This window comes from Scyliorhinus torazame, chromosome 5 (assembly GCF_047496885.1).
Source record: "Scyliorhinus torazame isolate Kashiwa2021f chromosome 5, sScyTor2.1, whole genome shotgun sequence".
NCBI classification, from domain to species: Eukaryota; Metazoa; Chordata; class Chondrichthyes; order Carcharhiniformes; family Scyliorhinidae; genus Scyliorhinus; species Scyliorhinus torazame.
This window is the reverse complement of record NC_092711.1, coordinates 153633544-153689924: the sequence shown is the minus strand read 5'-3', so window position 1 is coordinate 153689924 and position 56381 is coordinate 153633544. Positions and strand designations below refer to the sequence as shown.

The following is a 56381-nucleotide window of genomic DNA, read 5'->3' as shown; positions in this document are numbered from 1 at the left end:
TCCCAACAGCCAGCGGGAGATAGAGGAGCAGATAGGTAGACAAATTTTGGAAAAGAGTAAAAACAACAGGGTTGTGGTGAGGGGAGACTTCAACTTCCCCAATATTGACTGGGACTCACTTAGTGCCAGGGGCTTAGACGGGGCGGAGTTTGTAAGGAGCATCCAGGAGGGCTTCTTAAAACAATATGTGGACAGTCCAACGAGGGAAGGGGCGGTACTGGACCTGGTATTGGGGAATGAGCCCGGCCAGGTGGTAGATGTTTCAGTAGGGGAGCATTTCGGGAACAGTGACCACAATTCAGTAAGTTTTAAAGTACTGGTGGACAAGGATAAGAGTGGTCCTAGGATGAATGTGCTAAATTGGGGGAAGGCTAATTATAACAATATTAGGCGGGAACTGAAGAACATAGATTGGGGGCGGATGTTTGAGGGCAAATCAACATCTGACATGTGGGAGGCTTTCAAGTGTCAGTTGAAAGGAATTCAGGATCGGCATGTTCCTGTCAGGAAGAAAGATAAATACAGCAATTTTCGGGAACCTTGGATAACGAGAGATATTGTAGGCCTCGTCAAAAAGAAAAAGGAGGCATTTGTCAGGGTTAAAAGGCTGGGAACAGACGAAGCCTGTGTGGAATATAAGGAAAGTAGGAAGGAACTTAAGCAAGGAGTCAGGAGGGCTAGAAGAGGTCACAAAAAGTCATTGGCAAATAGGGTTAAGGAAAATCCCAAGGCTTTTTACACGTACATAAAAAGCAAGAGGGTAGCCAGGAAAAGGGTTGGCCCACTGAAGGATAGGCAAGGGAATCTATGTGTGGAGCCAGAGGAAATGGGCGAGGTACTAAATGAATACTTTGCATCAGTATTCACCAAAGAGAAGAAATTGGTAGATGTTGAGTCTGGAGAAGGGTGTGTAGATAGCCTGGGTCACATTGAGATCCAAAAAGACGAGGTGTTGGGTGTCTTAAAAAATATTAAGGTAGATAAGTCCCCAGGGCCTGATGGGATCTGCCCCAGAATACTGAAGGATGCTGGAGAGGAAATTGCTGAGGCCTTAACAGAAATCTTTGGATCCTAACTGTCTTCAGGTGATGTCCCGGAGGACTGGAGAATAGCCAATGTTGTTCCTCTGTTTAAGAAGGGTAGCAAGTACTACTGGGCCGCCAATATTTCAATGGTGTGTAAGTGGATGGGAGAAGAGGAGGGAGTGGCGTGGAAGAGATTGGAGAGGGCGTCCTGCAGTGGGACTAGCCTACAAGCTATGGTGACGGCACCGTTGCCGTTCTCACCGAAGAAATACACTACAAGCCCGGTGGTGGTGGCTACATTGAAAATTTGGGGGCAGTGGAGATGGCATAGGGGAAAGACGGGAGCCTCGGTGCGGTCCCCGATAAGAAATAACCATAGGTTTGTTCCTGGGAGAATGGATGGGGGATTTGGAGCATGGCAAAGAGCAGGGGTAGCACAATTGAGAGATCTGTTCGTAGATGGGACGTTTGGAAGTCTGGGAGCGCTGACGGAAAAATATGGGTTGCCCCAAGGGAATGCATTTCGGTATATGCAACTGAGGGCTTTTGCGAGGCAACAGGTGAGGGAATTCCCGCAGCTCCCGACGCAGGAGGTGCAGGATAGAGTGATCTTAGAGACATGGGTGGGGGATGGTAAGGTGTCGGACATATATAGGGAAATGAGGGACGAGGGGGAGATCATGGTAGATGAGCTGAAAGGGAAATGGGAAGAAGAGCTGGGGGAGGAGATTGAGGAGGGGCTGTGGGCTGATGCCCTACGTAGGGTAAACTCATCGTCCTCGTGTGCCAGGCTAAGCCTGATACAATTTAAGGTATTACACAGGGTGCATATGACTGGAGCACGGCTCAGTAAATTTTTTGGGGTAGAGGATAGGTGTGCGAGATGCTCGAGAAGCCCAGCGAATCACACCCACATGTTCTGGTCATGCCCGGCACTACAGGGGTTTTGGGTGGGGGTGGCAAAGGTACTTTCGAAGGTGGTGGGGGTCCAGGTCGAACCAAGCTGGGGGTTGGCTATATTTGGGGTTGCAGAAGAGCCGGGAGTGCAGGAGGCGAGAGAGGCTGATGTTTTGGCCTTTGCGTCCCTAGTAGCCCGGCGCAGGATATTGTTAATATGGAAGGAAGCCAAACCCCCGGGTGTGGAGACCTGGATAAACAACATGGTAGGGTTTATAAAGTTAGAACGGATTAAGTTTGTATTAAGGGGTTCGGCTCAAGGGTTCACCAGGCGGTGGCAACCGTTCGTCGATTACCTCACAGAAAGATAGAGGGAATGGAAAAGAAGAAGACAACAGCAACAACCCGGGGGGGGGGGGGGGGTGGCGGGGGGTGAGGAATCGGACGGACTCTCAGGGATGTTATTGTATATGTATAGGCATTTGTTATAGGTAATTGTACACTGGACTGTTGGATTGTATCTTTGGAGAGTATTAATTTTTGACAAGGCAGTTGCCATTTAGTTTGGTTTTTGTTTCTGTTCATATATTATTTATTTATTTGTTTAAAACTGGCCACTGTTATTTATATTGCTTTATTGTTGTTTAAAAGAAACACTACGTACTTTTATGTTTGGCCAAAAAATCTTGAATAAAATATATTTTAAAAAAAAAAAAAGAAGGGTTGCAAGGATAATCCAGGGAACTACAGGCCGGTGAGCCTTACTTCAGTGGTAGGGAAATTACTGGAGAGAATTCGTCGAGACAGGATCTACTCCCATTTGGAAGCAAATGGACGTATTAGTGAGAGGCAGCATGGTTTTGTGAAGGGCAGGTGGTGTCTCATTAACTTGATAGAGTTTTTCGAGGAGGTCACTAAGATGATTGATGCAGGTAGGGCAGTGGATGTTGTCTATATGGACTTCAGTAAGGCCTTTGACAAGGTCCCTCATGGTAGACTAGTACAAAAGGTGAAGTCACACGGTATCAGGGGTGAGCTGGCAAGGTGGATACAGAACTGGCTAGGTCATAGAAGGCAGAGAGTAGCAATGGAAGGATGCTTTTCTAATTGGAGGGCTGTGACCAGTGGTGTTCCACAGGGATCAGTGCTGGGACTTTTGCTGTTTGTAGTATATATAAATGATTTGGAGGAAAATGTAACTGGTCTGATTAGTAAGTTTGCAGACGATACAAAGGTTGGTGGAATTGCGAATAGCGATGAGGACTGTCAGAGGATACAGCAGGATTTAGATTGTTTGGAGACTTGGGCGGAGAGATGGCAGATGGAGTTTAATCCGGACAAATGTGAGGTAATGCATTTTGGAAGGTCTAATGCAGGTCGGGAATATACAGTGAATGGTAGAACCCTCAAGAGTATTGAAAGTCAAAGAGATCTAGGAGTACAGGTCCACAGGTCACTGAAAGGGGCAACACAGGTGGAGAAGGTAGTCAAGAAGGCATACGGCATGCTTGCCTTCATTGGGAGGGGCATTGAGTATAAGAATTGGCAAGTCATGTTGCAGCTGTATAGAACCTTAGTTAGGCCACACTTGGAGTATAGTGTTCAATTCTGGTCGCCACACTACCAGAAGGATGTGGTGGCTTTCGAGAGGGTGCAGAAGAGATTTACCAGAATGTTGCCTGGTATGGAGGGCATTAGCTCTGAGGAGCGGTTGAATAAACTCGGTTTGTTCTCACTGGAACGAAGGAGGTTGAGGGGCGACCTGATAGAGGTCTACAAAATTATGAGAGGCATAGACAGAGTGGATAGTCAGAGGTTTTTCCCCGGGATAGAGGTGTCAATTACTAGGGGGCATAGGTTTAAGGTGAGAGGGGCAAGGTTTAGAGTAGATGTACGAGGCAAGTTTTTTTATGCAGAGGGTAGTGGGTGCCTGGAACTCGCTACCGGAGGAGGTGGTGGAAGCAGGGACGGTAGTGACATTTAAGGGGCATCTTGACAAATACATGAATAGGATGGGAATAGAGGGATACGGACCCAGGAAGTGTAGAAGATTGTAGTTTAGTCGGGCAGCATGGTCGGCACGGGCTTGGAGGGCCGAAGGGCCTGTTCCTGTGCTGTATATTTCTTTGTTCTTTGTTCTTTTGTTCTTTATCCCCAATTCTCCTCCCCTGAAGGCGCTGACTCTCGGGTTCAGTTTCACGCTCACTTATTGTCCTCCCCAATATGTCACCCATGTGTCTAAATCTTTACACCTGGAGTTTTGCTAAGGGGGGCTCGCAATCAAATCCAGTGACTATCCACGTGTACTTTGTATCACTGTGGGGTCACTGCCCTCCCACCCCTACTTTACACCCAGGAGTTTGGAAACCCGACTTTGGGTAAGTAATTGCGGCCGCATCTCCCACAATCCCCAGCGCTGGTGAAACCGCTCTATCCACCGCGCCGGCCCAGGACTACGCATGTTCAAGAGGGAGGGGAAGCTGCGCATGTGCTGAGTGGAGCCCACCCCCCTGAACTTCCTGCTACGATATCGACCAATAGAAAAATTTGGAGGACCGGAAGGACTCTGACCCTCCAGCTAATCAGAGGGCGGATTTTGTGAGAATGAAGATTGAGCTTCACACAGACTGAAACGGCCTCCTGTCTCCAATATCTGTGAGTAAAACACTTACTTGTCTCCCTCTTTCCATTTCTTATCTCATTCTGACCTTCAATTGGCGACTCGCAGCAACTGAAGGGAAAGGAAGTGAATCCAGGGAGGGTGCAGACTCTGGAAAGGTTGGCCCAGGTCTCTCTCTCTCTCTTAAAGTAAGAACAGTATGAAGTCTCACACCAGGTTAAAGTCCAACAGGTTTGTTTCGATGTCACTAGCTTTCGGAGCGCTGCTCCTTCCTCAGGTGAATGAAGAGGTATGTTCCAGAAACATATATAGACAGATTCAAAGATGCCAGACAATGCTTGGAATACGAGCATTAGCAGGTGATTAAATCTTTACAGATCCAGAGATGGGGTAACCCCAGGTTAAAGAGGTGTGAATTGTGTCAAGCCAGGACAGTTGGGAGGATTTCGCAGGCCAGATGGTGGGGGATGAATGTAATGCGACATGAATCCTAGGTCCCGGTTGAGGCCGCACTCCCGTGTGCAGAACTTGGCTATAAGTTTCTGCTCGGCGATTCTGCGTTGTCACGCGTCCTGAAGGCCGCCTGACATTAATAAGTTCAATCCAACCATCAGACTCACCATGGACTACTCTCCAAAATCAGTTGCATTCTTGGACACACTCGTCTCCATCAAGGACGGTCACCTCAGCACTTCGCTTTACCGCAAACCCACGGATAACTTCACGATGCTCCACTTCTCCAGCTTCCATCCTAAACACATTAAAGAAGCCATCCCCTATGGACAAGCTCTCCGTAGACACAGGATCTGCTCAGACGAGGAGGAGCGTAACAGACATCTACAGACGTTGAAAGATGCCCTCGTACGAACGGGACATGGTGCTCGACTCATCGATCGACAGTTCCAACGCGCCACAGCAAAAAAACGCACCAACCTCCTCTGAAGACAAACATGGGACACAACCGACAGAATACCCTTCGTCGTCCAGTACTTCCCCGGTGCGGAGAAACTACGACATCTTGTTCACAGCCTTCAACACATCATTGATGAAGATGAACATCTTGCCAAGGTCATCCCCACACCCCCACTACTTGCCTTCAAACAACTGCACAACCTCAAACAAACCATTGTTTGCAGCAAACTACCCAGCCTTCAGAACAGTGACCATGACACCACACAACCCTGCCATGGCAAACTCTGCAAGATGTGCCAGATCATCGACATGGATACAACCATTACACGTGAGAACACCACCCACCCAGGTACGCGGTACATACTCGTGCGACTCGGCCAACGTTGTCTACCTCGTACGCTGCGGAAAGGGTGTCCCGAAGCGTGGTACATTGGCGAGACCGTGCAGACGCTGCAACAACGAATGAACGGACATCGCGCGACAATCACCAGGCAGGAATGTTCCCTTCCAGTCAGGGAACACTTCAGCAGTCAAGGGCATTCAGCCTCTGATCTCCGGGTTAGCGTTCACCAAGGCGGCCTTCAGGACGCGCGACAACGCAGAATCGCCGAGCAGAAACTTATAGCCAAGTTCCGCACACATGAGTGCGGCCTCAACCGGGACCTGGGATTCATGTCGCATTACATTCATCCCCCACCATCTGGCCTGCAAAATCCTCCCAACTGTCCTGGCTTGACACAATTCACACCTCTTTAACCTGGGGTTACCCCATCTCTGTATCCGTAAAGATTTAATCACCTGCTAATGCTCGTATTCCAAGCATTGTCTGGCATCTTTGAATCTGTCTATATATATGTTTCTGGAACATACCTCTTCATTCACCTGAGAAAGGAGCAGCGCTCCGAAAGCTAGTGACATCGAAACAAACCTGTTGGACTTTAACCTGGTGTTGTAAGACGCCTTACTGTGCTCACCCTAGTCCAACGCCGGCATCTCCATATCATCTCTTGAAGACATTTGCTCCCTCAGCTTGACACATTACGACACTTGGATTTCATTCAGCAGCCCAATCCATGCCGACTGTAGAGAAAGCAAATCAGTCCTATCCCCCTCAATATCCCCGTTACTCTGCAAGTTTATTTCCTCACACTTTTATTTTGAAATGATGATCGTCTGTGCTTCCTCCACCCTCATAGGCAGCGAGTTGCAGATCTCTCGCATCTCACTGTTGAAATAACTATCTCCTTCACAGCCCCATCAGTCTCCCCTCCTGTAATCAAGTCCTATATATTACACACATTTTTAGTGCTGTATTATTGAGTGTTTACTGGGAAAAGCAGAACGAGAATGGAGGGAGAATGTGCGCGATGGAGATTTACAGCTTTTGGGAAACAAGAGATGAAAGAATGTTCCATAGCAACTAGAATTGTCTGTTCTGAATTTCTATCCTGCACTGACAGTGATGTCTTTTGTAAACAGTTTTTACAGAATATTAGAAGAGGACGAATTCCAGTCAGATATCTCAGACGTCACGACGCGATCTGACAGAGTCACTCGATTCTTTGGGGCTGAATATTATCAGACTTTGAATCTAGAAGAAGAAAAGTTTGTCTCCTCTGTTGGCTTCAAAGGATTTTCAGCAACTTTGCAACCTGAAAAGCACCGAGACACACACACCTGAGTGAGAGTGTCCCAGTGCAGATATTGAATGAGCTTTAACCAGCCACACAGCCCAAAGAAACATCACACCGTTCAGAGAGGGGAAAATCCATACACGTGTTCGCTGTGAAGACAAGGTTTCAACTGATCATCAGACCTGGAGAGAGTCACATATTGCATGGAGCAACCATGGAAATGTGAGGACTGTGGCAAGAGATTCAAATACCCGTCACAACTGGAGGCTCATCGCCGCCGTCACACTGGGCAGAGACCATTCATCTGCCCTGAGTGTGGAAGCAGTTTTAGTCATTTATCCACCTTGCAATCCCATCAGCGAATTCACACTGGGGAGAGGCCGTTCACTTGCCTTGAGTGTGGGCAGGGATTTACTCAGTCATCCAACCTATTGAGACATCAGCGAATTCACACTGGGGAGAGACCATTCACCTGCCCTGAGTGTGGGAAGGGATTCAGTAATTCATCAGACCTGTATAAACATGAGCAAATTCACACTGGGTAGAGACCATTCACTTGTCCTGAGTGTGGGAAGGGATTCAGTAATTCATCAGACCTGTATAAACATGAGCAAATTCACACTGTGGAAAGGCCATTCACTTGCTCTGAATGTGGGAAGGGATTCAGTGATTCATCTAAACTGCTGCGACACAAGCGAGTTCACACTGGGGATAGGCCGTTCACCTGCTCCGTGTGTGGTAAGGGATTTGGTGCTTTACCGACTCTACTGACACACCAGCGAGTACACACTGGGGAGAGGCCTTTCACCTGTTCTGAGTGTGAGAAGGCTTTCACTCATTCATGCAGCCTGCAGGAACACAGGCGAGTTCACACTGGGGAGAGGCTGTTCTCCTGTTCTGAATGTGGGAAAGGATTCACTCGGTCTCACACGTGCTGAGACACCAGTGTGTTCACACCGGGGAGAGCCCATTCACCTGCTCTGAGTGTGGAAAGGGATTCACTCAGTTACCGCATCTGCAGACACATCAACGCATTCACAAGTCATTACAAAGGTTGGATTCTGCTGTTTTTGCTGCTGTTAATCACATCCAGGACTGAGCCATGTTCATTCTGACACTTGGTGAAGTGGGAGCGTCGGAGGCTTTCTTTCTGCTGGACTGGTCGGTCTCACGACTTTGCTTCCAGTGGGCTGATGCTCTTTGAGCCTGGGAGAGCACATTTCCTCTGAAATGATCCACAAAAGCTGATGCAGGACATGTATTTTATCATGGATAGTAAATAGCATTTTCCCCCCATTATAGGTGGATCTAAAATAAATACATGAAGAACTGGAAAAACACAGCAGGTCTGGCAGCATCTGTGGAGAGAAACAGAGTTAACGTTTCACGTCCAATGAAACTCTACTTCAGAACTAAAGAGAGGGAGAAATGTGATGGGTTTGAAGCTGGTGAGAAAGGGGGGAGGGTGTAAGATCTACACTTTCCTGTTGTTGCATATATTAAGTAACGCCGACCGTTTCGGGTGCCATGTAATTTTATTTGGTATCTATTGATTGATTATAACAGAAATTCTTATTCCAGAATTTACAGGGTTCTCAGTTCAGCCCTTGCCTGCAAAAGACTGTTTTGAGAATCAGATTATCCTTAGTAACTTACAGAACGACTTGAATTCAAAATACAATGTAATGGTTTCTTTGCTCAAAGCAAACAGCCACATAGGTTAGAAATAAAGATGGAAAATATGAAACAAAGATAATAGATCACTTCTTAGGCAAAAGATATTGGATGATTCTAGAATAGAATACCCTAAAACTATTACCTTTAAGGAATTTGTTCTCAGTCTAAGTCAATCTATTCCTGCCCCTGCAATATGCTGATTAGTTTGGATGGGTCTTCAATACATTTGGTTCGATGATTGGGTTGTCAATCTTCAATATGCAACATTATCAGTCTTGTTGCATCTTCAAATTCTTTAGTTTGTGTTGGTATGCAAAATCTGTTCTGATCATTGCACTGGTCTGCGCTTTGTCTTTTATGATTCCTTCTTTCGGCCAATGGAAGGCTTATATGAACTCTAACCTTCAATAGAAATGTTGCACTTGCTCAGCTTGTTGCCAGCTGTTCCTTGCCAACAGATATTCATTTTGCAGAAGCAAGCAATATCCATTTTGCAAAGGCAAGCAATATCCATTTTGCACAGTCATGATGGAATCCATTTTCCATAGTTTCTGATTGAGCTTTTTAAGTCAATTATTAATTCGATTTATTAATTAACCCTCTTTTAACTAAAATAAATAGCTAGTTTCTTTCAGAGGGTCAGGTAGAACAAAAGGTAAAGTCAGGGATTGGTTGGAGGGTGGGTAAGATTAAATGTCAAAAATATCCTGGAACAAAAGGGAAAGGGAGAGGTAATGGATGTAGTAAAGAATTAAAGCATTGGTCCAGAGTAAGTGTTAATGGCAGAATAAAGGACAACTCTGTCTGGAAGCAAAAACCATGTAAACAAGATGCAGACTGGCACTCGGCAAAAAAAACAAATCAAAATGGAGGAGAGAGTTCAGGGTCTGAAGTTGCTGAACTCAATGTTGAGTCCAGAAGGCTGTAAAGTGCCTCATGGGAAGATGAGGGGCTGTTGGTCCAGCTTGTGTTGGGCTTCTCCGGAACATTGCAGCAGGCCGAGGTCAGAAATGTGAGCCTGAGAGCAAGGTGGTGAATTCTAATAGCAGCAAGCGGAAGGTCAGGGTCATGCTTGTGGACTGAGCGGAGTTTTCCACAAAGAGGGCAGGGAACAGGCTACAGGTGAATTAAAGAGAAACCATTTGTGTCCAGAATATTGTGAATATCCTTTTACTCGGGTTGTCTATGATCCTCAAGTAATTTTCTGGACTTTGATTTCCCGTGTTCTGCTTCATTCATAAACTTTTATCAGTAAAAACATTTGATTTTTCTGGACTTTTCATTATTAGATTGATGTTGTTCAGGGAAAGTGGGTGAGAGGAGTTGACAGGCTCTTTAACAGAAAGAGAATTTCTCTCAGGTAATTGGCAAAGGAGTCAAAGGGGGAGATTTTATTTTATTTTATTTATTGACACAGTGAGTTGTTCTGAGTGACTGATACAACAATTGGTTGGAGGCCCATTTCCCAGTCAGCCCTCCAGCACCTTCCTGTCTCTCTGTTAGTGCGACGCCCATCTGGTGCGCAGGCCCCGTTATTCTCAGCTAAATTCAGCCTCAGCTCCGTCGCCTGGCTGTCATTGACACGAGCAATAGAGACAGAAAGGTGCCCGAGGCTCGGATGGGAAGTCAAAACCTTTGGCTCTAAACTAACATTTTAAAATCTGTCCGTCAAATCCATGTTATTTATACTGGGGATTTTATTAGATTTAGGCACTGGAGGCAAAGGTGGGGCTTTTAAAGGGTAACTTTCCCTTTCTAACTTTGTATTGTATAGTGTAAACCTTGTCTCATGGGCAGCTCTCTCACCTATGAGTCAAAAGGTTGTGGTTCAAATCCCAGTCCAGGGACCCGAGGACAAAATTCTATTCCAACATTCCTATTCCCGGCATTGAGGGACTGTTGCACTATCAGAACAGCCTTCTTTCAAATAAGGTGCTAGACTGAGGCCCTGTCTGCCCCTCTCAGGTGGATGTAAAAGTTCCCACAGCCACTATTTTGAAGAAGAGCAGGGGAGTTATCCCCGATGTCCGGGTCAATATTTATCCCTCAATCAACATAACTAAAAACACATCAACTGCTCATTATCACATTGCTGTGTGTGGGATCTTGCTCTGTGTAAATTGGCTGCTGTGTTTCCTACGTTACAACAGTGACTACACTTCAAAAGTACTTCATTGGCTGTAAAGCACTTTGCGACGTTCTGTGGCTGTGAAAGGCTCTATAGAAATGCATTTTTAAATTTATGTTTTCTGATCTTGTTATCTGGAACTTTATTGATTTCAGCCACACCCAACTTACCATTTAATAAATTCACTTTGGTTCAGACAAGGCAATTAAAGCATAGACAGAATTCTCTTGATATTAAATTTAAAAAGTTTATTCAAAGAAACTTTGATTTTTATAACTTCATATGGGTGATTAGTCTGTAGAAGCGTAACCCTTTCTGGCTCCTTCTTTGACAGTAATTCTTGTGCAATTCAGCCTCGGGAGTCTGGCTCCTTCTTTGACAGTAATTTCCTTGGAACTCGGCCTCGGGAGTCTTCAGTACTTGGCCAGCGAGGAAGACCTTCAGAACCTCTACTTTTATCCCCAAAATGACCATTACCTCACGTCAGAGTTGGGCCTGTTGTAACATGAATTTTGGTCAATTTGGTCACTGGATTAATTTAATTGGATCCCCAATTACTGACTCCACCTTCTCTCATTATCTCAGACAGGAATACAAAAGAACTTATTCAAACTATCCCTTTATCTGATTCTATACAATCCCTTATTAATACAGTTTCAAATGTTGAGGCTAATCAGAGCTTGAAGGTCTCGCTTGCCAGTACAGTTATCCTCATTGCACATTCTTTACATACACAACAATTAAGCTTTTAAATTTATACAGCAAATAAAACTCAGACTCTTACTGTAACTTGCTGATTGATTATTTAATTGTTACTCACTTAAGGCTCATTACTTATTCAGCCATCTGTTACTGACTGGTAGCTAAATAATACAGTAATCTTTAATTAATACATTTGGTTAATACAATATCCACTGGTTGAAAAAGACTGTTTTATGGAAGACAATCACTTTCTTTCTTACTAACTTTGATTGGATTGAATAATGAGTCTTAGACTTGAGCCAGACTTTGGCAGGATATGATCTTCTGTAGCTTTACAAAATTCTGGAACAATTTGTTACTTTAAACAATTTTGCCTTATTCATCAGTTTCTAGAAACAGTTTCGTTTATCCAGAATGAATTTTTAAAATAAAGCTCCAGTCAGGATTCAGAGTTGAACATGGCTTCCTTAACCTTGTTACTTATAACAGTCAAGATGGACGAGTGACTGATTTTTAAAACTAAATATTATTAATGAGACATACCCAGAACTTCTGACATTGCAACAGTGACTATACTTCAAAAATACTTCAAAGGCTGTAAAAAGCTTTAGGTGATTGTGTGGTCACGAAAGGTGCTATAGAAATAGATACAGAATCCCTTGAGTGCAGAAGGAGGCCATTTAGCAAATCGAGTTGGCACCGACTCTTCCAAAGAGCACTCTACCCATATCCACTCATCCATAACCCCATAACCTAACCTGCACATCCCTGGTCACTGAGGGGCAATTTATCAGGGCTAATCCACCAAACCCATACATCTTTGGACTGTGGGAGGAAACCAGAGCACTTGGAGGAAACCCACACAGACACAGGAGGACGTCCAAACTCCACACAGACAGTGACCATGGCCAGAATCGAACATGGGCCCCTGGTGCTGTGAGGCAACAGGGCCAACCACTGTGCCACTCAAATAAATGTAATTTATTTTTAGAACTAGTCCCCAACCTTGGATATATCACACTCGGTCCATTCACAAAGATCATCAATAAAGACTGAGTCTTGATTTTGTGCAACAATCATGCCTTTCTTTCCATTGCAAATCCCCTGTGAAAATCCAAACACAGCGTATCGTGAAAGTATTTAAAACAGAACGAGTTGTTGTGATTTGGGATTCACTGCCTGACAAAGGTGCAGGAAGTAAATTCAACTGTAACTTTCAAAAGGGAACTGGACAGATTCTGTGGGAAAAGAAACTTGCCAGGTGATGGGACCAAATTGATTGTTCATTTAAAGGGATAGTATGGGAATGGTGGGCTGAATGCCTCCTTCTGTACTCTCTGATTCTCTTTCACATTTGAAGAAAATGTTAGTCTTGAACAAGAGTTTGGCAATATTTGAGAAATACCTGAACCCCACTTCCTACGAGGGGGTAGAAGCAGAGACGATGGAATGTTTCCAAAAGGAAATTGGATGGGCTTTTGAGGGAAATAAACTGACAGGGATACGGGAATAGAACAGGGCAACCATTTGATCAATAGAAATCTACAAGTTGTGAATCTTTGGAATTCTCTACCCCAGAGGGCTGTGGGAGATCAGTCATTGAGTGTGTTTAAAGCAGAGACTGACAGATTTCTAAATCCCAGTAACACAAAGGGATATGGGGATAGTGTGGGGGAAAAGGCATTGAAGTGGATGATCAGCCATGATCGTACTGAATGGTGGAGCAGGCTCGACGGGCTGAATGGCCAACTCCTGCTCCTATGTTCCAATGATACAAAGATAGGTAGGAAAGTAAGTTGTGAAGAGGACATAAGGAGGTTAAAAAGGTATATGTTAAATGAGTGGGACAAAATCTGGCAAATTGAGAATAAAGTGGAAAAATGTGAAAATTGTCAACTTTGGCAGGAAGAATAAAAAAGCTTTTTATCTGAATGGTGAGGGATTGCAGAGCTCTGAGATTCAGAGGGACCTGGGTGTCCAAGAGCATGAATCACAAAAGGCGAGTATACACGTACAGCAAGTAATTAGGAAAGTAAATAGGAATGTTATTGTTTATTGTGAGGGGAATTGAATACAAAAGTAGGGAGGTTAACCTTCAGTTATACAGGACATTGGTGAGACCACATCTGGAGCACTGTGTACAGTATCACTCTCATTTAAGGAATGATGTAAATGTGTTGGAAGCAGTTCAGAGAAGGTTTACTGGACTCATACCTGGAATTGGAGGCTGGTCTTATGAGGAATGATTGGACAGGCTGGGCTTGTGTCCAATGGAGATTAGGTGACTTGATTGAACCGTATAAGATCCTGAGGGGCCTTGACAGGGTGGATGTGGAAAGGATGTTTTCTCTTGTGGGAGAATCTAGAAATTAGAGTCACTTTAAAAGAAAGCACTTTCCCCAACTGAGGAAGGAGCAGTGCTCCGAAAGCTAGTGATTCGAAACAAACCTATTGGACTTTAACCTGGTGTTGTCAGACTTCTTACTGTTTCCCATTTAAGGCAAAGGAGAGCTTTTTTTCTCTGAGAGGTTTGTGAGACTTTAGAACTCTTCCTCAAAGGGCAGTGGCAGTAGATTCTTTGACTATTTTAAAGGCAGAGCTGGATAGATTCTTGCCAAGCAAGGGGGTGAAAGGTTATTGGAGGGGGGGGGGGGCAGCAGGAATAAGACCCAAATAAGACAATAAGAAATAGGAACAGCTGTTGGCCATTTGGCCCTTCGAGTCAGCTCCAACTTTCAATTGGATCATAGCTATCTGACATTTCTCGCGTCCACTTTCTGGCCCTTTCCCCATAATCGTTGATTCCCTCACTGATCAAGAATCTATCTCAGCATTAAATATAACAAGGACTCTGTCCCCACAGCTCTCACAGTTCCAAAGACTCTCAATCCTCAAGAGACAAAATTCCTCCTCATCTTAATCTTAAATTGACATCTCTTTATTCTGAGACTATGCCCTCTGGTCCTAGATTCTCCCACGAGGGAAACATCCTCTCAGCATTTACCCTGTCAAGCCCCTTCAGAATCCTGTATGTTTCAATGAGATCACCTCTCATTCTTCTACATTCCAATGAGTAGAGTCTCAACCTGTTCAACCTTTGCTCCTAAGACAATCCCTCCATACCTGGGATCATCTGGGATGAACCTTCTCTGAGCCACCACCAATGAAATAACATCTTTTATTAAATAAAGGGACCAAAACTGCTCTCTGTTCTCCAGATGTGATCTCACCAGCACCTTGTACAGCTGCAGCAAGACTTCCCGACTCTTATACTCCATCCCCCTTGGAATCAGGGCCAACATTCCATTAGCCTTCCTGATTACCTGCTGCACCTGTCTGCTAGCTTTTTGTGTTTCGTGCACAAGTTCCCCCAAGTCCCTTTGTGTTGCAGCTTTCTGCAGTTTTTCACCATTTAAATAATACTGTTCTTTTGTTCTCCCTTCCAAAATGAACTTCACATTTTCCCACATTATACTCCAGCTGTTTTAGCTCACTGGGCTAAATAGCTGGCTTGTATTGCAGAACAAGGCAGCAGCGCGGGTTCAATTCCCATACCGGCCTCCCCGAACAGGCGCCGGAATGTGGCGACTAGGGGCTTTTCACAGTAACTTCATTGAAGCCTACTTGTGACAATAAACGATTATTTTTAACTTTTTGCCCACTTATGTAACCCCTCAATGTCCCGTTGCAAACTGTATCCCTCTCGCAACTTGCCTTTCCACCTATTTTTGTATCGTCTGCAAATTCGGCCTGATGAGGTACCTTGTTGAACACCGTCTAGAAATTCAAATACAACACACCTACTGGTTCCCCTCTCTCCACTTTAGTTGCGACGTCCTCGAAGAATTCTGCTAAATTAATCAGACACAATTTTCTTGCATGAAGCCATGCTGACTCTGCTTGATTTTATTATGATTTTCCAAAAGTGTTGGTATTACTTCCTTACTAATTGATTTCAACATTTTTACAGTGATAAATGTTATTGTAATTGGTCTATAGTTTCCAACTTTTTCCCTCACTCCCTTTTTGACTAGCGGTGTCACATTGGCAGTTTCCCAAACCTCCAGTAACTTCTCCAGAATCCAAGGATTTTTGGAACATTACAATCAATGCGTCCACTTTCTCTGTAGTTATTTCTTTTAGGATCTCAGGATGCAGCCATCAGGTCCAGGGGATTTATCTGCCTTTAGCCCCATTAGTTTGTCTCAGACTGCTTCTCCAGTGATGGGATTTAATTCCTGCCCTGCATTCTTTCGTATTAGTGGGATGTTCCAATATCTTCCACAGTAAAGACTGATGCATAATATCTGTTTAGATCCTCTGCCAATTCTTTGTTTCCCATAACTAGCTCCCAGATTTATTTTCTAAGGGGCCTGTGTGGAGTTGAGGTGTCAATCAGATCAGCCGGGAATTTATTGAATGATGGGAGCAGGCTCGAGGGGCCGAGTGGCCTACTCCTGCTCCTAATTCATATGTTATCACATCCTTTATAATAGATTGTAGCATTTTCCCTCCTACTGATGTCAGGCTAATGGCTCTGTGGTTCCCCGTTTTCTCTCTCCCTCCTTAAATAGTGGGGTTACATTTACCACCTTCCAATTTGCAGGAACCATTCCAGAATCTAGAGCATTTTGAAAGACGATCATCAATATATCCACTGTCTCTACAGCCACCTCTTTCAACACTCTGGGATGTAGAGCATCAGCTTTTGAGAATATAATAATAATCACTTATTGTCACAAGTAGGCTTCAATTAAGTTAGTGAAAAGCCCCTCGTCGCCACATTCCGGCGGCTATTCGTGGAGGCCGGTACGGGAATAGAGCCTGTGCTGCTGGTATTGCATTTCAAGTCAGCTGTTTAGCCCACTGTGCTAAACCAGCCCAGTTTATTAACTTTCAACCACATTAATTTATCCAGGACTACTAATCTCGGTCAGTTTCTGTGGTCACTCGTCCCTTGGTTCCCTAGTGTTTGTGGGACAATTTCTGTATCTTCCTCCATGAAGACAGACACACATTGTTTAGTTTCTCTGCCATTTCCTTATTCCCCATTATAAACTCTCCTGTCTCTGCCTGGAATGGACCCACATTGATCTTTGCTAATCTTTTCCTTTTCACATTCCTATCGGAGCTTTTCCAGTCGGTTTTTATGTTGTCTTGCCCATTTGCTCTCATATTCTGTTTTCTCGTTCTTTATCAGTTTCTTGGTCCTCCTTTGCTGAATTCTAAAACATGTTCCCAATCCTCAGGCTTACTAATATTTGGCCACTTTATGAGGTTCATCCTTTGATCTAATAGAATCTTTAACTTTTCTTGTAGCCACAGTTGCATCACCTTTCCAGTTCGATTTTTGTTTCTCAAAAGAATATTTTATATAAATACGTAACAATTCCTTAACAGCTCGTGATTGCCTGTCTATCATCATACCTTTTATTCTAATTTCCCAATCCATGCAGACAACTTGCTCCTCATACCTCAACAGTTTTCTTCTCTCAGAAACACTCAGATAAAGTTTTTAAACCATGTAACCACCAGAGCTCATCTTCATGGCAACGTGGCATGCATTGGGGTGCTCCAAACAGAAATGGGAAGGAAACATCTTCTAACTTCCAAACACCCTTTCATGCTTTGATCCTTGTGAAATTGGAAACCACGTATTCGCAACAAGGCTGAAAGAGCATCAGCCCACTGGAGGCAAAGTCGTGAGACCAGCAGTCCAGCAAAAAGAAACCGTCCGATCCACCCCATTGACCAACTGACAGATTCAATGAAATATAATCCTGAATGGATTTGAGAACAGAAACAATAACAGCAGAATTCAACCCCTATAATCACTTGTGAAATTGTTGGTGTCTCAGCAGGCGCCATGAATCATAAAATCCTGTCCCACACAGAGAGCAGGTGAATGGCCTCTCCCCAGTGTGAACTCGCTGATGTCTCTGCAGGTTGGATGACTGTCTAAATCCCTTCCTACACTGAGAGCAGGTGAATGGCTTCTCCCCAGTGTGAACTCGCTGGTGTGACTTCAGTTTGGATAACAGAGTGAACCCCTTCTCACACTGAGAGCAGGTGAATGGCCTCTCCCCAGTGTGAATTTGCTGATGTTTCCGCAGGTTAGATGATTCACTGAATCCCTTCCCACACTGAGAGCAGGAGAATGGTCTCTCTCCAGTGTGGACTCGCTGATGTTTCCGCAGGTTAGATGAATCACTGAATCCCTTCCCACACTGAGAGCAGGTGAACGGCCTCTCCCCAGTGTGAACTCGCTGGTGACTCTGCAGGTGGGATAACTGAGTGAATGCCTTCCCACACGGCGAGCAGATGAATGGTTTCTCCCGAGGGCAAGTTTTCTGGTGTAACTCCAGGTGGGATAACTGAGTGAATCCCTTCCCACACTGACGGCAGGTTAAATGCCTCTCTCCAGTGTGAACTCGCTGGTGTGACTGCAGGTGCGATAACTGAGAGAATCCCTTCCCACACTGAGAGCAGTTGAATGGCCTCTCGCCAGTGTGAATTCGCTCATGTGTTCGTAGAGTGTATGACTGAATGAATCTCTTCCCACACTGAAAGCAGGTGAATGGCTTCTCCCCAGTGTGAACTCGCTGATGTTTCTGCAAGGTGGATGAATGTCTGAATCCCTTCCCACACTGAGAGCAGGTGAACGGCTTCTCCCCACTGTGAACTTGCTGGTGTCTCTGCAGGGTGCATGCACGACTGAATCCCTTCCCACACACAGAGCAGGTGAACGGACTCTCCCCAGTGTGAATGCGTCGATGAATCTCCAACAGAGAATGGGCTCTGTATCCCTTCCCGCAGTCCCCACATTTCCACGGTTTCTCCATGCTTTGGGTCTCCTCGTGTCTGTCCAGGTCAGACAATCAGTTAAAGTCTTATTCACACACAGAACACATGTACGGTCTCTCCCTGCTTGAATGGTGCAATGTTTTTTTCAGACTGTGTAACTGGTTAAAGCTCTTTCCACATTCAGTGCTCTGGAACACTCATCGGGTGTGTGAGTCTCGGTGCTTTTCCAGTCACGCTGATGTTTAAAATCTTTTGAAGCTAATAGATCGGACAAACATTTCTCCTTCTAGATTCAAAGGCCGATAATATTCAGGCCCCAACGAATCGAGTGAATCTGACAGTTCTCAAACGTGATTTTTGAGATTTCCGCCTGTAATTCCTCCTCTTGTATTATCCTGGAAAAGGAATTATCACTGTCAGTACAGAATCATAGCATTTACAGTGCGGAAGGAGGCCATTCGGCCCATCGAGTCTGCAATGGCCCTTGAAAAGAGCACCCCACTTAAGCCCACACCTCCACCCCACCCTCGTAACCTCACCAAACCTTTTGGACACTAAAGGCAATCTAGCATGGCCAATCCACTTAACCTGCACATCCATACTCCCAGCGTATGTTGATCCACTGAAATTCGCACAATGCCACAACTGACCCACAGCATACAAGATCTCCCTGGCCTTACACTCATCCCTGGAGCATCTCGACAAGGACTCCTACGTCAGACTCCTATTGATTGACTACAGTTCTGCTTAAACACCATAATCTCAGCCAAGCTCATTTCAAAACTCCAAAACCTCGGACTTGCTCCTCCCTCTGTAACTGGAACCTTGACTTCCTAACCCATAGACACAATCAGTAAGGATAAACAACAACACCTCCTCCATGATAGTCCTCAATACTGGGGCCCCGCAAGGCTGCGTACTTAACCCTCCTACTATACTCGTTATACACACGTCACAAAATCCAGCTCCAACTCAATCTACAAGTTTGTTGATGACACAACCGTCGTGGATCGGATATCAAACACCGATGAGTCAGAGTAAAGGAGAGAGATAGAGAACCATGTTGCATGGTGTAATGATCTCTCCCTCACTGTCAGCAAAACTAAGGAGCTGGTCATTGACTTCAGGAAACAAAGGGTCGTACACACCCCTGTCTGCATTAATGGTGCGGAGGTGGAAATGATTTACAGCTTCAATTTCCGAGGTGTACACATGACCAACAACCTGCCCTGGTCGACACACAATGACGTTGCCACCAAGAAAGCACAACAGCGCCTATACATCCTCAGCAAACTAAGGAAATTTGTCATGTCCGCACTGACCCATACCAATTTTTACAGATGCACCACAGAAAGCATCCAATCTGGCTGCATCACAGCCTGATATGGTAACTGCTCGCCGAAGACCGTAAGAAACTACAGAGTCATGAACACGGCCCAGTCCATCATGCGAACACACCTCCCATCCATTGACTCTGTCTACAACTCCCGCAGCCTTGCGAAAGTGGGCAGCATAATCAAAGAACCTTCCCACTCTGGTCATTCTCTCTTCCAACCTCTTCCATTGGGCAAAAGATACAAAAGTCTGAAAACACGCACTTATAGATTCAAAAACAGCTTCTTCCCCATTGTTACCAGACACCTGAATGACCCTCTTATGAACGGAACTGATCTCTCCACGAATCTTCTCCACTGTGCAGCACTACAATTTATATGCTTCAGACAATGTCTATGTATTTACATTATGTATTTATCGTATGATCTATGTTTTTCATGTATGGAATGAGCTGTCTGCAGTACGGAGAACAATACTTTTCACAATACCTCGGATCATGTGACAATAAATCTAGCTAAGGTACTACGTTACAAAACTAAAAATAATATTAAATGTAATTTATTACAGAACTGCAAATATATCTAATCTGTATCATGTAAGGACAAAAGACATATCTCTGTCCTATATTAACTTACTGTTCCCTTAAATGTCAGCCATGTCTTGGGAAAACCAGGCCTTAAATTGTGAACATTGGGAAAGAGACCATCCTTTTAGCCAGACAAATAAATGTGTCAAGCTGAGGGAACAAAGGATGTTTTGAGAGAGAGAGACCTGGGCCAACCTTTCCAGAGTCTGCACCCTCCCTGGATTCACTTCCTTTCCCTTCAGTTGCTGCAAGTCACCAATTAAAGGTGAGAATGAGAAAAGAAATGGAAAGGGGGAGTAAAGAACGTGTTTTACTCACAGATGTTGGAGACAGGAGGAAGTTTTAGTCCAACTTCCGTTTTGTGTCGCCACAATGGAGCCCTGCCTGAATCAGCCAATAGAAATCAGCTTCTCAGAGGTGACATCTCCTGGTTCCAGTGCGCAGGCTCGGCGCCCCTAATTGTTCCCCCTCCCCCGACACATCCTCGAGACAAGGTTTCCAGGCAACCGGCTGACGGCTTCGGCCAGAGCGAGAAGCCACTTGGTCATCTCCCCGGTCCGGGACTGCTCATGTCCAAGGGAGAAGGGAAGCTGCGCATGTGCAGTACAGAGCCCACCCCTTGACCTTCCAGCTGACGTATTGACCAATGGAAACATTTGGGGGACCGGAAGGACTCTTGGCTTCCAGCCAGTCAGACGGCAGGTTTTGTGTGAATGGAGATTGAGCTTCACACAAACTGAAGCTCCCTCCTGTCTCCAACATCTGGGAGTACAACACTTTCTTTTCTCCCCCTTTCCATTTCTTTTCTCATTCTCACCTTCAATTGGTCACTTGCAGCAACTGAAGGGAAAGGAAGTGAATCCAGGGAGGGTGCCGACTCTGGAAAGCTTGGCCCAGGTCTCTCCCTCTCTCTTTCTTAAAGACATTGACATATTTTGCTCCCTCAGCTTGACACATTTATTTGTCTGACTAAAAGGATAGTCTCTTTCCTAATGTTCACAGTTAAAGGACTGGTTTCCCCTAGTCAATCAGACCCACACTGCCTGATTCCCAATCCAATGTATTTAAAGATCTCAGAAGCCCGACTCCAAACCTTAAATGTTGTTCTGATCCTGTCACTAACATTGTTTTGGAACTCACTAGTACCACCACATAGGCAGTCATCAACATGTGCCATAAAGATGCCCGAGAGTTTCCTGCCATGGTACCAATAAAGCACGGCAGCTTCTGCCTTCAAGTGGAGACAACCCGACTTGAACAAAACTGATCTGAGAAGTACGATACACTCTGAAACATCGTTCAAAACATAGACACACTTATTTAACTTCCAAAGTCTTCCATCTACATCTGGCACATTTTTAGGACGTTGCAGAAACACTGCCCTTGGGAAGGGATTCCCCAGCACAACTGCAGCTTTTATGTTTCTTGACTCACATTCCCAAGAAAATGTCGTGAAAAGGACCAAAGAAATTTCAAAATGACCTTTCCTGCTGTGGGCGAGTCCACTCTGACTTCTTGTCTCCGAAGGGTTTTTCAAATCCCTCAGCCACTAACCTCACCTTGGGCCTGATAAGTTGCATCCGGTTGGACCTTTTCTGTGCAGATCCATCGATGTCATGATGCTGGCTGACCCCTATCTGGGACCTCTGAACAAAAGCCAAACTCTCTCCAACTGCCTAACTCTTTCTGTTTAGCCTCCCGTACGGCTTTATCTCCTCATTTGTCGGCAGCAACAAACCCTCTCGGTCACGGGGACTTCAGCATTGCCCCCAAACATATCCTTGGTATAAAACTGACAATTCCCTGTGTGAAATGTTCCAGTTATTGAAATTACATCGAATAGAGATCAAAGAAACAGACCAGAAACAGATCGCTGAGGTTCTTTGGCAGTTCCAGTGGTCAGTGAGACTGAATTAAACACAGGTGGTATAAAGCAAACAATACTGTCCACGGAGATTTTCCTTTAATCAGAGCCGTCAGTGGATCTTGTTCCTAACACCAGGTTGTTGTGGAGTCCAGAGTTGGTGAAAGTTTGGGAATCTTTATTACAAACATGCAGGGAAATGCTTCAGCGAACTGAAGCATCTCAAGGAGTAGTTACAATAACATAATTTATACACAGTACAGTTACAGCTGGCTAGGCTGTTTTGTCGGCAAGTTAGTGACAAAGTACAGGATCTAAAGGAAACAACTCGAAAACAGCTCACACTTATTGGCTATAGTGACTTCATCTCTCACAAAACACATCTCGGAAAACAACAGCTAGATTAGTAATCCAGAGACCCAGGGTAATGCAATAGGGATCCAGGTTCGGCAGATGATGACATTTAAGTTAATAAAAAATCTGGAATTAAAAGTCACGATTTAAAAAAAAAAAAATTGAAAGTACATAATTCATTTTTACCAATTAAGGGGCAATTTAGCGTGGCCAATCCACCCAGCCTGCACATCTTTGGGTTGTGGGGGCGAAACCCATGCAAACACGGGGAGAACGTGCAATCTCCACACGGACGGTGACTCAGATCCGGGATCGAACCTGGAACCTCGGCGCCATGAGGCAAAAATGTTAACCACTGCGCTGCCCTAAAAGTCATCGATGACCATGAAAGCATTGTCGATAGTTATAAAAACCCATCTGGTTACTTTTAGATCCACCTGTCGTGGGGGAAAAACACTATTTACTATCCAGGATAAAGTAAATGTACTTCAGCTTTCATGGATCATTTTAGTGGAAATGTGCTCTCCCAGGCTCAAAGAGCATCAGCCCACTGGAAGCAAAGTCGTGGGACCAGCCAGTCCAGCAGAAAGAAACCCTCCGACCCTCCCACTTCACCAAGTGTCAGAATGAACAAAGTTTGATTTGATTAAATTTATTGCCACATGCACCAAGGTACAGTGAAACGTATTGTTCTGCGTGCAATACAGACAGATCATTCTGTACATGAAAAAACATAGGATATATGATAAATACACAATATAAATACATAGACATTGGGTGAAGCATCCGGAGTGTAGTGCTACTCAGTCGATGAAGATGTGTGGAGAGATCAGTTCAGTCCATAAGAGGGTCATTCAGGAGTCTGGTAACAGCGGGGGAAAAAATCTGTTGTTGAATTTGTTCGTGCGTGTTCTCAGATTTTTGTATCTCCTGCCCGATGGAAGAGATTGGAAGAGAGAATAAACTTGGTGGGAGGGGTCTTTGATTTTGCTGCCCGCTTTCCTAAGGCAGCGGGAGGTGTAGACAGAGTCAATGGATGGGACGCAGGTTTATGTGATGGACTGGGCTGTGTTCACAACTCTCTGTCGTTTCTTACAGTCTTGGGCTGAGCTGTTGCCATACTAAGCTGTGATGCAGCCAGATAAGATGTTTTCTGTGGCGCATCTGTAAAGATTGGTAAAAGTCAATGATAATTGTTATAACCTGCCTGCTTACCACTGGCTGGGGACTAATAGCAATCCCACAATCCTTAGGAGTATGAGCTTCCCCAATGAGGAGGGGGGGGGCGGAGAAATCATTAGCAGAGTCCCTCTGGCCAGTCTGAAACCAGCTGGAGAGGAGTGAGCAACAAGAGAGTATTGCTGCATATATATATATATATATATATATATATATAAAAAATTGTAAATAAATGTTATTTCTTTCTATTCTATAATTCGTGCTGGATTCTTTGTAGCCCTCACAAAAATAATGATCTTTATTGTTGTCACAAGTAGGCTTACATTAACACTGCAATGAAGTTACTGTGAAAATCTCCTAGTCACCACACTCTGGCGCCTGTTCGGGTACACTGAGGGAGAATCCAAATGTCCAATCACGTCTTTCAGGACTTGTGGGAGGAAACCAGAGCACCCGGAGGAAACCCAAGCAGACACAGGGGAAACGTGCTGACACCGCACAGACAGTGAACCAAGGCGGGAATCGAACCTGGGACCCTGGAGCTGTGAAGCAACAATGCTAACCACTTATGCTACCGTGCCACACATGAGGCATTGGACATGCTGAATTTCCTTAGTTTCATGACGAAGTACAGGTTTCTTAGTCGTAGCGTCGATGTGGGTGGGTCAGGACATAATGTTGGTGATGTGCACACCTCGGAATTTGAAGCTGTCAACCAGCTCCACCTCCGCACCTTTGATGCAGACAGGGGTGTGTATGATACTTTGCTTCCTGATAATGACCAGCTCCTTAGTTTTGCTGACATTGAGGGAGAGATTGTTGTTATTACACCATGCCACTAGGTTCTCTATCTCCCTCCTGGACTCTGACTCATCGTTGTTTGATATCCGACCCATTACGGTTGTGCCATCAGCAAACTCGTAGATGAAGCGGGAGCAGATTTTGCCACCCAATCGTGTGTATAACGAGTATAGTAGGGGGCTAAGTACGTAGCCTTGTGGGGCCCCGGTATTGAGGACTATCATGGAGGAGGGTGTTGTTTATCCTTACTGATTGTGGTCCATGTACCAGGAAGTCGAGGATCCAGTTGCAGAGGGAGGAGCCAAGTCCTAAATTTTGGACATGAGTTTGGCTGGGATTATGGTGTTGAAGGCAAAACTGTAGTCAATGAATAAGAGTCTGATGTAAGAGTCCTTGTTGTCGAGATGCTCCAGGGGCAAGTATAGGGCCAGTGAGAGGTGTCTGCTGTGGACCGGTTGTGGCGGTATGCGAATTGCAGTGTATCAAGGAATGCTGGGAGTATGGAATTGATGTGTCCAACATCTCGAAGCAATTCATAATGATCGATGTCAAGGCCACCAGACGGTATTCATTGAGGCAGGTTGCCTGGTTCTTCTTTGACACCAGTATGATAATGGTCTTCTTGAAGCAGGTGGGAACCTCAGAACGGAGTAGGGACAGGATGAGGATGTCCGCGAATACACCTGCCACTTGGTCAGCGCAGGATCTGGGTGCACGACCAGGGATCCCGTCAGGACCGGGTGCTTTCCGAGAGTTCACTTTCAAGAAGGCCGATCTGATTTTGGAGGCTGTGACCGTGGGCATGGGCGTGTCCAAGGCTGCTGGGGCAGTTGACAACGGTTTGTTGGTTTCCTGCTCGAAACAAGCATAGCATGCATTGAGTTTGTCGGGAAGGGGTGCGCTGTTGCTGAAGATTCTACTCAGCTTTATTTTGTAGCCCATTATATTGTTTAGGCCTTGCCACAACCGACGAGAGTCCACATCATCGCTTAGTTTGGTATTGTCACTTGGGAGTCCCTGTTGGCTTTGCGGAGGTCGTACCTAAATTTCTTCTATAGGTCAGGGTTGCCTGCCTTGAGCGCCTCAGGCGTGGCCTTCAGTCGGGAGTGAATCTCCCGATTAACCCATGGTTTCTGGTTGGGTAATGTACGTACTACCTTCTTTGACACACAATCTTCTACACACTTGCTGATGAAGTCTGTGATGGTGCTGGCATACTCGTTCAGGTTAGCTGCTGAGTTCTTAAATATGGACCAGTCCATTGACTTCAAGCAGTCGTGTAGGAGCTCTTCCTTTGCCTCGACTTTCTTAACCGGATTCTCTTGCATAAGTTTCTGCTCGTCAGCCGGGAGAAGGAGCACCGTCTTGTGGTCCGATTTTCCGAAGTGCAGTCAGGGGATGGATCATCAGGCGCCCTTGATATTTGTGTAGCAGTGGTCAAGGATGTTGGGACCCCTGTCGGGATAGGAGATGTGTTGGTAGAATTTTGGCAGTACACTCGAGGTTGGCCTGGGTAAAGTCCCCGGCCACGATGAACAAGGCCTCCGGGTATTCGGTTTCATTGTTATTTATAGCGGTTACAATTCATCAAGCGCCTTCTTCACTTCCAGCTGGGGTGGGATGTAGACCGCCGTGATGATGGCAGAAGTGAACTCTGTGGAAGGTAGTATGGGCGGCACTTCACAGTCGGGTATTTCAGGTCCGGGGAGCAGTCGTTCGCCAGGGTCGCCACATCCAAGCACCAGGAGGGGTCGGCGAGGAGGCAAATCCCTCCACCCACTCCAGGTTCAGTCCTGGATGTGATTAACAGCAGGAATAACAGCAGAATCCAACCTAACATCACTTGTGAACCCTTTGGTGTCTCAACATGTTGGATGACTGAGTGAATCCCTTCCCGCAGTGAGAGCAGGTGAATGGCTTCTTTCCAGTGTGGACTCGCTGGTGTGTCAACAGGGCAGATGAATCACTAAATCTCTTCCCACAATCAGAGCAGGTGAATCGACTCTCCCCAGTGTGAACTCGCTGGTGTCTCCGCAATGTGGATAATGTTTGAAACCTCTTTGTGCAGTGAGAGCAGCTGAGCGGTCTCTCCTCAGTGTGAATGCGCTGGTGTTCCATCAGTACCTGAGAGCTTTTAAACCTACTCCCACAGTCGGAGCATTTAAAGGGTCTCTCATTGGTGTGAGTGACATTGTGGTTCAACAAGTGGGATGACCGAGTGAATCTTTTCCCAGTCGGAGAGGTGAACGGGCTCTCCCCAGTGTGGCCTCGCTCGTGTTTCATCAGGTTGGATGAGGTTCTAAAGCTCTTTGTGCAGTGAGAGCAGCTGAACGGTCTCTCCTCAGTGTGAATGCGCTGGTGGATCATCAGAACCTGAGAGCTTTTGAAACCCCGCCCACAGTCAGAGCATTTAAAGGGTCTCTCATTGGTGTGAGTGACATTGTGGCTCAGCAGGTTGGGTAACTGACTGAAACCCTTTCCACACACAGTGCAGGTGAATGGCCTCTCCCCGGTGTGAACCCGCTGGTGTGACTGCAGGTGGACTAACTGAGTGAATCCCTTTTCACACACTGTGCAGGTGAATGGCCTCTCTCTAGTATGAACTCGCTGGTGTGTCTGCAGGTTGGGTAAATGAGTGAATTCCTTCCCACACACAGTGCAGGTGAATGGCCTCGCCCCGGTGTGGACTTGATGGTGTCTCTGCAGATGGGATAACCGAGTGAATTCCTTCCCACAGTCAGAGCAGGTGAATGGCCTCTCCCCGGTGTGAACTCGTTCGTGTCTCCGCAGGTTGCCAATGTCAGTGAATCCCTTTTCACACTGAGAGCAGGTGAAAGGCTTCTCTCCAGTGTGACTGCGTTGATGCCTTTCCAGCTCATGTGGGGCTCTGAATCCCTTCCCACATACAGAGCAGGTGAACGGCTTCTCTCCAGTGTGACTGTGTTGATGCCATTCCAGCCCGTACGGGCCTTTGAATCCCTTCCCACAATCCTCACATTTCCATGGTTTCTCCATGGTTTGGGTGATCTTGCGTCTCACCACGTTGGACGATCAGTTGAAGCCTCGTCCACACACAGAACACATGTACAGTCTCTCCCTGATATGAATGGTGTAGTATTTTTTCAGACCATGTAACTGGTTAAAGCTGTTTCCACAGTCAGTGCTCTGTAACAGTCTCACACGGGTGTGTGTGTGTCTCAGTGCTTTCCCAGACACTCCGATGTTGAAAATCTCTTGAAGCAGACAGAATAGACAAACATTTCTCCTTCTAGATTCAAAGGCCGATGATCTTCGGTGCCCAAGAATTGACTGACTCAGTCAGTTCTTGACGTGATATTTAGTTTGAGATATCGACCTCAAACACCTCTCGTTGTAACTTCCTGCAAAAAGATATTACAAAAATCATCGTCAGTACAGGATAGAAATTCAGAACAGACAATTCTAGTTTCTGTCGAATAATTTTAGCTCTCTCTCTTTCCCTCAAACGCTCTAAGTCTCCATTCCACACACTCTCCCTCCAGTCTCACTCTGCTGTATCTAATATTCACCCTCCCAATTCTCCTGAAGGCACTGATTCAGGCTGATTGATATATCCAAGCTCACTGCTTCCTGTCCTGGACACAGAGGCTGCCAGGCAGATATATGTCTCTGTTACTGGACGATAAATGTGTGTAATATACAGACTGGATTCACTTCCTTCCCCTCCCAATTCTTATGAAGGTGCTGATTGATGCTGATCAACAAATCTAAACTCACTACAACCTGTACAAGAGTAGAGACGCTCCATATAAGTATATTTACTGATTAGAGATGGGGTGATTCGAAGGAAGAATGTTATTTAGCCATGGAGTGGTCATGAAGAGGAACCCATTGCCCACAAGGGTTGTGGAAGTCGAGATGATCCATAATTCAAAATAAAATATGAAGAAAATAAGCTTTCAGGCGAACAGGGATACCGAGGGGCAATGGGACTGACTGGATTGCTGTACAGAGAGTCAGCATTGACTTGAGTTACCAAATGGATTCTGTCAGTGCTGCAATGACTATAACTGGAAATATATAATGTGGGTACAGTACTATTTACAAAACTAGAAATAATAATACATGTATTTTATTACAGAACCATCAATAACATATCTGATACATTCCATATAACACTAGATATATCTCTGTCCAATATAACATTTAAAAAAATTAATTTACAGGGTGTGGACATCGATGTTTCGGCCAGCATTTATTGCCCATCCCTAGTTGCCCTTCACAAGGTGGTGATGAGTTGCCTTCTTGAACCGCTGCAGACCTTGAGTTGTAGGTACATCTCCTGTGCTGTCAGGGAAGGGGTTCCAGGATGTCGTCCCAGCAACAATGAAGGAAGGATGATATATTTCCAAGTCCGGCTGGTGAGTGACTTGGAGGTGAACCTCCAGGTGGTGGGGTTCCCAGGTATCTGCTGCTTTTGTCCTTCTAGATAGTAGTGGTCGTGGGTTTGGAAGGTGCTGCCTGAGGAACCTTGGGGAGTTACTGCAGTGCACAGTATAGATGGTATGCACGGCTGCCACAGTTCGCCGGTGACGGAGGGTGTGAATATTTGTGGAATGGGGAGTAGTCAAGCAGGCTGCTTTGTTCTGGATGGTGTAGAGCTGCATCTTGAGCGTTGTTGGAGCTGCACTCAACCAGGCAAGTGGTGATTATTCTATTATACGCCTGACTTGTATCTTGTATATGGGGGACAGGCTTTGGGAGTCAGGAGGTGCGTTACTCGCTGTAGTCTTTGACCTGCCCTGGTGGCCACTGTATTAATATGGCTGGTCCAGTTCAGTTTCTGATCAATGGTAACCCTCAGGATCTTGGTTGTGGAGGATTCAGCGATGGTAATGCCACTGAATGTCAAGGGGCGGTGGTTAGATTCTCCTTTGTAGGAGATGGTCATTGCCTGGCACTTGTGTAGCACAAATGTAACTTGCCACTTATCAGCCCACTTCTGGATACAGTCCAGGTCTTGCTGCATTTGGACATGGACTGCTTCATTATCTGAGTCGTCGCGAAAAGTGCTGAACATTGTGCATCCCCACTTCTCACCTTATGATGGAAGGGAGGTCACTGATGAAGCAGCTAACTATGGGTGGGTCTGGGAATGTGCCCTGAGGAACTCCTGGAGCTGAGATGATTGACCGCCGACCACCACAACCAAGTTCCTTTGTGCCAGGTATGACTCCAACCAGCGGAGAGTTCTCCCCCGATTCCCATTGACTACAGTTTAGCTGGGTCTCCTTGATGTCATACTCGGTCAAATGCTGCCTTGATGCCAAGGGCAGTCACTCTCACCTCACCTCTGGCATTCAGCCCTTTCATCTATGTTTGAACCAAGGCCGTAATGAGGTCAGGGGCTGAGTGACCCTGGCGGAACCCAAACTGAGCAACCGTGAGCAGGTTATTGCTGAGTAAAGTGCTGTTTGATTGCACTGTTGATGACTCCTTCCACCACTTCTGCTGATGATGGAAATAGACTGATAGGGAAGGAATTGGCTGGGTTGAATTATGTCCTGTTTACTGTCCCCTTAAACGTCAGCCATATCCTGGAGAAAGAAGCCCTTTAATTGTGAACATTAGGAAAGAGACGATCCTTTTAGCCAGACAAATAAATGTGTCAAGCTGAGGGAGCAAAGGATGTCAATATCTGGACCAACCTTTGCCTGGGCCAACCTTTGCAGAGTCTGCACCCTCCCTGGATTCACTTCCTTTCCCTTCAGTTGCTACAAGTGACCAATTGAAGGTGAGAATGAGAAAAGAAATGGAAAGTGGGAGAAAAGAAAGTGTTCTACTCACAGATGTTGGAGACAGGAGTGTGTGTGCAGCTCAAGCTCATTCAGGGTTGGAGGAACAACAGCTTTGCTCGGCAGAAACCTCCATTTCCAGCTTCCGAATTGAGACAATAGGGGAGGTCTGATTGGCGGAGGAGCAGAGTCCTTCCGGTCCTCCAATCTTCCCATTGGTCACAACTCAGCAGAGGCAGCGGAGGTGAGCTCCCTCTGCACATGCGCAGTGTCCCCTCTCCCTGAGACATGCGCAGTCCCGGGTTGGGAGAGAGGGAATCATCGATCGCCGGAACTGTCAGCCGGTTGGCTGGAGACCTTGTCTCGAGGATGCGGAGGGGAGGGGGAAAAATGGACGGGGGCGGGGCTCCATATCCGCGCGCGGGGCGAGTGTACGCAAATACAGCGACGCCGCCGCGGAGCGGGTTAATTCCTATTGGCTGATCTAGAGGACGAGCATCTTTGTGATGTCACAATGTGGAGGTTTAGGCATTGTTGTTTCTAGTTTGTATGTTGCAGGAAAAGTCATAAACTTGAAGTTTTTGTCTTATGACTCATTAATTTGTTCACTGGGTTTAGAATTTATCTTTTAAAATTCCTGATCTTTTCAGAGATCTTACACAGTTGGTTTTGAGTCACAAGTTTCAACTTACCATTCAGCCTCAGGCAACTTGCTGTCTCACTGTTGCTCATGTCAGTGACAGCCCAGTAACAGAGCTGAGGGCTGGAGATGCTGTGACCCCTTGTAGGAGCTGGAATCAGTAGAAAGAAGAACCATAGTTTCTGGTTGAGCTTTGTGTGAGCTGTCCGACCATAATGATATATACAATAGCTAACCAGGTAATATGTTGTGATGAGGGTTTATAAACAGACCCTGGGTAGACAAGTTAACTGAAGCTGTGGGTTTGTCAACTGTACAGTGAAACCAGGCATCCAACAGCCACAGAGACCTGTAATATTGGACACTGGGTTTAACCCTGTTCTGTATTAAACAAACCTATCTGTGATACACAATCAATACGCTTGAGTCCACGTGGAGTCATATCGATTCAGCTTTAATCAGATAGAACTGTACCCAGCAGCGATGTTACAGAAGTGGAGGCTGCTGGGTCGGCATCGGTTCTTAGCCCCGCCCTGATAGGTGGGGTATATGTACATTGCCCAATGGTAGACCCCGCGGCCTAGCCAATGGTTATTCCTCTCTCTGGTACTGCAATACCTGGTATTACCACATTCACCCCCTGTTAAAAAAAAGTCAGCGGGGTGATGGCCAGTATTACTGCCGCCTTTTCATGGTAGGACCAGGTATTGCAGGTACCATGCTATCGAGGGTTGCGGAGAAAGTTCTTGCGTTGTTAATTTTCCTCATGGTGCTGCAATCAGACGATCAGGCAGCCTGGTCGTCCTACTGGAGTGTCTAAGTTTTGGTGGTGAACTATGATAAAGCCATGGAACTGCTGGAAGGACACTACATTCATCCACTTAATCAGGTCTACGCCCGTCACCTGCTAGCAATGAGATGGCAGAGCTCAGATGAGACGCTTACGCATCGTGATTAATACATGGAATTAACACAATCTGATACTGGGTTATTGTGATATAGTTAATCTGACCCTTAATTCATTCAATTCCAAAAGTGAATAACATTGATTCAAGTACAGTGATTACTCTGTTAATCTGTGAATAAAGTGGTGTCAGTTCATGCAGATGTGTCTGAACTCAATTTCATTAATTATTTTTGTTACTGACTAGGGTCTCTCCCACTCTCTCTCTCTCCTCTCCCCTCTCTCTCCTGCCTCTCTCAGTCTCTGGCACTCCTCTCTGGTGCCTCTCTCTCCCTCTGCTGCGCCTCTCGCCCTCTGTCTCTCTGTTCTCTCTCTCCTGTCTCAGTCTTTGGTGCTCCTCTCTTCTCTTTGGTACCTCTCTCTCCCTCTGCTGCCTCTCTCTCCCTGTCTCTTTCAGCTGCCTCTCTCTTTCTTCAATGCTTAGGAAGGCAGGTGGGGGCAGCACAATGGCACAGTGGTTAGCATTGCTGCCTCACGGCACCGATGTTCCAGGTTTGATCCCAGCGCTGGGCCACTGTCCGTGTGGAGTTTGCGCATGAAATGAAATGAAAATGAAATGAAATTAATAGAAATTCACCCTTGTTTGCGTGGGTTTTGCCCCACAACCCAAAGATGCGCAGGGTAGATGGATTGGCCACAATAAATTGCCCCATAATTGGAAAAAAATGATTGGTTACTCTACATTTATATTTAAAAGAAGGAAGGCAGGTGGGAGAGTTTCCTTTGGAAGCAGAGGGCCGAGAATATAAGAACAGGGAGATTGTGCTGGAAGTGGATCAAACACCAGTTAGACCACAGCCGGAGCACTGTGGACAGTTCTGGTCACCACATTACAGGAAGGATGTGATCACACGAGAGAGGCTGCAGAGGGGATTTATGATGATGTTACCCAGGAGGGAGAATTTTAACTATGAGGAAAGATTGGAGAGGCTGGGGTTGTTCTCATTGGAACAGAGGAGGCTGAGGGGAGAATGAATTGAGTTGTGTATAATTCTGAGGGGCTCAGATAGAGTGAATATTTCCCTCAGCAGAGTCCAACCCCTGCAGTCAAACATGAAGTCACTGGTGTGTCAGGAAGTGGGATAAGTGAGTGACTCTCTATCTGCACAGAGAACATGTAAACAGCAGCTCCCCAGTTTGAACCCGCTGGTGTGTCAACAGGCTGGAGGATTGGCTGAATTCCATCCCACTCCTGGAACATTTTCCAATGTCCTGTCCCCAGTGCCAGCAGGCTGCCTGACTGAGAGAAGCTCTGTCCATTGACAGAGCAGATGAATGGCCTGTCGTTAATATGGAGATGCTGGTATCATATTGATATTGTTCATTCCGGGGACTTCCGGTGACAACACGTTGGTGGATGTCGCACGTTAGGTGGCTCCTGCGAGAGTCTCATATTTTTGGATGTTTATGCCCAGTTTTGGGTCAGTTTTTAGATGAGTTGTTGAGGGGAGGCATAAGGAGGCTGACGAATGTCGAAGTCCCAGAGGAAAGGTGCTGGAAAGAAGGGGGCGAGCGAAGGTCCGCCAGCGAGTGCTGCTGTGAGTCCTGCAGGAAGGAAGATGGCCAGGGCTGGGTCGTCGGGTGGGGCCGCTCCCCTCACCGTGGAAACTCTGACCAAGGTGATGTCAGAGCTTCAGACATAAGTAGATATTACCCCTTTGAACTGAATTGGCCACATTCCTCTTGGAGGTCTGTTCTATTCTCTGAGCCATCACCCATTTGTCCCGACCAATCCTCGGTCGTCGCTGAAACGGAATCATCGATGCTTGGTTCTTATACTCCTTCTGACCAGTGTCCCAGACAGGTCAAATTTACTCTACTTCGAACTGTTGAATGACATCTTTCTTCTAACCATAGATCCATTCTTCAGACATTGTAGTTAAAGGTGTCAACTCAGGTTCTGCTCGGCATTTCACCATCTTTTCCATCAGTGCATCGCAGACTCTAAATAGGTCACCAGTCAAAAGGTACCAGGCCTCATTTCAAATTGACCAAAAGCTTCCCATCATGGCTGCAATCAGTCATTTTAGCACAAACAGGGTCTTATCGCTACAGTGGAGTTGGAAAGGCTGTTTGCCAAGCATTTACAGGTGCTTCGGAGGGGGATGACAGCTTCACTTTAGAGTGGGTGAAGGAGGCGATTGCCCTGGTAAAGACGGCAGAGATGAAGACGTCTGTCGAAGTGCGGGAGCAAGGACAGAAGTTGAAGAGGGTGGAGGGGACAGTGTCGCAACACAGTGACCAGTTCACCTCGATGGGTGAGGAGCTGTGGAGGGTGACGGAGGTCAACAAAAGGCTCAGAGCTAAGGTAGGGGACCTGCAGAACTGGTCAAGGAGGCAATTTTTGGGAATGGTGGGCCTGCTTGAGGGGCGGAGGGCCTGAGGCCAACCGAGTACTTTGCAAAGATTTTTGCTGTGTTGATGGGGGAGGGGGGAGCACACTCCGGTCTGAGTGGGTCAGGTCACATTGGTCACTCAGGCTAAAGTCAGGAGTGAATGAGTCACCAAGGGCGGTTATAGTCTGCTTCCACAGCTACCACGTGAAGGAGAAGGTTTTGAGCTAGGCACCCTAGCAATGCCATGTAGGCACGCTGGCAGTGCCACCAAGATGCCAGCCTGGCACCCTGGAGTTCCCAGGTAGCACTGTCAGGTTGGCAGGGTACACACGGGCAGTGCCAAGGTGTCAGGCTGGCATTTTGCTCGCACTGGGGATCAAGCCTGGGGGTGCACTGCCCATGTGCGGTGGTGTGGGGAGGCCCGAGGAACCCATATAGGTGAGTTGGGACATTGGGGGTTCCAGGAGTCGAGTCAGGTGGTCAAGAGCTCGGGACACCATTTAAAAATGGCATCCCAATATCATCCTGCACTGAGGAGATCCTCAGTGCAGGAATAATGCTAAGTGCAGCCTCGGGTGGCATTCCCCACCAGAGCAGTAAAAGAGCAGAATGCCATTAGTTAGCGGATATGAAGTGGGAAGGTGTTGGTAGATGCAGATACCAAGATCTGACGGAGTAGTTGACGAGAAGGGGGTGGCCTTTGGACGGGTGAAGGGGACATTGGACGGCAGCAGAGTGAGATTTTGAGTGGTCTACCCAGCAAAGCTGAGAGTCACTCATAACTCGAAGGACTTTTATTTTGAGATGGCGGAGGCGTTCGTTAAGGCTGAAGGACTGAGACTGAGATGAGAGTTGGGATTTGTGCTTGGTTGGTGGGACGGGGATTGTATTCTCTTATTGAGGGTTTTCTATTTGATTGGGGTTTTGTTCCTGACTCTTGAATGGGGGGGGGGTTCCTTATGGGTGCGGTTCTGTATTGTTTCTTGGCTTCAAGGAGGTGGGTTTTGAGCACGTGGGGCTGGGTTACTGAGGAGGGGGTGGCGAGGAGGGGGCTCTGGCAGGGATTACCACACGAGGAAATGTAGGGTGATTAGTGAACGGGAGTGTGATGGGAGCCTGGTCAAACAGGTTTCAATGGACCTGGGAGTTGTGAATGGTGGGGGGAGGGGATCGACACTGGGTGAGGGGTTTACAAGAGGAAATGGATGGTGGGATTCTGGGAAGGGGTGAGGGGACTACCCACATGTTATTCCGCTCGGCCCCGTTCCATCCCAGTACCAGGCGTTTGGAGACTGGGCTCTGGATGAGTAATGGCGCCCGGGGCTCCCACAATCCGCCGCGCCCTGGAAACCGCTCTATCGGCTGCGCGGGCCTGTGGCCCGGTACTGCGCATGTTCAAAGGAGAGGGAAACCGCGCATGTGCAGAAAGAACCCGCCTTCTGACTTCCGACTGAAATCTTGACCTTCACACAAACTGAAATCTCCTCCTGTATCAAACATCTGTGAGTAAAACACTTTATTTTCTCCCTCTTTCCTTTTCTCATTCTCACCTCCAATTGGTCACTTGCAGCAACTGAAGGGAAAGGAAGCGAATCCAGGGAGTGTGCAGACTCTGCAAAGGTTGACCCAGGTCGCTCTCTCTCGCTTAAAGACATTGACATCCTTTGCTTCCTCAGCTTGACACATTTATTTGTCTGGCTAAAAGGATGGTTTCTTTCCCAATGTTCACAATTAAAGGGCTGCTTTCCCCAGGAGATAGTTGACATTTAAGGGGCAGTAAATTAATGTCGGACAGAGATATGTCTCGTGTTGTTATGGTACAGATTCTTTCTGGATTCTGGAATAAAGTATATTTATTAATATTTCTAGTATTGTAATATAGTACTGTAGCTATGTTATATATTTCCAGACATAGAATCTGAATTCTCTGTTCCGCTACACCCGTTTTCTGCTGTGGTGCACCCCCGCTGGCAGCGGGATGCTCTGTCCGGGCAGACGACCAATGGGGTTTCCCATTGTGAGCACCCCCATGCCATTGGGTAACCCGCGGGTGTGAGTGCGCTGCCGGCGAAACGGAGGATCCCGCCCAGAGTCATTACGGCACAGAACAGGTCCATTCAGTAACTTGTCCATTCCGACTCAGTAGACCGATACAATCAGTACCATTTCCCCTTGATATTCCTCTTCCCCTGAAAGTTTATTTACTTCATGTACATATCTAATTTCCTTTTGAAATTGTTAATCATCTCTGCTACCGTCAGGGCGGCATAGTGGTTAGCACTGCTGCTTCACGGCGCCAAGAACCCGGGTCATTGACCGCATGAAGTTTGCACATTCCCCCCCATGTTGTGTGTGTCTCACCCCCACACCCAAAAAGATGTGCAGTGTAGGTAAATTGGCCATGCTAATTTGCCCCTTAATTGGAAAAAACTGGATACTCTGAATGTTTTTCATTTTTAAGATGTGGAGATGCCGGCGTTGGACTGGGGTGAGCACAGTAAGAAGTCTTACAACACCAGGTTAAAGTCCAACAGGTTTGTTTCGATGTCACTAGCTTTCGGAGCGCTGCTCCTTCCTCAGGTGAATGAAGAGGTATGTTCCAGAAACATATTTTTAAATCACTGCTACCACCAACTTCAGAGGCAGGCAGTTCTGTGTTTCGTGCAGAAGTTCCCCCAAGTCCCTTTGTGTTGCAGCTTTCTGCAGTTTTTCTCCATTTAAATAATACTGTTCTTTTGTTCTCCTTTCCAAAATGAACTTCACATTTTCCCACATTATGCTCCATGTGGCAACTTTTTGTCCACTTGCTCAACCTCTCAATCTCTTTGCAAACTGTTAATATCCCCCTCGCAACTTGCCTTTCCAACTATTTTTGTCTTCAAATTTGGGCACAGTACATTCGCTTCCTTCCTCAAAATCATTAATATAAATTCTACACAGTTGCGATCCCAGGACTGATCCCTGTGGAACCCCACTGGTTACAGGTCACCAACCTGAAAAAGCACCCCTTATCCCCACTCGCTGTTTCCTGCTTATTAGCCAATTCTCTATCCATGCTAACACCATGGGATCTTATCTCATGCCTTAACGTTTTGTGAGATACCTTGTCAACGGCCTTCTGGAAGTTTAAATACAACACATCTACTGGTCCCCCTCTATCCACTCTGGTTGAGACTTCCTTGAAACACTCTGATAAATTAATCAGACACGGTTTCTCTTTCACAAAGCCATGCTGACTCTGCTTGATTAGATGCAGATTTTCTGAATGTGTTGCTATTACTTCCTAATAATTGATTCCAACATTTTTTCAATAATAAATGTTAGGCTATTCGTCCTAGAGTGCCTCGTTATTTTCCTCCCTCCCATTTTGAATTGGGGGGCTGTCACATTGGCAGTTTTCCAATCCTCTGGTACTTCTACAGAATTCAAGGATTTTGGGAAAATTACAATTAATGCATCCACTATCTCTGTAGCCATTTCTGTTAGGATCCTAGGATGCAGCCATCCAGGGGACTAATCTTATCCCCATTAGTTTGTCCAATACAACTTCTCCAACGATGGTATTTAATTGCTTCCTCCATATTCTTTAGTATTAATGGGATATTCAAAGTATCTTCCACCATAAAGACTGATGCAAAATATCTGTTTAACTCCTCTACCATTTCCTTGTTCCCCATAACTGACTCAGTGGCATGGAGGCACAGTGGTTAGCACTGTTGCTTCACAGCTCCAGGGATCTGGGTTCAATTCCCGGCTTGGGTCACTGTCTGTGCAGAGTCTGCGTGTTCTCCCCAAAACTGCGTGGTTTCCTTCGGGTACTCCGGTTTCCTCCCACAAGTCCCAAAAGACGTGCTTGTTAGGTGAATTGGACATTCTGAATTCTCCCTCCGTTACCTGAACAGGTGCCGGAGTGAGGTGACTGGCGGATTTTCACAGTAACTTCATTACAGTGTTAATGTAAGCCTACTTGTGACAATAATAAAGATGATTATAATAAAGAATATTATTACGCTCTACAAAGATTTATTTTCTAAGGAGCCTCTGTGGAGTTGAGGTTTCAATCAGATCAGCCGGGAACGTATTGAATGGTGGAGCAGGCTCGCGGGGCCGAGTGGCCTACTCCTGCTCCTAATTTGTATGTTATCACTTCCTTTATAATAGATTGTAGCATTTTCCCTCCTACTGATGTCAGGCTAAAGGGTCTGTGGTTCCCTGTTTTCTCTCTCCCTCCTTAAATATTGGTGTTACATTTACCACCTTCCAATCTGCAAGAACCATTCCAGAATCTATAGAATTTTGAAAGATGATGACCAATGTATCCACGATCTCTCCAGCCACCTCTTTCAACACTCTGGGATGGAGAGAAGCTTTTGGGGATTTATTAACTTTCAACCACATTATTTTCTCCAGTGCTACTTTTTCACTAATACTAATCTCTTTCAGTTCCTCGTGTTCACTAGTCTCTTGGTTCTCTCGTGTTTTTGGGACAATTTCTGTATCTTCCTCTGTGAAGACAGACACACATTGTTTAGTTTCTCTGCCATTTCCTTATTCCCCACTTTAAACTCTCCTTCGCTGCCTGGAATAGACCCACATTGGTCTTTGTTAATCTTTTCCTTTTCCGATAGGAGCTTTTCCAGTTCTCCCCGGTTTGCTCTCATATTCTATTTTCTCTTGATCAGTTTCTTGGTCCTCCTTTGCTGAATTCTATAACAAGTTCCCACTCCTCAGGCTCACGACTATATTGTCTCCTCCATTGATCTAATGGCATCTTTAACTTTTCTTGTTAGCCACGATAGCTTCACTTTTGCTTCTGAAAGGAATCTATATTTTATGTAAATAAAATGTGAGTGGTTGCCTGTCTATTGTCTATCGTCATACAAAGAACAACAAAGAACAAAGGACAGTACAGCACAGGAACAGGCCCTTCGGCCCACCAAGCCTGCTCGGATCATGATGTCTGTTTAAACTAAAATCTTCTGTGCTTCCAGGGTCTGTATCCATCTATTCCCATCCGATTCATGTATTCGTCAAGATGCCTCTTAAACGTCACTATCGTACCTGCTTCCACCACCTCCTCCGGCAGCGAGTTCCAGGCACTCACCACCCTCTGTGTAAAAAACTTCCCTCGCAAATCTCCTCTAAACTTTGCCCCTCGCACCGTAAATCTATGTCACCTGGTGATTGACTTTTCCAACCTGGGAAAAAGCTTCTGACTATCCACTCTGTCCGTAAACTTTTATCAGGTCATCCCTCAACCTCCATCGTTTGAGTCAAAACAATCCAAATTTATCCAACCTCCTCTGACAGCTAATACCCTCCAGGCCAGGCAACATCCTGGTAAACCTCCTCTGTACTCTCTCCAAAGCCTCCACATCCTTTTGGTAATGTGGTGACCAGAATTGGAGGCAATATTCCACGTGTGGCCTAACTGTGGTTCTGTACAGCTGCAGCATGACTTGCCAATTTTTATACTCAATGCCCCGACCAATGAAGACAAGCATGCCGTCTGCCTTCTTAGCTCCTTATCCACCTGCGTTGCCACTTTCAGTGATATGTTTCTTGTAATTTCACAATGTACCACAGACAACTTGCCCCTCATACCATGACAATTTCCTTCTGCGAGAAACACCCAGATAAATTAGGCAAAAGAACCATGTAACCACCATAGCCCATCTTCATGGCAACATGGCTGCTTTGGGAACTAAATATCTTCCAACGTGCAAACACCTTTTCATTCAGTGCTCCTCGTCAAACTTGGAACCAGGTAATCGCAACTAGCCTAAGAAATGGTCAGCCCACCGGAGGCAGGCGTGTTAGACCGGCCAGTCCAGCAGAAAGAAACCCTCCAATCATCACCATTCACCAGATGTCAGAATGAACAAAATGCAGTCCTGGATGTCAGTGAGAGCAGAAGCAATAACAACGGAGCCAACATCTGTAATTTATTGTGAACTTGTTGGGAGTCACAACAGGTGTGATGAATCACAAAACCCCTCCCCCACATTGAGTGCAGATGAATGGTCTTTCGCCAGAATTAACTCGTGAGTGTCTCCGTAGTTGGGACGGATCATTGAATGTTTCCCCTGCTCAGAGCAGGTGAATGGCTTCTTCCAGGTGTGAACTCGCTACTGTTCCCGCAGGGTTTATGGATATCTGAATCCCTTCTCTCACTAAGAGCAGGTTAACGCCTTCTTCCCTGTGTGAACTCGCTGGTGTCTCTGCAGGCCGGATAAGTGAGTGAATCCCTTCTCACTCTGAGAGCAGGTGAAAGGCCTCTCCCCAGTGTGAACTCGCTGATGTCTCCACAGGGTGGATGAATCACCGAATCCCTTCTCACATTGAGAGCAGGTGAACGGCCTTTCCTCAGTGTGAACTCGCTGATGTCTCCGCAGGTCGGATGATTGAGTGAATCCCTTTTCACACTGAGAGCAGGTGAACGGTCTCTCCCCAGTGTGAACTCGCTGATGTCTCCACAGGGTGGATGAATCACCGAATCCCTTCTCACACACAGAGCAGGTGAACGGCCTCTCCCCAGTGTGAATGCGCCGATGAGCTTCCAGCTGAGATGGGGCCCTGAATCCCTTCCCACAATCGTCACATTTCCACCGTTTCTCTAGGGTGTGGGTTTCCTCGTGTCTCTCCAGGTTTGTCGATCAGTTGAAGCCTCATCCACACACACAACATGTGTAATGTCTCTCCCGCTGTGAATGGTGTGATGTTTTTTCAGGCTGCGTAACTGGTTAAAGCTCTTTCCACAGTCAGTGCTCTGGAACACGCTCACTCGGGTGTGTGTGTCTCGGTGCTTTTCCAGTCACACTGATGTTTTGAAGCTGACAGAAAAGACAAACATGTCTCCTTCTCGATTCAAAGTCCGATGACATCCAGTTCCAAGGAATTGAGAGACTCAGCCAGATTGAGACGTGATGTTTGAGATTTCTGTCTGTAATTCCTCCTCTTCTAATATCCTGTAAAAACAATTTATAAAAGTTACTTTTCTTCTCCTCATTTTGGAGACGGTATCCTGAGGGTAACGACAGTCTGGCCGTGGGGTTAATCCTCCGGGTCCTCAGTCTTATTGAGGAATGTCCCCTCGGATCTATTGTGGTGGTGATTCTTTTGTATTTTTGTTCTTTTGGGAGGGTTTATGTGTTGTTGACTTTATCCAACTCTGGTACAGACAGGGCTTTTATCTGTGAAAGGAGCAGTTTGAGGAGACTTTGGTAAAGAGAGTTGGAGGAGGGGGTAATGGTGCACATCCGATTGTGGTGTGAAAATCTGTTCCTGTTCTCTCTGTTGCCTAACTTAAAAAAAAAAAAAAAAAAATTTTATTAAAGGTTTTCATAAAATATCAATAACAAAATGAGAAAGAAAAAAGAACCCAACAGGGTTAAGTACAAAACACAATCTAAAAAAGCAACCCCCCAAACCCCTCCCCCTGTACATAAATAATAAATTAACATTAACACCCCGACTTAACACAACAGGTGTATACACCCCCTCAGACCCTCCAGTGTAAATAACATAAACAAAAATAAAGTAAACCCCCCCCCCCGAGCTGCTGCTGCCATTGACCAATGTCTATCGTTCTACCAGAAAGTCTAAGAACGGTTGCCACCGCCCAAAGAACCCTTGCACCGACCCTCTCAAGGCGAATTTCACCCTCTCCAATTTAATGAACACTGCCATATCGCTGATCCAGGATTCCACGCTTGGGGGCCTCGCATCTTTCCACTGAAGGAGAATCCTTCGCCGGGCTACCAGGGACGCAAAGGCCAGAATTCCGGCCTCTTTCGCCTCCTGCACTCCCGGCTCCTCTGCCACCCCAAATATTGCGAGCCCCCAGCCCAGTCTGACCCTGGATCCTACCACCCTCGACACCGTCCTCGCTACGCCCTTCCAAAATTCCTCCAGCGCTGGGCATGCCCAGAACATATGAGTGTGATTTGCTGGGCTCCCTGAGCACCTAACACACCTGTCCTCACCCCCAAAGAACCGGCTCATCCTTGTCCCGGTCATGTGTGCCCTGTGCAGCACCTTAAACTGTATGAGGCTGAGCCTCGCGCACGAAGAGGAAGAATTGACCCTTCCTAGAGCATCTGCCACGTCCCCTCTTCGATCTCCTCTCCCAACTCCTCCTCCCACTTACCTTTCAACTCCACCACCGAGGCCTCCTCCTCCTCCTGCATCACCTGGTAAGTTTCCGAGATCTTTCCCACTCCCACCCTCCCCACCCCCGAGATCACCCTGTCCTGTACTGTGTGTGGCAGTAGCCGCGGGAATTCCACCACCTGCCGTCTGGCAAACGCCCTTACCTGTAAGTACCTGAAGGTGTTCCCCGGGGGGGGGAGCCCGTACTTCTCCTCCAGCTCACCCAAGCTCGCGAACTTTCCGTCCACAAACAGGTCCCCCAACTTTCGTATCCCTGCCCTGTGCCACCCCGAAAACCCTCCACCTGTTCTTCCTGAGGCGAACTGGTGGTTCCCCCGTAATGGGGTCCACGCCGAGGCCCCTACTTCCCCCTATGCCGCCTCCACTGCCCCCACATTTTGAGGGCCACCACCGGGCTCGTGGTATACCTCCTTGGAGGGAGCGTCAGCGGCGCCGTTGCCAGCGCCCCCAGACTCGTACCCACACAGGACGCCGTCTCCAGCCTCTTCCATGCAGCCCCCTCCCCCTCCATCACCCACTTGCACACCATCGTCGCATTGATGGCCCAGTAGTACCCACAGAGGTTGGGCAGCGCCAGCCCCCCCTATCTCTACTCTGCTCCAGGAACACCCTTCTCACCCTCGGAGTCCCTCGCGCCCACACAAACCCCATTATACTCCTGTTAACCCGCCTGAAAAAGCCTTTGGGATAAACACGGGAGGCACTGGAACAGGAACAAAAACCTTGGGAGCACCGTCATTTTGATTGACTGCACCCTACCCGCCAAGGACAGCGGCAACGCATCCCACCTCTTGAACTCCTCCTCCATTTGCTCCACCAGCCTTGTAAAGTTAAGCCTATGCAGGGCCCCCCAGCTCCTGGCCACCCGGACCCCCAAATCTCTGAAGCTCCTCTCCGCCCTTTTTAGTGGGAGCTCGCCAATCCCCCTCTCCTGGTCCCCTAGCTAAAACTACGAACAGCTCGCACTTCCCCATATTGAGCTTGTACCCCGAAAAGTCCCCGATTTCCCTAAGGATCCTCATTACCTCTGGCATTCCTCCCACCGGGTCCGCCACATACAGCAGCAGGTCGTCCGCATAAAGCGACACCCTATGGTCCTCCCCACCCCGCACCAACCCCCTCCAGTTCCTCGACTCTCTCAGTGCCATAGCCAGGGGTTCAATCGCCAGTACGAAGAGCAGGGGGGACAGGGGACACCCCTGTCTCGTCCCTCGGTGCAACCGAAAGTACTCGGACCTCCTCCTATTTGTGGCCACACTCGCCATCGGGACCTCATACAACAGCCTAACCCACCTGACAAACCCCTCCCCAAACTCGAACCGCTTCAGCACCTCCCACAGGTACCCCCACTCTACCCGTCCATCGCCACCACTATCTCCGCCTCCCCCTCCCTCGCCAGCATCATGATAACGTTCAAAAGCCTCCGCACATTCGCGTTCAACTGTCTCCCCTTCACAAACCCCGTCTGGTCTTCATGGATGATCTGCGGCACACAATCCTCAATCCTCGTGGCTAAGACCTTCGCCAGCACCTTGGCATCTACATTTAGCAAGGAAATTGGTCTGTAAGACCCACATTGCAGGGGATCCTTGTCCCGCTTCAGGATCAAGGAGATCAGTGCCCGGGACAGCGTCTGGGGTAAAGCCCCCTCCCCTCCTTTGCCTCATTAAAGGTCCTAACTAACAGCGGGCCCAACAGGTCCATATATTTTTTATAGAATTCGACCGGGAAACTGTCCGGCCCCGGTGCCTTCCCCGCCTGCATGCTTCCTATCCCTTTGATCAGCTCCTCCAGCCCAATCGGGTCCCCAGTCCCGCCACCAGTCCCTCTTCCACCTTTGGAAACCTCAATTGGTCCAGGAAACGGCCCATCCCTCCCTCCTCCCGTGGGGGCTCGGATCGGTACAATTCCTCGTAGAAGTCCCTGAAGACCCCATTGATGCCAACCCCACTCCGCACCACGCTCCCTCCCCTGTCCTTAACTCCCCCGATCTCCCTAGCTGCGTCCCGCTTCCGAAGTTGATGCGCCAGCATCTGGCTTGCCTTTTCCCCATACTCGTAGACCGCCCCCTGGGCCTTCCTCCACTGCACCTCCGCCTTCCTGGTGGTCACCAGGTCGAATTCGGCCTGGAAGCTGCGCCTCTTCCTCAACAATCCTTCCTCAGGCTCTTCCGCATACCTCCTGTCTACCCTCACCATCTCCCCCACCAGCCTCTCCCTCTCCTCCCCGCTCCCTCCGCTCCTTGTGGGCCCTGATGGAGATCAGCTCTCCCCTCACCACCGCCTTCAGTGCCTCCCATACCATCCCCACTCGGACCTACCCGTTGTCGTTGGTCTCCAAGTACCTCTCTATACTTCCTCGGACCCGCTCGCTCACCTCCCCGTCCGCCAACAGCCCCACCTCCAAGCGCCACAGCGGGCGCTGGTCCCTCTCCTCCCCCATCTCCAAGTCCACCCAATGCGGGGCGTGGTCCGAAATGGCTATTGCCGAATACTCGGTATCCTCTACTCTCGCTATCAGCGCCCTACTCAAAATGAAAAAGTCGATTCGAGAATAAGCCTTATGGACGTGTGAGAAGAATGAAAATTCCCTAGCCCCCGGCCTTGCAAATCTCCAAGGGTCCACCCCTCCCATTTGGTCCATAAATCCCCTCAACACTCTAGCCGCCGCCGGCTTCCTACCCGTCCTAGACCTGGAGCGATCCAGTGCCGGATCCAACACCGTGTTAAAGTCTCCCCCCATTATCAGGCCCCCCACTTCCAAGTCTGGGATCCGACCCAACATACGCCGCATAAAACCCGCATTGTCCCAGTTCGGAGCATACACATTGATCACTACCACCCTCTCTCCCTGCAACTTACCACTTACCATTATGTACCTACCGCCATTATCTGCCACAATGCTCGACGCCTCGAATGACACCTTCTTTCCCACCAAGATCAAGATTTTTGGCATCTAGCCCTGAGTGAAACACCTGACCTACCCACCCTTTCCTCAGTCTTACCTGGTCTGCCACCTTCAGGTGTGTCTCCTGGAGCAAACCACATCTGCCTTAAGCCCCTTCAGGTGTGCAAACACGCGGGCCCGCTTAACCGGCCCATTAAGTCCCCTTACATTCCAGGTTATCAGCCGGATCAGGGGGTTACCCGCCCCCCTCCCCCGCCGACTAGCCATGACCCCTCCTCGGCCAGCCACACGCCCGCACCCCACACCCGGCCCGTTCCCCACAGCGGCATACCCCCGTCTCGACCCCCCCCCCCCCACTCGCTCCAGCTCCTCCTTGACCTAAGCAGCAGCAACTCGACCCCCCCCCTCCCCCCCGGGCTAGGACCCATCCTAGCTGGTGTACTCCCCCCATTGCACTTCCGCAAGTCAGCAGACTCCTGCTGACCCCGGCCACTCCCGCCTCCCCTTCGACTCCTCCCATTGTGTGGCACACCCTCCTCTCCCGCTCCCCATCAACAGGCTCTCCCCCTCCGTTCTAAGCGCGGGAAACAATCCTCGCTTCCCCGTCCCGGCCCCGCCCCCCTAGTCTTCGGCGCGGGGAAAAAATAGGCATAACATATCCACCGCAGTCCCCAATCGCCCATCCCGACCCTCAGTCTGTGTCCAGCTTCTCAGCCTGAACAAAGGCCCACGCCTCCTCTGGAGACTCAAAATAATGGTGCCGGTCCTTGTAGGTAACCCACAATCGCGCCGGCTGCAACATGCCAAACTTCACCCCGTTCCTGTGCAGCACCGTCTTCGCTTGATTGTACCCGGCCCTCCTCTTCGCCACCTCCGCACTCCAGTCCTGATATATCCGAACCTCCGCGTTCTCCCACTGGCTGGTCCTCTCCTTCTTGGCCCACCTGAGCACACACTCCCGATCGACGAACCGATGGAACCGCACCAGCACCGCCTGCGGAGGCTCGTTAGCCTTGGGCCTCCTCGCCAACACTCCCAACTCCAGGGGCCCCTGGAAGGACCCCGCTCCCATCAGCGCGTTCAACATGGTGACCACATAGGCCCCCACATCCGGCCCCTCCGGGAGGCCCAGAATCCGCAGATTCTTCCGCCTCGACCGATTCTCCATCTCCTCGAACCGCTCCTGCCATTTCTTGTGGAGCGCCTCGTGCGCCTCCACCTTTACCGCCAGGCCTAAGATCTCTTCCTCATTGTCAGAGATCTTTTGTCGAGCCTCACGGATCGCCACCCCCTGGGCCGTCTGTGTCTCCAGCAGCTTATCAATAGAAGCCTTCATCGGCTCTAGCAGGTCCGTTTTAATCTCTCTGAGGCAGCGCTGGATACCCTCCTGTTGCTCCTCCGCCCACTGCCTCCACGCTGCCTGGTCTCCGCCCGCCGCCATTTTGCTCTTGCCTGATTGTTAAGCCTCTTTCGAATTGAAGCATTTTAGAGGGTCAATTTGGAGCTGAGTAAATAAGGCACCTTCAACCAAATTAACCCGAATCTAAATATTTATTATATACCCTTTAAAACAGAGATAGAGCCTCTAGGATGTGCAAGAAAGATTAACAAGGATGATATCAGAACTGAGAGTGTAAGTTTCAGGAGATATTGAACAGGTTGGGGATATTTCCCCTGGGGAAGAGAAGGTTGAAGACTGACCTGATAGAGACTTTAATGGGTGTAATAGGATTGATATCATCAGGGTGGCATAGTGGTCAGCACTGCTGCCTCACGGTGCTGAGGACCTGGGTTCACTCCTGGCCCTGGGTCACTGTCCATGTGGAGTTTGCACATTCTCGCCGTGTCTGCGTGGGTCTCACCCCCACAACCCAAAAAGATGTGTAGGTTAGGTGGATTGGCCATGCTAAATTGCCCCTTAATTGGAAAAAAATAATTGGGTACTGTAAATCTATATAAAAAAATGTTTTTTTTAAACGTCATCGCTGTGATTACAGAATAGAAATTCACAACTGACAATGCTAGTTGTCACAGAAAAGCCTTCTTCCTCTCAAACTATAAATGTCTGACCCCCACCCATGCTCTCCTCACTATTGATTTTAACACTAATTTATCCTTCTGTCCTCCTGCTTTTCCCCAAGTCTCTCCCGTGAAGATGCTGACTCTCGGATTCAGTTTCACTCTCACCTATTGCCCTCCCCAAGTACTAAGGGCGAACGTCACAATCAATCGCCGTGACTACCAACATGTACTTTGTGTCAGGGTGAGGTCACTGCCCCTCCTCCATTTTTCATCCCAGTCCCAGGAGTTTGGAGAGTGTCGGCCGCAGCTCCCACAATACCCCGCGCTGGGGAACCCGCTCTATCCGCCGCACGGGCGGGTGATCACGTACTGCGCATGTCCAAGAGTGAGGGGTAGCTGCGCATGTGTGGAGGAAAGCCCGCACTCTGACCTTCCTGCTGAGGTATTGGCCAATGGAAAAGTGGGAGGACCGGAAGGACTCTGGTCCTCCAGCCAATCAGAAGGCGGACGTGTTATTGAAGACTGACCATGACACAGGCTGAAACTTCTTCCTGTCTCCAACATCTGTGAGTAAAACACTTTCTTTTCTCCCCCTTTTCATTTCTTTTCTCGTTCTGACCTACAATTGGTGACTTGCAGCAGCTGAACGGAAAGGAAGTAAATCCAGGGAGGGTGCAGACTCTGCAAAGCTTGGCCCAGGTCTCTCTCTCTTAAAGACATTGACTTCCTTTGCTCCCTCAGCTTGACACATTTATTTGTTTGGCTAAAAGGGTGGTCTCTTTCCTAATGTTCACAATTAAAAGGGTTGTTCCCCAGAGTTCTCCCTGTGTCTACGCGGGTTTCCTCCAGGTGCTCCGGCTTCCTCCCACAAGTCCTGAAAGACGTACTGTCTGATAATTTGGACATTCTGAATTTCCCCTCTGTGTACCCGAACAGCACGATAACATAGTGGTTGGCACAATTGCTTCACAGCTCCAGGGTCCCAGGTTCGATTCCCGGCTTGGGTCACTGTCTGTGCGGAGTCTGCATGTTCTCCCCGTGTCTGCATGGGTTTCCTCCGGGTGCTCCGGATAACAGGCGCCGGAATGTGGCGACTCGGGGCTTTTCACAATAATTTCATTGCAGTGTTAATGTAAGCCTACTTGTGACAATAAAGATTATTATTATTAGAATTGGCTAAAATTTAAATGGACAGTAAATAAATGTCGGACAGAGATATGTCTAGTGTTTTTACATGGTACAGATTAGATATATTATGAAAACAAATGACTGTGGAGGCTGGAATCTTAAACAAAAACAGAAAATACTGGACAATCTCAGATGGTCTGACGGCATCTGTGGAGAGAAAAGGGAACTAATGTTTCGAGTCTGCATGACTCTTTGTGACAGTTAGAGAGAACTGGAAATGGGGTCAGATTTGTACTGTAGTGGGGGATGGGTGGAATGGAGCGGTGGGGCTGGATAGGGGCCAGCAATAGGTGGAGATATAGACAAAGATGTCGAGAACAGAAGATAAAAGGAATGCAAATGGTGGTAATTCAGTCTAAGAAGGGTGCTGATAGTGGAGATGCCAGTGTTGGACTGAGGTGCGCACAGTAAGAAGTCTTACAACATCAGGTTAAAGTCCATCATGTTTGTTTCAAACACAAACACTAGCTTTCGGAGCACTGCTCCTTCCTCAGGTGAGTGCTGATAGTGATACATAAAAAGGTTAGAATGTGCAAATGGCAGAATAAAGGTGAGCAGTGTGTAACGGGCAACTTGAAATAATTCGAATGGGGGGAGGGGAGGAAAATAATGGGGTGGGAAAAAACGATCAATGGAAGAAACAAAAATAAAAATGGGGTAAAGGTGGTGGAGAGTCTGAGGTTGTTGAACTCAATGTTAAGTCCGGAAGGGTGTAACATGCCTAATCGGAAGATGAGGTGCTGTTCCTCCAGTTTGCGCTGGGCTTCACCTGAACATTGCAGCAGGCCAAGGACGGACATGTGGACTGAGAGCAGGACGGTGAGTTGAAATGGCAAGCGACAGGAAGGTCTGGGAACTGCTTGCGGATGGACTGGAGGTGTTCTGCAAAGCCTGGAAAAATATATTCATTTTGCTTCGGTTTGCACCCCTCTATCACCTCCACATGGTCTGTCTCCAACACTTCCCTTTCCTTCCTTGACCTTTCTATTTCAATTTCTGAGATAGACTGTCCACTAATACCAATTAAAGACTTACGACTCCCACAGCTACGTCAACTACAGCTCTTCACACCCCACATCCTGTAAGGGCTCCATCCCATTCCCTCAGTTCCTTCACCTCCATCGTATCTGTTCCGATGATGCCACTTTCCAAAACGGTGCTGCTGACATGTCTTCATTCTTCTTTAACCGTGGCTTCCCACCCACTGTGGTCGACGGGGCTTTCAACCGTGTCCGACCCATCTCCCACACCTCTGCCTCCCGCTCGCTCCTCTCCCAGTACCCGGATAGAATCCCCACTGTCCTCACTTTTCACCCCACCAGCCTACGCATTGAAGAAATCATCCTCCGCTAATTCTGCCAACCCCAGCATGATTCCACCAGCAAACCCATCTTCCCCTCACTCCCCCTGTCAGCATTTGGAATTCTCTACCCCAGAGGACTGTGGAACCTCAGTCATCAAGTATATTCAAATCAGAGATTGATAACGTTTCAAGGGAGTGAAGATATCGAGGGATATGGGGGACTGTGGGAAAATGCTGCTGAGGTAGATCGGCCAATGCTGTCATTGAATGGTTGAGCAGGTTTGATGGACCGAATGGCTGACTGCAGCTCAGATTTGTTCTGGTCTTTGTGTCCAGGACAGGAAGCAGTGAGCATGGATCTGTCAATCAGCCTGAGTCAGCACCTTCAGGAGAATTGGGAGGGTGAATATTAGATACAGCAGAGTGAGAATGGAGGGAGAGTGCGTGGGACGGAGATTTACAGATGTTGCGGAATGCAAGAGGAAAGAATGTTCCAGAGAAACTAGAATTGTCTGTTCTGAATTTCTATCCGTACTTCCAGTGATGTCTTTTGCAAATTGTTTTAACAGGAGATTCGAAGAGGACGAATTACAGACAGAAATCTAAAACATGTCGCCTGGATCTGACAGTCACTCAATTCCTTGGGACCTGAATATCATTGGCCTTCGAATCTAGAAGGAGAAATGTTTGTCTCATCTGTCAACTTTAAAGATTTTAAACACCATTGTGACTGGAAAAACACCGAGTCTCACACACCCGAGTGAAAGTGTTCCAGAGCACTGACTGTGGAAAGAGCTTTAACCAGTTACACAGCCTGAAAAAACATTGCACCATTCACAGCGGGGAGAGACCGTACACGTGTTCTGTGTGTGGACGAAGCCTCAACTGATTGTCCGAACTGGACAGACACGAGGAGACCCAAAACATGGAGAAACCATGGACATGTGAGGACTGTGGGAAGGGATTCACAGCTCCGTCTGTGCTGGAAATTCATCGGCGAATTCACACTGGGGAAAGGCCGTTCACCTGCTCTCAGTGTGGAAAAGGATTCACTCAATTATCTGACCTGCAGAAACACCAGCGAGTTCACACTGGGGAGAGGCCGTTCACCTGCTCTCAATGTGGGAAGAGATTCACTCGGTTATCCAGCTTGCAGACACACCAGAGAGTTCACACTGGGGAGAGGCCATTCACTTGCTCTCAGTGTGAGAAGGGATTCAGTCATTCATCTACCCTGCAGGCACACCAGAGAGTTCACACTGGGGAGAAGCCATTCACCTGTTCTCAGTGTGGGAAGGGATTCACTCAGTTATCCCAACTGCGTGCACACCAGCGAGTTCATACTGGAGAGAGACCGTTCATCTGCTCTCAGTGTGGGAAGGGATTCGCTCACTTATGGAACCTGCGGACACACCAGCGAATTCATACTGCGGAGAAACCGTTCGCCTGCTCTCAGTGTGGGAAGGGATTCAGATATTCATCCGCCCTGCAGAATCATCTGCAAGTTCACACTGGGGAGAGGCCATTCACCTGCTCTCAGTGTGGGACGGGATTCGCTCGTTTATCCAGTTTGCGGACACACCAGCGAGTTCACACTGGGGAGAGGCCATTTGCATGCTCTCAGTGTGGGAAGGGATTCACTCGATTATCCCACCTGCAGAGCCACCAGCGAGTTCACACTGGAGAGAGACCATTCACCTGCTCTCAGTGTGGGAAGGGATTCACTCAGTCATCTAGCCTGAAGTCACATCAGCGGGTTCACACTGGAGAGAGGCCATTCACCTGCTTTCGGTGTGGGAAGAGATTTGCTTGGTTATCCAACCTGCGGACACACCAGCGAGTTCACACTGGAGAGAGGCCGTTCACCTGCTGAGTAGGTGAGATATTCAGTGATCCATCCCAACTATGGAGACACCGCCAGTTCTCACTGGGGAGAGGCCGTTCATCTGCTCTCAGTGTGGGAGTGATTTTGTGTTCCATCGCACATGCTCACACACCAAGTTCACAATTGATTACAGGGGTTGGATTCTGCTGTTTTGCTCTCAATTGCATCCAGGACTGCATTTTGTTAATTCTGTCAGTTCAAAAGGGATGGGCGGAGGGTTTCTTCCTGCTGGACTGGTTGGTCTCACAAATTTGCCTCCAGTGGCTGATGATCATTGAGCCATGTTGTGAATTCCTGGCTTCAACTTTAACGAGGATCACAGAGCGAAAGGGTGTTTGGTGGTTGGAAGATATTTAGTTCCCATTTCTGTTTGGAACCTCTGAAAGCATGCCACGTTGCCATTAAGATGGGCTATGGTGGTTACATGGTTCCTTTGTTTAATTATCCACGTGTTTTTCACAAAGGAAACTGGCGAGGTTTGAAAGACAAGTTGTCTGTGGTAGATTGGGACATTTCAACAATAGGTATGACAATAGACAGGCAATCACTAATTTTTAAGGTATAACATGTTGACATCAAATGTAGACTCCTTTAAGGAACAAAAAGCCACAGGAAAAGTGATGCAACTGTGGCTAACGAGAACATTTAAGGATTCCATTAGATCAAAGGAAGAGGCTCATAAAGAGGCCAAAATAGCCATATGCCTGTGGATTGGGAATTGATTTAGAATTCAGCAAAGGAGGACCAAGAAACTGATAAAGAGAAAATAGAATATGAGAGCAAACTGATGAGAAACATAAAAACCAACAGGAAAAGCACCTATAGGAATGTGAAAAGGAAAAGATGAGCAAAGACCAATGTGGGTCCATTCCAGACAGAGACAGGAGAGTTTATAACGGGGAATAAGGAAATGTCAGAGAAACTAAACAATGTGTATCTGTCTTCACAGAGGAAGACACAGAAAATCATCCCAAAAAAACGAGAGAACCAAGGGAACTAGTGAGCACGAGGAACTGGGTGTGGTCAGTTAATCCTTGTTCCACTTGTCTTCTTCAATATTCTCTTGGCTGCCTGGGAGTGGCAGTGGTCACTTGATTGGCTCGGGCAGGGCAGGAATAACTGTGTTTATTGGGTCGGGCAGAGGGTCTGTTGGGTGGTGGAGTGAGTTTCCCTCCCTGAGTTGTCCCCTTTGGAGGCCCCTGGTCTGCTCCTCCTCTGGTCCTCCTCCACAGCCTGTATGGCAACTGCTCGAGGCAAGACCATTAGAAACTACAGAGAGTCGTGAACACAGCCCAGTCCATCACGTGAACCCGCCTCCCAACCACTGACTCTGTCTACACCTCCCACTGCCTTGGGAAAGCAGGCAGCAGAATCAAAGACCTCTCCTACCTGGGTTATTCTCTCTTCCAACCTCTTCTATCGGGCATGAGATGCAAAAGTCTGAGAACACGCACTAACAGATAAAAAACAGCTTCTTCCCCGCTGTCACCAGACTCCTGAATAACTCTCTTATGGACTGAACTGATCTCTTCACACACCTTCTCCACTGAGTAGTACTGCATTCCATATGCTTCACCCGATGCCTGTGTCTATGTATTTACATTGTGTATTTATCTATGTCCTATGTTTTGTTTTTCATGTCTGGAACGATTTGTATGGACTGTACGCAGAACAATACTTTTCACTGTCCCTCGGTGCACGTAACAATAAAACAAATCAATCAAGTCATCAATCAATCCTCTCGGGATAGGTTCCACTGGGGAGGTAGTAACCTGTGGGTTGGAGGGTTTGAGTGAGAGTTTGAGATCAATGATGTTTGAGCCCTCATTGGGTCTGAGGGTGAGGCTGAGGGGGGAGATGGGCACCCTGCTCCAAGTGGGATTATATAGTGACTTCCTGAATGCCCTCCTTGTTGAAGCAGGGTCTCCTGTGGGGAGACAGTGTTTTGACGCCAATGAGGCTACGCAGCTCTGCCCCGAGTATCTGTTTTGTGACGGTGCACGGTGCAACGTTCTTTCATTGGGCAGATGCTGAATCTTGATATTGTCGTGTGAATAAAGAAAATTAGACTTTGTTTCATAAACATAGTTATTTATTACTAACACTACACTAACGAATTACTAAAATGTCTAAGATTAATACAGTTGGAAATAATGGTCTAACACTAACTTACAGTAAGATACTACAGAGCTACTCGAATATGCGACTGCTGCAAACTCCTTACCAACACCTCCTGGAACATAGGGTGTGTCCGGGTCATGTGTCTGCATACTCACACCACCTGATGGTCGGATGTTGGAACTACAACAGTTATACATATATTATTATTTACGTACAGATGATAATATAGATGACAATCTACTTATCACATATGGTGCTGGTTCTTGCCTGGCATCCTTTGGCCAATCCTGGTGTTCCTCTCTTTTGAAGTTACTTTTCCTTGAGGCGGTAGCGTGCTGATGTAGGCCCCGATTTGGTATATTGTATCACGGGGGTTTCCTTTGCCGTGAGTGGGGATGGAGGATCGCACCCCTCCCGGGATGCTGAGTTGTTGGGTGTCTTGACGAATTTTCCTCTCATTGTGGGTGGAATCTCCTTGGTGGAGGACGGTATGAATCGTCTTGTGTGTGCTGCCCTCGGATGTGGTGAGAAAGGAGTGAGGTTGGGTGTCCTGGCACAGTGTGACTATCCTTGCTTGCCTGACTCCTGTGTACGAGGGTGTACAGGGCCGGGCCAGGTCTTGTACTGTGGTCCCTTTCCTGTTGTCCCCTTTTGCTTGGGAAGTTCCTTCTTGGCCGGGTGTCCTGAGAGGCTGAGTGAGGTTTTGAATGAGCAGCTTTTTACCTTTTTTGTCTTGTGGTGAGGGGCGTGCGTCAGGGGTCCATGTGCTCAGGGCTGTATCTTGGTTCCTGTTACCCTGAGATCCTCTGCTTTTGGTAGTACTTTTTTTTAAAATCCTGTTACTGTTAGTCACTTGGAAGCTGCATCAATTAGAATTTGAACCAATTGTGTGAATATTTGCTGGTCTTCTCTGTGTAATTGTGTTGAGTGATGATTGTTCTGTGCTGTGCTGGAGTTGGGGTTTTATTGCAACCTTTTAGGACGAGTGTCCTTGTTGATTTTTTTTCTGAAATGTAAGTGTGTTATTTTGGGGTTAAAGAATCGTTGACTAGTTCCTGCAAAGGTACAGACGCGTCTTGTACCCGAGAAGGGGACATAAAGATGGTATTGATGTCTCTGGTATGACTGGAGCTGGGGGAGATGTGTTCTGATGCCCTCCCGAACCTGACACCGTGATCTTATCCTGGACTCTGGTGGGTGGTGCGTAGGAAGGTGTGCACCGTTTCACCATGTTTTCATGGCTTTTTCTTCTTCTCCCTTGTTCTCCAGTCTATCCATTGGTACATATGGATGCACCAAACTTAATGATTACATTGATCCATCTGTATTGTCGTCATCCTGTCCTCTCCTGTATTTCTGTATTGCTGAGACATTTCTGCTGTGCTGCACCAATCCTGAGCTTTTGTTGGATATTTGTTAAAATGGAAAAACATCAATAAAAATATAAATTAAAAAACCTGCAAATGGCTAAAACATTGGCTCTTGTTCCTCCCGGACTGACTCAGTCTCCGTGTCTTCCCCCATCGTGGAAGTCTCACTGCTGGAAAGACGGATCTCCCGCAACAGTAAACCTCCCACTGAAGGAACATTCCATTAGACTTTGGATTCTGGACACATGGATAACCATAACTTGTATTTTATTGTGGTCATTCCCGGAACCCTCTTCCTTTTTCCTTATCCCCCGTTTATTGTACGAGTGCAAAAGTGGGTGGATGTTGGGAAACCCCTCTCACCCCCGTGTGTGTAAAAATAAACCAACCTCTTTACTTCATCTTACCTTGAGTTTGCTGTGCAAGCTATTCACAGAGAATTGAAACATTCTCCATGGGAAAGATGGGCGAGGCCCCAGCACCGATCCTCTGACCGGAGAGGGGCTCACAGCCGCGCCACGTAAAACGCACGGCCTCCACAAAATAAGCGGCCAGAGAATGGCCGGGTCCGTGGCCGCACATGCGCATGGCGCGACCTGCAGCAGTCGCGCTGTACAACATGTCGGCCGCGAGCGGACCTGACCTGACAGATAGTGGCCCCTCTGGACCTCCCCTTGCCACCCTGGGCCACCAGTCCCCCCAGCTCTCGCCGAAGGCCGCCCCGCCCGCCGACTTGTGCCGCTGCACACACTCTGCAGCTGCCATGCGACTTCCCACACGGCTGGGACCACACGTCAACTGCGTAGTTGGGAACTTGGCCCAGCAGGGGCGGAGCATCGGGGGAGGGCCTTCAGCTAACATCCGGAGGCCGTCCCAATGGCATGCGGCTACTCCTCGATGACGCCGTTTTGGAGGGTGCGAAGCGTCCAAAAACCGATGCCACCCCCGATTCAGTCGGAAAAAGGAATTCTCTGCCTGATCGCTGATTACAAAATCGCCGTCGGCAAGCGTAGAATCCCGCCCCCTGTGCCTTTAATCAGTGAGAGATCCTGGGTCAAATTCTCCAATTCCGAGGCTAAGTGCAGAGGATCTGTGGCATTTTACATGGAAAAAATCGGCGCAGCCCCCTCACCGATGCTGCGACCGGTGAGGGGTTGGCAGCCACGCCACGAAAAGCTCCC

General features: G+C 47.5%; 3 protein-coding genes across 5 annotated transcripts; 1 reads left to right on the top strand and 2 right to left on the bottom strand.

The window, feature by feature from the left end:
* Positions 1 to 11126: 11126 nt before the first annotated feature.
* LOC140420122 (uncharacterized) lies at positions 11127 to 20904 on the bottom strand. Of its 3 annotated transcripts, none has more exons than XM_072504139.1 (3): positions 20639 to 20904; positions 17431 to 18794; positions 11127 to 11388 (listed from the first exon to the last, which is right to left on the bottom strand). In XM_072504139.1, the coding sequence occupies exons 2-3, from the start codon at positions 18435 to 18437 to the stop codon at positions 11367 to 11369; spliced, it is 1029 nt and encodes a 342-aa protein (XP_072360240.1). In that variant the 5' UTR covers positions 18438 to 18794; positions 20639 to 20904; the 3' UTR covers positions 11127 to 11366. The 3 variants fall into 3 exon arrangements, 2 of the variants coding, with proteins under 2 accessions (XP_072360240.1, XP_072360242.1); XM_072504141.1 differs by lacking the exon at positions 20639 to 20904 and adding an exon at positions 20370 to 20574; XR_011946193.1 differs by lacking the exon at positions 17431 to 18794.
* Positions 20905 to 22341: 1437 nt separating this feature from the next.
* Positions 22342 to 30434, bottom strand: LOC140420120 (uncharacterized). The gene is made up of 2 exons (XM_072504137.1): positions 30345 to 30434; positions 22342 to 27898 (listed from the first exon to the last, which is right to left on the bottom strand). The coding sequence occupies exon 2, from the start codon at positions 27531 to 27533 to the stop codon at positions 26358 to 26360; it is 1176 nt and encodes a 391-aa protein (XP_072360238.1). The 5' UTR covers positions 27534 to 27898; positions 30345 to 30434; the 3' UTR covers positions 22342 to 26357.
* Positions 30435 to 47811: 17377 nt separating this feature from the next.
* LOC140420127 (uncharacterized) lies at positions 47812 to 55294 on the top strand. Its single transcript, XM_072504147.1, has 2 exons — positions 47812 to 47899; positions 50394 to 55294. Exon 2 carries the CDS (start codon positions 50750 to 50752, stop codon positions 51695 to 51697), a length of 948 nt encoding a protein of 315 aa, XP_072360248.1. The 5' UTR covers positions 47812 to 47899; positions 50394 to 50749; the 3' UTR covers positions 51698 to 55294.
* Positions 55295 to 56381: the final 1087 nt, after the last annotated feature.

What these genes read in the sequence shown, in the direction of transcription:
- LOC140420120 (XM_072504137.1), bottom strand. Translation starts at nt 27,533, where the DNA reads ATGGAGAAACCATGGAAATGTGAGGATTGTGGGAAGGGATTCAAAGGC.
- LOC140420122 (XM_072504139.1), bottom strand. Translation starts at nt 18,437, where the DNA reads ATGGAGAAACCGTGGAAATGTGGGGACTGCGGGAAGGGATACAGAGCC. An exon ending in AGACACCAACAATTTCACAA is followed by an intron (nt 11,389 to 17,430) that starts GTGATTATAGGG and finishes ATGTTACAACAG; the next exon opens with GCCCAACTCTGACGTGAGGT.
- LOC140420127 (XM_072504147.1), top strand. Translation starts at nt 50,750, where the DNA reads ATGGAGAAACCATGGACATGTGAGGACTGTGGGAAGGGATTCACAGCT.